This window comes from Coregonus clupeaformis, chromosome 21, assembly GCF_020615455.1.
Source record: "Coregonus clupeaformis isolate EN_2021a chromosome 21, ASM2061545v1, whole genome shotgun sequence".
Classification (NCBI taxonomy): domain Eukaryota; kingdom Metazoa; phylum Chordata; class Actinopteri; order Salmoniformes; family Salmonidae; genus Coregonus; species Coregonus clupeaformis.
This window is the reverse complement of record NC_059212.1, coordinates 57,338,666-57,410,754: the sequence shown is the minus strand read 5'-3', so window position 1 is coordinate 57,410,754 and position 72,089 is coordinate 57,338,666. Positions and strand designations below refer to the sequence as shown.

At 42.8% G+C, this 72,089-nt stretch overlaps 2 protein-coding genes, 1 non-coding gene and 1 pseudogene across 3 annotated transcripts in view; all 4 read left to right on the top strand.

Moving 5' to 3' along the window:
• Positions 1-6,792: 6,792 nt before the first annotated feature.
• LOC121535734 (zinc finger protein 2) lies at positions 6,793-11,033 on the top strand. The gene is made up of 3 exons (XM_041842993.2): positions 6,793-6,977; positions 7,183-7,313; positions 9,441-11,033. The coding sequence occupies exons 1-3, from the start codon at positions 6,905-6,907 to the stop codon at positions 10,707-10,709; spliced, it is 1,473 nt and encodes a 490-aa protein (XP_041698927.2). The 5' UTR covers positions 6,793-6,904; the 3' UTR covers positions 10,710-11,033.
• Positions 11,034-24,145: 13,112 nt separating this feature from the next.
• On the top strand, positions 24,146-38,281 carry LOC121535729 (annotated as a pseudogene).
• LOC121535812 lies at positions 25,936-25,988 on the top strand. Its single transcript, XR_005994783.1, has one exon. It is a non-coding gene; the product is annotated as a U7 small nuclear RNA (small nuclear RNA).
• Positions 38,282-54,535: 16,254 nt separating the features above from the next.
• The window catches only part of LOC121535727 (oocyte zinc finger protein XlCOF29-like), a 25,432-nt gene continuing 7,878 nt past the window's right edge, over positions 54,536-72,089 (top strand). The window contains exons 1-2 of the mRNA XM_041842984.2: positions 54,536-55,026; positions 58,368-58,498. Of these exons, the coding sequence (XP_041698918.2) occupies positions 54,768-55,026; positions 58,368-58,498 (390 nt within the window). The 5' untranslated portion in view covers positions 54,536-54,767. The remainder of the gene's footprint in view (positions 55,027-58,367; positions 58,499-72,089) is intronic.

Below are 72,089 nucleotides of genomic sequence, written 5' to 3'. Positions count from 1 at the left end.
AATCATCAGCATACATGGACACACATGCTTTGTGGCAGGTCATTGGTAAAAATAGAAAAGAGTAGAGGGCCTAGAGTGCTGCCCTGCAGTACACCACACTTGACATGTTTGACATTAAAGAAAACCCTTTGGGTTCTATTAGATAGATAGCTCTAACACATAAGTTTTTTTTTTCAACAACAGGTTATGGTAAATAATATCAAAGGCTGCACTGAAATCTAACAGTACAGCTCCCACAATCTTCTTATTATCAATTTCTTTCAACCAGTCATTTTGCAGTGCAGTACATTTTGAGTGCCCTTCTCTGTAAGCATGCTGAAAGTCTGTTGTTCATTTGTTTACAGAGAAATAACATTTGTATTTGGTAGAACACCATTTTCTCCAACAGTTTGCTAAGAGCTGGCAGCAAGCTTATAGGTCTGCTGTTAGAACCAGTAAAGGCCGCTTTACCACTCTTGGGTAGCGGAATTACTTTGGCTTTCCTCCAGGCCTGAGGACAAATAGTTTATTCTAGGCTCAGATTAAAGGAAAGGGGGATACCTAGTCAGTTGTACAACTGAATGCATTCAACTGAAATGTGTGTTCCGCATTTAACCCAACCCCTCTGAATCAGACAGATAGGAGTGGAGTATAGAGTCGGCTTCCATCCTCAGTAGCTTTCCATCTAAGTTGTCAATGCCAGGAGGTTTGTCATTATTGATCGATAACAATAATTTTTCCACCTCTCCCACACTAACTTTACAAAATTCGAACTTGCAATGCTTTTCTTTCATTATTAGTTTTTTATATGCATGAATACAATGGCTCACTGTTCGTTGTTGGCATTTCCTGCCTAAGTTTGCCCACTTTGCCAATGAAGTAATCATTAAAATAACTAGTAACATCAAATGGTTTTGTGATGAATAAGCCATCTGATTCGATGAAAGATGGAGTTGAATTTGTCTTTCTGCCAATAATTTTATTTAAAGTACACAAAAGTGTTTTCCCATCATTCTTTATATCATTGATCTTGGCTTCATATTATAGTTTCTTATTTTTGTTGAGTTTAGTCACATAATTTCTCAATTTGCAGTAAGTCAGCCAGTCAGATGTGCAGCCAGACTTATTAGCCACTCCTTTTGCACAATCTCTTTCAACCATACAGTTTTTCAATTCCTCATCAATCCATGGAGCCTTAACAGTTCTAAAAGTCAGTTTCTTAACAGGTGCATGTTTATCAATAATTGGAAGAAGCAATTTCATAAAGTGCAGCGTCTGAATGATCCTTATTAATCATATCAGACCAACAAATATTTTTTGTATGATCTCATACACTATTTTAGGCCCATCTTTTGGAACTTTTGCTTCCTGGATATAGCCACTATATTGTGATTACTGCATCCAATGGGTACGATTACAGCTTTAGAACAAAGTTCTACAGTATTAGTAAAAATGTGATCGATACATGTGGATGATCTTGTTCCTGTAGTGTTTGTAAACACCCTGGTAGGTTGATTAATAACCTGAACCAGATTACAGGCACTGGTTACAGTGAGAAGCTTCCTCTTGCGTGGACAGCTTGATGAAAACCAGTCAATATTCAGGTCCCCAAGAAAGTAGACCTCTCTGTTTACATCACATACACTATCAAGCATTTCACACATATTATTGAGATACTGACTGTTAGCACTTGGTGGCCTATAGCAACACCCCAAAATAAAAGGCTTTAGATGTGCCAAGTGAACCTGCAACCACAACACTTCAATAACACTTGACATAAGATCTTCTCTAAGCATTACAGGGATATGGCTCTGAATATATACAGCAACACCTCCCCCATAAGCATTTCTGTCTCTTCTGTAGATGTTATATCCCTGTATTGCTACTGCTGTATCATCAAATGAATGATCTAAGTGAGTCTCAAATGGCTAATATATTAATGTTATCTGATATTAGCAAGTTATTGATTTCATGAACCTTATTTCTAAGGCTTTATATATTAATATGGGCTATTTTCATCCCTTTCCTGGGTAGCTTATCAGAGATAGTCATAATATGGAAAAGAGCAAACAAAGCAAGATAAAAAAAAAAAATACATTCAGCAGTCCATTAATACAATTGGTGTGTGTGTGTGTGTGTGCGGTGCGGGGTTGAAGCTACGAACCCATAGGCTTGGCTCTCTCATCCCTTCCAGGCTTCTGGGAGGAAGGGTGGGCAATGAGCCTATTATAGCAGATGTAAGCAATGCCCCCATGCGCTTTGGCAGCTTTCATGGCTGGGATAAGTTCTTTCCTCTTCTGGTGCACAGCTTCAGGATAGTCCTCGTTGAGGAAGATATTCGTTCCTCTCAAGTTCTTGGCTCTTTCCAGAACATCTACCTTGTCCTTGAATGTCAGGAACTTGACCACTAGGCCTGGGCCTGTCACCTGGGCCGGTGGTGGGTTTTCCAGTCCTGTGGGCGTTCTCCACTTCAATTCTTCCTGTGGTCCATCTTCAATTTCTCAGAGATAATTTCCCTCACTTTGTCCTCTGACTCCGTCCAGGTCTCATGTGGAGATTCTGCAATTCCGTCCACAACCATGTTGTTCCGCCTTGATTGTCCCTCGATATAGTCTGATTTATCCGTCATTGTTATCATGGATTCACACACAGAACTGATGTCCTCGCTCAATGACTTACAGATTGCTGTCATCTTGCCGTTCTCCTGTTTCAACTCATCGAGCTGACCTTGGGAGAACTGCAAACTGTTCTTCAGGTCCTGGACCTCTGGTCAGGTCGTGCAATTGGCCTGCTGACTGCAGGAATGTCCACCAGAGCGGTTGCCAGATAATTTAATGTTCATTTCTCTACCATAAACCGCCTCTAACGTTGTTTTAGAGAATTTGGCAGTAAGTCCAACAGGCCTCACAACCACAGACCACATGTATGGTGTCGTGTGGGTGAGTGGTTTTCTGATGTCAACGTTAAGAACAGAGTGCCCAATGGTGGCGGTGGGGTTATGGTATGGGCAGGCATAAGCTACGGACAACGAACACAATTGCATTTTATCGATGGCAATTTGAATGCACAGAGAAACTGTGACGAGATCCTGAGGCCCATTGTCGTGCCATTCATCCACCACCATCACCTCATGTTTCAGCATGATATTGCACGGCCCCATGTCACAAGGATCTGTACACAATTCCTGGAAGCTGAAAATGTCCCAGTTCTTCCATGGCCTGCATACTCACCAGACATGTCACCCATTGAGCATGTTTGGGATGCTCCGGATCGACGTGTACGACAGCGTGTTCCAGTTACCGCCAATATCCAGCAACTTCACTCAGCCATTGAAGAGGAGTGGGACAACATTCCACAGGCCACAATCAACAGCCTGATCAACTCTATGCAAAGGAGATGTCGCGCTGCATGAGGAAAATGGTGGTCACACCAGATACTGACTGTTTTTCTGATCCACGCCCCTACCTTTTTTAAAAGGTATTTCCTGTCATGTGAAATCCATAGATTAGGGCCTAATGAATTTATTTCAATTGGCTGATTTCCTTATATGAACTGTAACTCAGTAAACATTTTGAAATTGTTGAATGTTACATTAATATTTTTGTTCAGTATATTTCAGGATGTTGTGTATCCCTGGAAATAATCTGAATTTATGTCAACATTACAGTTTTGAAAACATAGCTTGTCCAAAAAAGTGGTCTCTTGGCACAACTTATCCTGGGTATGGGGTATGTTGAGCGTAGGGACAGGGTAAGCTACACATTTTTGTTCTGTACTATCTGTAATAAATCCCCTCCTCCTATTTAGAAATAAATAAATTAAACACAATCGCTTTTTTGTATGTTATTATATTTTAAGCATTTTTTAACACAAGCTTAACACCTAACATAGAGCCCTCAAAGTTCATCACTAAGCTAAGGACCCTGCGACTGAACACCTCCCTCTGCAACTGGATCCTGAACATCCTGACTGCCTGCCCCCAGGTGGTGAGGGTAGGCAACAACACATCCACGACACTGATAATCAACACGGGGGCCCCACAAGGGTGTGTCCTCAGTCCCCTTCTGTACTCACTCTATAACCATGACTGCATGGCCTCACACAGTTCCAACTCCATTATCAAGTTTGTTGATGACACGACAGTAGTAGGCCTGATTACCAACAACGACGAGATGGCCTACAGAGAGGAGGTAGGGACTCTGACAGTGTGGTGCCAGGTAAACAACCTCTCCCTCAACAACAGCAAAACAAAGGAGCTCATTGTGGACTTCAGGAAGAACCCCCCCATCCTCAAAGGTACCGCCATGGAGACGGTCAAAAACGTTAAATTCCTCTGCGTACACATCTTAGAGGAGCTGAAATGGACAATCCACACAGACACCGTGGTGAAGAAGGCACGACAGCAACTCTTCAACCTCAGGAGGCTGAAGAAATTTGGCCTTTCCCAGAGGGCCCTCACAGTGTTCTACAAGAGCACCATCGAGAGAATACTGTCGGGCTGCATCACAGCCTGGTACGGCAACTCCACCGCCGCTGACTGCAAAGCTCTACAGAAGGTGGTATGCTCAGCTGAACACACCATTGGGCTCACACTGCCTGTCCTCTAGGACACCTACAACACCAGGTGTCGCAGGAAGGCCAAGAAGATCATCAAGGACCTCAGCCACCCGAGCCACTGCCTGTTCTCCCCGCTTCCATCACTCAGACTTGGGCAGTATGGCAAAAACTGTCAGACTGGCTGATAGCTTCTACAACCAGACAATCAGGCTGCTGAAGATACCACTAGGCAGCTACCCGCTCCCCCTGATCTGTACAATCTTTGTTTGCAGTCTGCAGTCCATGAGGACCTGCTGATATCCAGTGTTGCTGGTGGGAGAGACTGGACCTCTGAAGGTCGCATACCCTGGCCCCGGATCAGGACCGTGGATCAGGATCCATTACTCTTCCTTCCCCAGTCGGAACAAGGATTGAACCCCGAGGGACAGAGACTCCACCACCCGAACCACGAGGGACAGAGACTCCACCACAACCACCACACAGAACAGAACCAGTGGACAGGTGGACTGAACAACCTCAGTCCTGGTGGTCATCAGAGAGACAGAGGCTCCAATCAGGGATCCAGTCTGCAGCCCAGACCCTTCTCTTCACAGTCTCAGTGCAGGGATGAAGCAGGGCCTGGGGCTGATAGAGATAGACCCTCCTGTTCCTATGATAAAACACCACAGTATCCATGATGAACAGAGCAGGTCACCCTGGGCTTCAGCCTTCACAGAGAGTGGTGGGAAAACCCCCTGGTGGGAGTCTAATAGGAAGTCTGTCTTCTCCTTCAGGATCTTGTTTAATGCCTGGTGAATGGGTTCATAGAAGGCCTGGACCTGGGTCTAGCCTTCCTCAGTTACCTCATGGTTACCCCACCAATACAGACAGGGTCACCACAAGAGGTACCTGGTCTATAGCACAGCACACAATCCCAACAACACCAAAACAATGGTTAGAGGTCAAGAAGGGAGGTCAAAGACTAATCACATGGGTGGTAGCTCCTGTTGTGGTCTAAGGCACTGCATCGCAGTGCTAACTGTGCCACTAGAGATCCTGGTTCGAATCCAGGCTCTGTCGCAGCCGGGCGCGACCGGGAGACTCATGGGCGGCGCACAATTGGCCGAGCGTCGTCCAGGGTAGGGGAGGGAATGGCCGGCAGGGATGTAGCTCAGTTGATAGAGCATGGCATTTGCAACGCCAGGGTTGTGGGTTCGATTCCCACGGGGGGCCAGTATAAAAAATAAATAAAAATAATGATTCACTAACTGTAAGTCGCTCTGGATAAGAGCGTCTGCTAAATGACTAAAAATGTTTTTTTTTTTAATTGTGTCACAACGTGGGAGGCTGAGCATTAGGTCGGACGCAGACAAGCCATAAGCCTGCCCCACGTGTGGGAAGCGCTTCACTGAGGTGAACTATGTGAAGAGGCACCAGATCGTTCACACCAAGGAGAGGCAAATCAAGTGCAATTTATGTTACAAGAGCTTCTCCTTTCTGAGTAACCTTATCAGACCTAGGAGTGTCCACAATGGGGAGAAATCGTAGCAGTGTGGCTGAGATGTACAAAGGGAACCATTCTTTAGCTGACATATTATAGTTGTCATGTGAAGTGTCTTGGGGTAAAAGGGTAATTAGCCACATACCCCTCGTTAACCCTTTGTTAAATTGTCATTTGAAACAGGATTGTGTAAATGCTTGTTTTTATAGATTCAGTAAACTGAGCCTAGAACAAGGACAGTTGAATATTTACCTTACTAAGCTGAATAAAGTAATAATATTATTTTCTACTCTCACTAACACACTGTTCTTTCTAAACAAGAGTTTAAAAGAGACTGATCTTGAAAGATACTGATCATAGGAGAATTGATGTGTAATGTGATAAACAGTACCGTATTTCAAAGAACACCGCGCATCCTTTTTTTATTTCACCACACCCTTTGACCTATGACTCCAACCAATAAGATCCTTTGTCGTCAGCGTAAACGGAAGTGAACAGTGACAAAGAACCATTTCCACGTTAGCATTGTTATTTAGACGTTTATTAACACCCTGGAACTCAACATATGACTCATTTAACTCTACAGCATCACATACTTACCCCAGGTAGTGTTTAATTTGCGTTGGAGACAGGACTTGGTTGATAGATGTTATCTAGGTAACGCTGCTAACGTTAGCCAACTGTAACGTTATGATTTTTCACACTCAAATAGCCTCCATCATGGAGGTGCTAGCGAATGCAGCCGTGGCAGAGATCTGTAAACTCGTAGACGACGACTATGCAGTGTTACGTTTGGAAATAAGTCAAAGCCAGAAAGAAAACGGCGCATTGCGGAGGAAACTACAGCTACTGGAACTGAAGGTGTCACGGGAGCGCGCAGAGAGGACAATGAGAGAGCGCCTCCTCGCCAGTCGTCCCAAAAGTGTCAAGATCCTCGACCGATACAGAGGAATGGCACGAGGTACATTTTGCCCCGTTCCCCTCTGCGCATGTGTTTGGATATTGTGCAATAATTCCTCTGATTACATAGCTATCTTGCAAGAAGTGGTGAAAAGTGTTACCTTACATCCTTGCCAATTCTGGACAGTGTCAATAGTGTACAATATAGTGTTGAGCATTGACAGTAGCTAACCTAACCACCTCTTTTCCCCCAATCACTCTCTCAGGTGAAGGACATCTCACTGGAGGCCACAGGAGTTTTGGGAAGCCAGCGGGACACAATACATGGAGAGAAGACCAACCAATCACCGTTGATGAAGGGAGAGGAATCTCAACCCAGCATGTTATTGTGATAGAGGTTAGTGTAATAGTGTGTCAGAAAGGATTCATACCCTTTGACTTATTAAACATTTTGTTGTGTTATAGCCTGAGTTCAAAATTCATTTAATTGCTTTTTTTTTCTCACCCATCTTCACACAATACCTTATAATGACAAAGCGAAAACATGTTTTTAGAAATGTTAGCAAATTTATTGAAAATGAAATACATAAATATCTAATTTAGATAAGTATTCAGACCCCTGAGACAATAATTTGTAGAATCACCTTTGGCAGCGATTACAGCTGTGAGTCTTTCTGGGTAAGTCTATGTTTTCCACACCTGGATTGTGCAACATTTGCCCATTATTCTTTTTAAAATTCTTCACGCTATGTCAAATTCGTTGTTGATCATTGCTAGACAACCATTTTCAGGTCTTGCCATATATTTTCAGGTAGATTTAAGTCAAATCTGTAACTCGGTTACTGAGGAACCTTCACTGTCTTCTTGGTAAGCAACTGCAGTGTAGATTTGGCCTTGTGTTTTAGGTTATTGTCCTGCTGAAATTCATATCCCAGTGTCTGGTTAAAAGCAAACTGAACCAGGTTTTCCTCTAGGATTTTGCCTGTGGTTAGCTCCATTCCGTTAATTTTTTATTCTGAAAAACTCCCCATTCCTTAACGATTACAAGCATACTCATAACATGATGCAGCCACCACTATGCTTGAAAATATGGAAAGTGGTCCTCAGTAATGTGTTGTATTGGATTGGCCCCAAACATAACACTTTATTTTCAGGACAAAAACTGAATTGCTTTGCCACATATTTTGCAGTATTACTTTAGTGCCATGTTGCAGACAGGATGCATGTTTTGGAATATTTGTATTCTTATCAGGCTTCCTTCTTTTCACTCTGTCAATTAGGTTAGTATTGTGGAGTAACTACAATGCTGTTGATCCATCCTCTGTTTTCTCCTATCACTGCCATTAACCTCTGTAACTGTTTTAAAGTCACCACTGATGGTGAAATCCCTGAGTGGTTTCCTTCCTCTCTGACAACTGAGTTAGGAAGGACGCCTGTATCTTTGCAGTGACTGGGTGTATTGATACACCATCCAATGTGCTCAAAGTGATATCCAATGTCTGCTTTAAAAAATATATGTTTTTACCCATCTACCAATAGGTGCCCTTCTTTGCAAGGCATTGGAAAACCTCCCTGGTCTTTGTGGTTGAATCTGTGTTTGAAATTCACTGCTCAACTGAGGGATCTTACAGATAATTGTATGTGTGGGGTACAGAGATGAGGTAGTCATAAAAAAAAAATGTTAAACAGAATTATTGCACACAGAGCGAGTCCATGCAACTTATTATGTGACTTGTTAAACACATTTTTACTCCTGAACTTATTTAGGCTTGTCATAACAAAGGGGTTGAATACTTATTGACTCAAGACATTTCAGCTTTTCATTTTTAATTAATTTGTAAAACTTTCGAAAAACATAACTCCACTTTGACATTATGGGGTATTGTGTGTAGGCCAGTGACCAAAACAAATCTCAATGTTTTATTCAGGCTGTAACACAGCAAAATGTGGAATAAGTCAAGGCGTGTGAATACTTTCTAAAGGGACTGTACATCCCATATAGATAGACATGACATCATTGTATCTGTCCCATTATGGCGTCTGTGAGAACATGGGCAGGACCATTGAGACCCAAAATCTCAATTTTGAAGTAGTACTTTTTCTTCTTCTACTACTTCTATGAGTTGGCAAACAAACTGAAAGGGTGCACACTGCCACCTAGAGTGTGTTGTTTGAACAGTTATAAAGCCAATGTTGACGATTTACTGCCACCTGCAGTTATTGAATGTTTACTCACAAGTATAAGTCATTGGTTGATCAAAGATCCTTCCTGATGACCTGAATGGCATAATGTGATCCTTCCTTTACCCATAGGAAGTCCCACCCAGTTGACTGCTTCAAAACGGTGTAAGTCCTGAATGGCTTTGCCCATGCTAAATCAGGATTTTGGGAACTAGAGTCCTCTATCTATCTCTATGGTACATCCTCATTTATCTGCCATAACGGAGCTGGTGAGACTTCCCTACGATGTTGTTATCCAATTCAACTCATGTACCGGTAATAACCTCCTCTCTTCTTGTGTCAGTCTGCAGATGGAGAGGCGGCAGGTCCTGGAGGACCATCTCTAGTAAAGCAGGAGAGGTCTAAAGGAGAGGACCCACAACACAGCAGAGACATCCAGACTGGAGCAGCGGCTGGAGTGGCGCCCCCTGTTGCCACGGAGGACCACGTGACCGCTGTGCAGCCCAGGACCCGATGCAGCATCACGGAGGTCAAAGGAACGCTGAACGCCGTCCTCAAGTCAGAGACAGACACAGAGACTTTAACTGTAACACGAAGGCTGGGGAGACTGGGCTGTCCTCCTGCTCCCGACTCAGAGTATTTACTTTACGGTAGCCCGAGGACGGTTCATTCTCATCGGGACTCAGGTGATGCGTTAGAGACTGGCAATGATCCGTCTTGTTCTTACGCTACAGAGATGGACCCTGGCAACATGCCCTTGGGTTTAGACACACAGACTGATCCGTCTAAAGGGGACTGGAACCGGTACAGTAGTAGTGTATACTCTGAAGGGTGCCTAGATAAGAAAGGGGAGAGTCTGGTCGTAGATGAAGTGATTGTGAAAGTGGAGGGCGAAGTGACTGTGAAAGTGGAGGGTGACGTTCCTCCCACATGGAATGCAGATAGTCACCTAGGAGATGGACTGTCACAAGGCAGAGATTTCTTAGATTACAGGGAGAGCTTAGAGACAAATCCAAATGTCACGACCCACTCCCCTTTACACACGCTCAGGGATCACGACCTAGTGTCCACGTCAATGGGGCCTTCTGATTCACACAACTGCCTTTTTGATCAGGCATTGAACTCAAACGACAGTGCTAGAGCCCAGGCTCAGGGAGGGGGAGCCACATCAGGCAATAGTAAAGAGAAACGGTTCCTCTGCAGGTTCTGTAACAAAGGCTTCAGCTGCCCCCAGAAAGTGAAGGTCCACCAGAGGATCCACACAGGGGAGAAACGCTTCATGTGTACCCAGTGTCACATGCGCTTTGCCCAGACTGGTGACCTGAAGAGGCACCAGAGGGTCCACACAGGGGTGAAACCCTTCAGCTGTACCCAGTGTCATATGTGCTTCACACAGGCTGGCCACTTGAAGAGGCACCAGAGGGTCCACACAGGGGAGAAACCCTACAGCTGCCCCCAATGTGAGAAGAGGTTTTCCCGCCAGGACCAGCTGAAGCTGCACCTGAAGGTCCACATGGGAGAAAAGCCGTTTGCTTGTACGCACTGCGGGAAGAGCTTCTCAGAGAGGAGCTACCTCAGGATACACCAGCAGAAAAACCATTCCACTATATAACATAGAAAGATCAAACCCTGCATTAAAAGACAAAGATTAATTTTCATTGTTTTCAGCAGAAAAGATCCACAGATGCATTTGGAATAATGAGAGTAACAGATTTCAGTGTTGACTATTCTTGGGTAGAGTATTGCATCCATTCATTGTGTGATGTATATAAGGCATATATATATAAGCCTAGAAAGTCAAATCAAATTGTATTTTTCACATGCTCGGAATACAACAGGCGTCGACTTTACCATTAAATTGTAACACGAGGAATAAAATACACAAGAACGAAGCTAGTGTATATACAGGGAGTACCAGTACGAGTTCTGGTTTCCACAGGATGTCTGTTGCTGCTACGGAGTACTGGCTGCATTGATAGCTGTGTTTGCTGTGGATCTTGTGAGGACACCTGCTCGGAACTGGTATACTTTGCTGAGACAATATCTACGAGTAGTGAGTAACTACAATAATATGTCATTTAGCAGACGCTTTTATCCAAAGCGACTTACAGTCATGTGTGCAAACATTTTTACGTATGGGTGGTCCCGGGGATCGAACCCCCTACCCTGGCGTTACAAGCGCCATGCTCTACCAATTGAGCTACAAATGTGGGGTACTTCGGGACTTTATGTATGTCGTCATTTTTTTTTAGCTCCAACGCGCACCAAGGGTTTAAGCAAGCTTGCAAGTAATTTGGACATGGGTTGTGGAAAAATCTTTGGGGTTTATTATTTTTATTTATTTTGATGTGGTACATTGAAAATGTGATAATATAGATCTTGAACCTTATGTCTGTTGCATTGGTGGAGTCATTTACTGTGTCAGTTTCGTTTAATGCATGGGAATGCATATCCTTCTAATAATAACATCTATAATCATTTTATCTGAAGTTAATACCCTAGTTGTCATCACCCTAGCGAGTTTACAATAGGGGATTCTTATTGGAGATGTCCTTCTCACCTAATATCCCATGCTGTTCAGATATTCTAAGTAAGGTAGTATCGTGAGAGTCAAATGCGAGCCTGGTGAGAGGGTTACATGTGGAATGAGTCAAAAGTTTAGGACTTGTATGAAAGAAAGAAATAATTCACAGCAGACAGTATCTGCTATGAAGACTGTTGTCATTGTATGGAAACCAGGGTTTGGCCCCCAAGACGAGGTTCTTATCAACATTATCCATACCCGAGCCATCTCTCTCCCTGGTACCTTACATTACACAAACACCAACGCATTCTATGGAATGCATGCTGTAGGTTTTATCACCAAACCATAAATCAATTGTCAGCTCCAGATACCCCTATCTCGAGTAAAACCCATGTCCTTGACCACACGCCTAGACTAGCTGCAGGGAGCTGGAGTAGAAACCACCCCTTTACAAAAAAAACAGCATTAGTAGAACAGTATATCATTGTTAACTATTAATATTAAACAAAGCAGGTAAACATGTTACATGTTAATTTTTCTCTCACATTCCCCTCTCAAGGGACTACATTCCTTCCAGGAAGACTATGAACAGTAACATGCCAAATCTCACTAACATTTGTTACAGAATATATGAATTATTAAAAATAAGAAAAACAGAATCAAAACCCTTTAATGTCGAGTACCTTATTTCCATGTAAGCTTCTTCCGTTGGGAGACCTGAGTTTACAATCTTTATTCCTCAAGACACACTTGCACATGTTTAATCATACAAAAGAATACATTGTCGAGATAAATACAGAAATAAGAAACAGAAATTAGAAACGCTCCCTAAGTTACAGGAGAACCAGTATCTAAACACAGGCCTCATCACAACAGATAGGACAATCATCACGCTGACAAAAAGCGCAGTAATAGGGGTCAGCATGATGAAAAAGTCAATCTCCTCTAGAACCCTTCCTACACCAGTGACAGAGACCCCTCTTTGGCCACTTCATACACACAGTGTGTAGCAGGAGCTCCACATCTGGGTCCCTATACTCAGGATTGGGGTCATCGTCATCTGAGATGCAGTCAGGAATAGGGAACAGCTCAGGAAAATCAGTCCTATACTGTGGACCCTCTCTATCTGCACTGTCCAGTGAGGAAACTTCACTGGGTTCACCTGATTGTCGTCCATCAAGATCAGATTCGGCACAATCATCAAGCAGAGGCATGGTCAGTGTATGTCAGGGTTCTTCAATTCCGGTCCTGGAGGGCCGAAACACCTCTGTTTTTCCATCCTCTCCTTCTAATCAGGGGCTAATTCAGACCTGGGACACCAGGTGCGTGCAATTAACTACCAGGTAGAAATAAAAAACAGAAGTGTTTCGGCCCTCCAGGACCGGAATTGAAGAACCCTGGTGTATGTGGTCCTAAAACTGTACCCACCCATCGCACCAAAACAGCTTTTATGCATGTTATTACTATCGTACAGGCACAGAACACGAGGCATAAAACAATCCCAACTGGAAGGAGGATTTGGAGGAGCATAGTTCCCCACGGGTAATGCGTCGTGGAGCCATGCTGTCGCCGAATTACCTGCACCGTCAGAGGGAGCAAATGAGTGCATCAGTACCTCAAGCCCATCCATGAATGCTGTTAAGTTATCATGGGGGTCAGGCAACAGAGCACAGCATGCCCCTCCTGTGAGATTGAACGCACCACATACCCCACCTTGTCTTGCCAGGATGTAATCAAGTGCCATTTGATGCTGCAACAAAATCATTCGGTGGTTCTGTTGGGTGTTACTTAAAGTTTGGAATGTTTGTATAGGAAGGTTAGAGAACTGCCACATTGAGTAAGTAATATTATCAATATGTTCAGCTAAAAATACAGTTCCATACCAAGGGAAAATGCAGATGCCCCACTTATCTCCAAGGGACGTACGCCACTGGAAAGATTTGAGGTTGTGAAACTGCACCATTTCCCTTTTCCCTCTATGATGTCCTCCCCCCAAAAAAAAATGTCATAGAGGAGTTAAGTGGAAAATGAGAGTGGACAAAGGGCAACAACCGGCCTAATCACAAGGAATGAAAGTGTAAGCATCATCCCCACATCCCCAATATTTCCCGGCTGGTGTCCCTAGTGCCAGTGCCACCCCACTTGCAATCATATTACTGTGGTCTTTGTCCTGTTAACCCTAGAACAGCAAGGTGTGGTGTTGCACACTGGTTCACTCGCCATTTGTTTAACACATACAGATGTTCCTAAGTACGTTCTTTCATCTAAACTGGTGGTTTTAGAGTTTACCGCAGTCTTGAGTACTGCCTCTACAAACACATAAGGCCGGTTTCTTAACTGGAATTACTTTAACGCTTGTGGTGCGAATTCTTTTATCAATAGAATTATCAGGGAAAACCCACTTCTGGCTACACATTTCTTTGCAGTCGTCGGCACCACTGGTTCGGGGAAGTATATAAGGGGATATACTAATGATGCCCTTTACTAGGCCTAAACAGGTGGTTTTGTTAACGGGTGTGGGATTCAGTAATCCCCCCTCTATCCACTTGGACATGAGAAACAAAGCACACCTAGTACTGGTCTCCCCCTCTGGATTGTCATACAGGGTAAACATGGACTTAGAACTAGTGGGGACAGGGAGGCAAGCTATGCACATTCCATTGTTTCTTAGTCTGACATGGAACGCCAACATATCATACCACACATTGTTCTTCCATGGCGTTGTAATGTTCAGGGCTTCAGGGTGATACCACCAGGGTGTTGAGCGCTTCCTTCTGTTGGGGCGGCTATTGTTTACTGGACTCCTGTCCTGAGCCTGCCGTTGGCTCGAGCTGGAGTGGCTGTGATTTAAGTCCCGCCATGGGACTGAATGGTCATCAACCGAGTCTGTGCCATTGTGTCCTTCTTCCAGGACCGGTTGTCCTTGAGTCACTGTCCATATCGCAACTAGAATGAGGAGGCTCAAGACAAAAGCTAAAAACATGATGCGTAGAGTCTGGGCCTGGTTCTCCCATGCCCATCTAGTCCCAGGACGACACCTCTCCATCCTCAGGAGGTTCTTGGCACCCACTTGGAGAAAGCATCCACTACAACCAGGCAGTATTTATACCCCTGGCATGGTGTCAGTTCAATAAAATCCATCATCACATGCTCAAATGGCCCTTCTGGGGTTGGGTGAGCAGATACAGGCATGGGAATCCCCCTTCCTGCATTGTTATTCATGCAAATCACACATTTTGCACAATGTTGTTCAGCAAACACAGAAAATCCAGGTGCAAACCAAAATCAACCACTCCCCCCTTTGAGACATGGTCCTGGCCATGTGCCAACTTAGCAAGATAGGGGAAACAAGAACGTGGTAAGGTTTGGTAGACAACCGGGCCCAACCACAGTTTCTGCACCTGGTCATAAGTACACAGCCTCTTCCATTTCCTCAGTTCGACAGGACCTATAGAAGACTGCAAATCAGAAATGTCAGTGGGAGAGAAGAGATTCTGAACAGGAAGTGAATTCCATCTGTAACACGGGTGAGTCAAAGGACACAGCCGCAGCTTTGGCTGCCAAATCAGCCAAAATGTTTCCTTTGTAGACAGGATCAGAGGAGTTAGTATGTGCAGAACACTTACAAACAGCAATTTCAGAGGGAAGAAGAATTGCTTTCAACAGGTTATCAACAAGTTTGGAGTGAGCAATTGTTTTATCAGAGGACGTGAGGAACCCCCGCTGTTTCCACAGGGTGCCAAAATCATGCACAACCCTAAATGCATACCTGCTGTAAGTTTAGATTGTAACTGACTGGCCTTTAGCCAGGATACAAGCTCTTGTGAGTGCAAACAGTTCTGCAGCCTGAGCTGAGAGGTGTGATGGCAATTTAGCACTTTCAAGTGTGGTTGCTGCTGTTGATACAGCATAGGCAACAAGTGGTTCACCTTTCTCAGACACATTTTTTGTCCTGGACTTATTTATGCTTGCCATAACAAAATGGTTGAATACTTATTGACTCAAGACATTTCAGCTTTTCATTTTTAATTAATTTGTAAAGATTTCTAAAAACATAATACCACTTTGACATTATGGGGTATTGTGTGTAGATCAGTGATGCAAAATCTCAATTTAATACATTTTAAATTCAGGCTGTAACACAACAAAATGTGAAAAGGTCAAGGGGTGTTAATACTTTCTGAAGGAACTGTATTTAACTAACTATTTAGCAGTCTTATGATTTGGGGGTAGAAGCTATTCAGGGTCCTGTTGGTTCCAGACTTGGTGCATCAGTACCGCTTGTTGTGCGGTAGCAGAGAGAACAGTCTATGACTTGGGTGGCTGGAGTCTTTTTTGGGCCTTCCTCTGACACCGCCTAGTATAGAGGTCCTGAATGGCAGGGAGCTCGGTCCCAGTGATGTACTGGGCCGTGCGACTACCCTCTGTAGCGCCTTGCGGTCGGATGCCAAGCAGTTGCCATACCAAGCAGTGATGCAGCCAGTCAAGATGCTCTCAATGGTGCAGCTGTAGAACTTTGAGGATCTGAGGACCCATGCCAAATCTTTTCAGCCTCCTGAAGGTGAAGAGGCATTTCGTGCCCTCTTCACAACTATGTTGGTGTGTTTGGACCATGATAGATCCTTAGTGATTTGGACACAGAGGATCTTGAAGCTCTCGACCCGCTCCACTACAGCCCTGTCGATGTGAATGAGGGCGTGCTTGGCAATCCGTTTCCTGTAGTCCACGATCAGCTCCTTTGTCTTGCCGACGTTGAAGGAGAGGTTGTTGTCCTGGCACCACACTGCCAGGTCTATGACCTCCTCCCTATAGGCTGTCTCATCGTTGTCGGTGATCAGGCCTTCCACCGTCGTGTCGTCATCAAACTTAATGAGGGTGTTGGAGTAGTGCACGGCAGTCGAGTGTCAGTGTGGTGGATGTATTGTCGCCTACCCTTCTGGTTGGGATATGTACGTACGGTCACTGTGGGGACGACGTCGTCGATGCACTTATTAATAAAGCTGGTGACTGATGTGGTAAACTCTTCAATGCCATCAGATGAATCCTGGAACATATTCCAGTCTGTGCTATCGAAACAGTCCTGTTGCTTAGCATCCACTTCATCGGATCACTTCCGGGACCACTTGCACTGGTATTTCCCTTTGAGTTTTTGCTTGCAATCAGGAATCAGGAGGATAAAGTTATGGTCAGATTTTCCAAATGGAGGGTGAGGGAGAGCTTTGTATGCATTTCTGTGTGTGGAGTAAAGGTGATCTAGAGTTTTTTCACCTCTAGTTGCACAGGTGACATGCTGGTAGAAATGAGGTAAAACGGATTTCAGTTTCCCTGCATTAAAATCACTGGCCACTAGGAGCGCCGCCTCTGGATGAGCACTTTCTTGTTTGCTTATGGCCCTGTACAACTTGCATCGGTTTGTGCAGGTAAATAGACAGCTATGAAAAATAGAGAAACTCTCTTGGTAAATAGTATGTTCTACAGCTTATCATGAGGTATTCTAGCTCAGGCGACCAGAACCTCGAAACGTCCTTAATATTAGAGATTGCGCACCAGCTGTTGTTAACAAAGCGACTGATGGTGGTCAGCTTGAGATGTGAGGATTACAGACTGGGACAAGGAGAGATTGAAAATGAACCTGAAGATGCTTCCCAGCTGGTCTGCACATGCTCTGAGAATGCACCCCGGCCTTGCAAGTGCTCACCAGATCACCAGGACACCTGACAGACCTTCTGCCTGCTCAGGTCAGAGCCTCCTCAGTCACTCTCCAAGTGGACAAGAGTGATGGAGTGTGGGGACAGAAAAGCACATCCATCTCATATGTCCTCTGGAAATAAAGTTATTTAGTGTGTGTAACTCTCTGTGAGGTTGCCTTATTCCTCTGACTGGGAAAGGTGTCAGTGAATCACAAACCAGCCCAACTGGAGAGCCGTTCTCTTTCATCTGTGTTAATCCATGGCTTTTGATTGGGGAAGCAGCGAACCTTCACTGTGGGGACAATGTCGGTGATGCATTTTCCTGATGAAGCCGTTGACTGAGGTGGTTAGCTCGTCGATGCTATCGACGGAGTCCCGGAACATATTCCAGTCCGCACTAGCAAAGCAGTCATGCAGCATAGCCTCTGCTTTGGAGGACCATTTATCTACGGAGCGTGTCACGGGTACTTCCTGTTTGAGCTTCTTGTTTGTAAACAGGAAGCAGGAGTATAGAGTTATGAACTGATTTGCCGAAGGGGAGACGAGGGAGGGCCTTGTACGCTTGCTTGTGGGTTGAGTAACAGTGGTCTAGGACTTTATCGCCCCTAGTGGCGAAGGAGACATGTTGATAGAAGTTGGGCATCACGTCTTAGTGACATGGGGAATAATATCTTGTCCGAAAGCCATGTTTCAGAAAAACAGAATATTGCAGTTACGAGAGTCCCGTTGATAGCAAATCCGTGATCGGAGGACATCCGTCTTATTATAGAATGGAGGGAAGTGGTGGCCGGTTTTCCCTCGCCTTAGTCTCACCAGGGCGCCCGCTCTCATGCCTCTAGCCCGGAGATTGGGTCGGAGGTACACAAAGAGCCCAGGGAAGATGAGTCAAAGTCCGGAATTGAGGTTAATAAGTGCCAATCTGATGTTCAAAGGTTCTTGTCAATCATAAGAAATTATAGCGAATACATTTAGTGCAAAAAAGTAAATATTAACACCAAAAGAATCACAAAATACAGTACCATACAGTACAGCGCCATCTTTCATATTTTGGGACTTCCGCTGACACCGCCTGATACATAGATCCTGGATGGCAGGGAGCTTGGACCCAGTCTGTTACATAAGTTTGTTACATATTGTGTTTGTACTGTGTAGGCTATATGATGTTCACAAATGCCTGTTTCATTACATCCATTGAACTACTTAATTTTTCCCAAGACACTTTGATTGAGAATTTATGCAGTTTATCAAGTTCATACCGATTTTTAGTTGAGTTTTGTGTAGTTTTCATATGGTGTATTTAAAACTTGTTTATGTTTAATAAACACAAAATGGGACTTTTCATTCTAAGACTTTCATTGAGACTGTCTTTAGTATACATCACATCTGATCTCACCCTATTCTGCATACACCAGACAGCACGTTATAACTTAAGGTTACTTTCATAACCCTGGCTCTCTTTCAAATACTTGTTTCGATATCACATATGGGGATTCGCCAGGGTTTCACAGTGAACCTTGGAATCCTGTTCTCCCGTAGAACAGGGAAGCAAATATGGTTAGGATTCCCCTGCCTTGCTGTCCAGAGCAGTGGTTTTCAACCGGTGTGCCATGGCACACTGGTGTGCCTTGAGGAACTCTCAGGTGTGCCCAGAAACTTTTCAGAATCTTGATAAAAACATGTGATCACTCACTTATAAACGTGACCTGTGGAATGCACATGGAATTTTGACTTGAGAGCACCAGTGCCACTCAGGTAATATATTGAATGGCACATGGTTACATCTGTATCATTGTTTCAAGTCAATTGCAGTCAGGCTGTTGTTATATTTGAATCATTCATGAGCAAAGTAATTTATCATTTTACTTCACCTGTGAGAACCATTAGCACAGGCAAGTATGATTATTAGACTTAGCTCTACTACCGCTTCTGCCATAGAAACAAACGGAGCATGGCTTTGTGTCTGTGGTTTCACCTTTACAATGCAGAAACCCGCTTGTCTCTAGCTCAAACCATTCAAAACTAAAGACCGGAGCTACATTCATTTCTTTCTTCTTAAAGGGGTACACACAAATGAATCAAACTATGAAAATAGTTCAAATAAACCGACACGTACATGTCGGTTGTTTTGCTCTAAGATGCCCACAAGCCACACAAGACTCATCTGAAGGTAGTTGGGTACCAGTTAGTATTTTATGGAAGTAATTTAGTGCCAAAAAAAAGGGGGTCATTCTGTAACTACAGCATAGGACTCAAGCGCAGTGGGGATGGGTTAACACTCCATGTTTAAAGTGTGTTTATTGTCTGTGTGTACGTACCTGAGGGAGTGTATGTCTGTGTAATTTGTATCACCTCTATCTTCCAGGAGGAGGAGGGTCCAGAGGTGCTGCTGGTGAAGGAGGAGGGGTGTGAGGAGGGTCTGGGGAACCCTGAGGGGACCATGGTCATGGAGGACAACCAGACTACACCTCCTCCTGAACCCACAGAGGAACCAGCTGAGCAGCACAGGACCACACACAGTCTCACTGAGGTGAGCCCCACTGTGAATGGCATTAGGTCAGGGCCCGAGTGGTGATCTAGAATCAGTTTAGCCTTTTAGATCATAATGAATAAGATTTGATTTGATTTATTAGAATTCCCATTAGCCGACGCCAATGGCGACAGCTAGTCTTACTGGGGTCCAACACATAACGAAAAAGACATCCTCTCACTCTGTATTGCTTACAGTCAGTAGACATGGAGGATGGGAAGCCTGACCTGCTGCTAGTCAAAGAGGAGACGATAGAGGACGGACCAGAGAGCATTGAACTGCTGAGTGGACTAAAGATGGGGGAGCAAGGTAAGGGAGAAATACATATAGCCTACATACAGTAATAGATCTTCAATGGGAATAGTGCTGCACTTGGTTATGTTTTTTTCTTTTTCTTCATTCATAAAATTAGATCAGTACAACTTGTGTTTACATACAAAAACACACATTATAATGTATGAACTTCACCAGCTAATTGACAAAAAAAACTCCATATGTGGAGTTCTCTGCCATGTTTCTAAAGTCTATTTTCTAACCTGAGGCGACATCAGTCTCTCTGAATCACAACTATAGGAGCAGGACGGAGCATCGCTAGCCGAGTCTGTGTCTGTTCTCTCCAACCGCATACAGACACCTCCCTATCCCCGCAGACCAAATATACGCCTTGTGCTGGTCTCAGTCAGTCTGTTGTCATGGAGAGTAATTTCAGTTGTTGTTTTGTGTTTGACTGTCTGTTTCTGGTTAACAGTGTTGTTTCCCAGCCCAGAGTTGAGGACGCTGTCCCATCCACTGACCTCCACTACGTCGCCTCTGGTCCTGGCCTGCTCGGTGATGTTGTCCGCTGGGCCCTTGGCTAAACCCGTCTGGGTCTGGGAATCCAAGAAGTCTCCTCCCGCCAACCACCTGCAGGAAGAGGTTTTAACCCCATAACAGGTGCTGCCTTCAGCCTGCCTTCTATAGGATCTATCAACAGGAACATGGACCCTGCGACAACACAGACACTCCCTGGCCTTCATCCTCCTCACACTCTCCTAATGTTAAACCAGACCTCAGACAATGCCAGTGCCTCAACACTAAATGGCTACACAAGCCCCTTGACAAATAACAGTAGTGGAAATGGAATCAGTAAAGGTGGCAGCACCAAAGAGAAGCGCTTCCCGTATTCAGTTTCCCCAAACTGTTGGAGATCCACCAGAGGATGCACACGGGGGAGAAACCGATTGGCTGCCACCTGTGCCAGGCTAGTTTCTCCCACTTGTCTAACCTGAAGTGGCACCAGAGGGTCTACACAGGGGAGAAATCCTACAGCTGGCCCCAGTGTGAGAAGAGGTTCAGCGCCACCTGAAGGTCCACACGGGCGAAAGGCTGTTCGCCTGTATGCACTGCGGGAAGAGGTTCTCAGAGAGGAGCTACCTCAGAATACACCAGCAGAAAATGCTGACGGCCCATGTATAGAGTATAGCGACATGTAATGTAGTACTAGTTAGTTTATATTTAATTATGTTGGTTTTGGATGTAGTAGGGAACTGGGGGCCAGTATGAAAAATGTATGCACTCACTAAACTGTAAGTCGCTCTGGATAAGAGCGTCTGGTAAATGACAAAAAATAAAAACATTAAGGAAAGAATGAGTATGATGAGGCAGAGTAGATGATATGGTGATGGTGATGGTTGGTGTGATGGTGTCTGTAAAAATGCTTCACTTATGAAGAGTGACAACCTTGTCCCTTTAGGTTGATACTGGTGTTTTAAAGTCAGATAATGATAGTGCCTTAATTCATGTTTACTTGACATAAAGTAGTGAAGCTGTGTGTAATGTGATGTTGAACCTTTTCCTAAGTATTCTAAAATTCATTTAATCAAGGTGAGGGTACCAGATTTACAGAAAAAGTAAAGCGTTATCATAATGAGAAGTTATTCTTCTTGTCACGTATCGTTTTGTTTAATAAAAGTACTGTACTTCAAAGTCTCTTATGTGAGTGTATGACCATTTTATTGAAATTAAATACAAAATCAACTTACTTTTTTGTTGTTGATGATAATTTCAGGGACCGAGTTTCCCCTATCTCAGTCGAACCAAAACATTATACTTAATTCTTGAATCAACACATATGGACATTTTTTCAAAAAAATAAACTCAGATGGCTCCATAGGTACTTGAAACACAGTGTTAAAGATGGGCTTGACTGTGGTTAACATTTCATAATATCATGTCATGTTTCTGTGTGTACAGCAGTTTCTTATATAAACCTTTATGCTTTTCTGTCCAGTCTTTGTGTGCAGTCTGCAGCCCATGAGGACCTGCTAACATCCAGTGTTACTGGTGGGAGAGAGTGGACCTCTGACATGGCTGGTCACATATCCTGGCCCCGGATCAGGACCCTGGATCAGGAGCTGTCTGTCTTCCTTCCTGAATCGGAACCAGGACCGAACCACGAGGGAACAGAGCAGGTCACCCTGGGCCTCAGCCTTCATAGAGAGTGGTAGTCTCTCAGCAAGTCTGTCTTCTCCTTCAGGATCTCGTCTAATGCCTGGTGACTGGGTTCATAGAAGGCCTGGGCTTGGTTCTAGCCTTCCTCAGCTACCTCATGAATACAGACAGGGTCAGGATGGGCATTCACCATGAGCGGTACCAAGCTTATAACACAGCAGACAATCCCAACAACACCAAAACAATGGCTAGAGGTCAAGGAGGGAGCTCAAAGACTAACCACCTGAGGGTGGTGGCTCCTGCTTCTACCTCATCCGGTGTCATTCACAACGTGGGAGGCCGAGCTGATAATTTAGTTGCTAATGGAAGCCTACAGTACACTGGTCGGCCTTCAACTTGAGAAAATTGAAAAAATCGAAGTTTGTGTTTTTGGATAATTGAAGTTAAAGGGAAAGAATATGACAATTTTCTGAAAAAAAAAATTTATTTCAAGATATTATAACATAGTTTGACAACCCTATGAGGACCTGCTAACATCCAGTGTTACTGGTGGGAGAGAGTGGACCTCTGACATGGCTGGTCACATATCCTGGCCCCGGATCAGGACCCTGGATCAGGAGCTGTCTGTCTTCCTTCCTGAATCGGAACCAGGACCGAACCACGAGGGAACAGAGCAGGTCACCCTGGGCCTCAGCCTTCATAGAGAGTGGTAGTCTCTCAGCAAGTCTGTCTTCTCCTTCAGGATCTCGTCTAATGCCTGGTGACTGGGTTCATAGAAGGCCTGGGCTTGGTTCTAGCCTTCCTCAGCTACCTCATGAATACAGACAGGGTCAGGATGGGCATTCACCATGAGCGGTACCAAGCTTATAACACAGCAGACAATCCCAACAACACCAAAACAATGGCTAGAGGTCAAGGAGGGAGCTCAAAGACTAACCACCTGAGGGTGGTGGCTCCTGCTTCTACCTCATCCGGTGTCATTCACAACGTGGGAGGCCGAGCTGATAATTTAGTTGCTAATGGAAGCCTACAGTACACTGGTCGGCCTTCAACTTGAGAAAATTGAAAAAAATCGAAGTTTGTGTTTTTGGATAATTGAAGTTAAAGGGAAAGAATATGACAATTTTCTGAAAAAAAAAAATTTATTTCAAGATATTATAACATAGTTTGACAACCCTATTTGTAAGCTTTTAAATGATATCAAACTCAACCGTTAATCTTTTCTAGTGATGAAGACATGGATGTCCCATGGTGGGGGAAGCAAAATGAGTCAACTTTGAGCAGCTGTATCTCCTGAATGTTCTGGCATTCAGGTCCAAAAAGTCACTTTCTGACCACTTGGGCAAATATGTACGGAAGGTTTCATTCAAATCAAAAGGTGTGTGGTCAAAAGTGATTGAAATCAAATGGAACGACCCTTTTGTTTAGGAGGGTAATAGAGCTTGCCAGCTTCTAGTCCTACAAACCGAAAATTAGTTTCCTCTGGTTCGTTCAGCCATTCCTATGGGGGAAATTAATGGGGAAAGAATGAGGTTTTGGGATAAAAGGTGAAAATAAGGTCTGGGGTTAAAACAGGTTTAGGAGATCTTATACGTTTTGTTCTATGAGATAATATCAGTCAGGTAACATGACCTTTATGAATTATGAAGCCTTTATGTGCTTGTTTTGATTACATAAATGCTTCAGAATTCCCCAAAAGTGATGTTAGCTGATGAATCAGATATCCTAAGCCTCAAGTCTGCTTTGATCTTGAAAGATACTGATGAATAGGAGATGTGTAATGTAACAAGCAATACCGTACTTCAAAGAACAGCGCGCATACGATTTTCATTTAGCCACACCCTTGAGCTACGACGTCCTTTCTCTTCAGTGTAAACGGAAGTAAACAGTGACCAAGAACAATTTCCACGTTACAGTTTTTATTTTTGTTATTTATACGTTTTTTGACACCATGGAACTCAAAATATGACTCGTTTAACTGCACAGCACCACATACTTACCCCGTGTAGTCTTTAATTCGCGTTGGAGACTTGGTTGATATATGTTATCTTGATAACGCCAGCTAGCTGCTGGGTTAACTAACAATGGCTAACGGTATGATTTTTCACACTCAGATAGCCTCCATCATGGAAGTACTAGCGAATGCAGCCGTGGCAGAGATCTGTAAAGTCGTAGACGACGACTATGCAGTGTTTCGTTTGGAAATAACACAAAGCCAGAAAGAAAACAGGGCATTACGGAGGAAACTACAGCTATTGGAACTGAAGGTGTCACGGGAGCGCGCAGAGAGGACAACGCAAGAGCGCGTTCTTGCTAGTCGTCCCAGAAGTGTCAAGATCCTCGACCGATACAGAGGAATGGCAAGAGGTACATTTAGCAGAATAGTCCAGGCAATATATGAAATTATGTTCACTTTTTCATAAAGCATATAATTTGCAGCACTTGTACAATTTGTGGCCCTGAACATTTCAGTACTATCCAGCAGCCCTGCAGTATCCTTTGACTAAAACTAGTCTGTCACTAAAACCAATACTATCGCCATCTACTTGTATGTGGTAGGGTTTAAGGATGATTTAACATTTGATTCTTTTCTGAATTCGTATTTTAGGACTATAGAAGTAGAAAACACATTCATTAAAAAAACAACGATTAACTCCGGACACCATCGCGTTTGATCACAAACATGTATTTTTATGCAATACATTTTCGAAAATGGATGTACAGAAAACTTACAATGATATGTTTGTTCAAAATATTCCGTCTTAGAGGTACTGAAAATAATGACAAAAACATGTTATAGAATAGCAAACACTTCTAAATTAACTCAACACTCCCACAGTGGAAACTGAATTCTTGAAAAATGGATGAGGACGTTCAATTATTTGTCATGTAGGTAATTAAGAACAGTGGTATGATATGGCATAACAATTTTAGCAATTCTATTTATCTTGCAGTGTAGACAGTTGTGTTCATATGAGAAAAATACGTCTGAAACCAGTTTCTACATAAGTCAATATTTACATTTTAAAGATGATGATAACAGGTTATAGATAAACATGCCAGTCTAGTGGTTTTAAGGCAAAGGTAGGGCTGACATGTTAAACCTACAGTAACAGTGAGGTTGACCCTTTAGCCTCTCTGAAACAGAATCAAAGTTACAACAATACCTAAAAAACTACTCAGAAAACTGTCACATACTGACAATGTATCAGGCTCCTTGTCTTAACGCTATGACAAACATACCTCGTTTATCTATCCACAAAATCTTACAGCGTGAACATGTAAATGTTAACCCTGATGTCAATTGTTAAAATACACTCAGTCGTTCTTCAACAAAAATAATGAAGATATGATACGTGACAGAGATGATAGAATCCCTCTTCTCTTTTCTTCCCTCTCTCTGTCCGCCCTCCAGCCTGCCAAACAGGGAGTCATTACTACTACCATTCACAGCAAAGATGATTCCTCCTATTCAATCAATCAGGGACTGGTGAGAACAAAAGGACAAACTGCCCATTCCCCTCCCCCATATCCCAATTTGTGCCACCCATAAGTGCAAAACCTACACACCAAATATAGACCATATATAGTGTTCCATACAGGTTATAGAAAAGAGCAGAAGCTCTGAACTATCCGTTCAGACCCCAGTCCTACCTACAGGTCTGGAAAATGTGCTCTTTTAGTATTTCTCCAGTAGGTTTCCTCAAGGAGAAAGCCTTCACTTTTATTTCAAAGATGATCAAAACAAAAACACTACAGTAAATACTACAGAATATTACAGTTCACAAAAACACTACAGTAAATACTACAGCATATTACAGTTCACAAAAACACTACAGTAAATAATACAGAATATTACAGTTCACAAAAACACTATAGTAAATACTACATCATATTACAGTTCACAAAAACACTACAGTAAATTACAGTTCGCAAAAACACTACAGTATACAACAATCCGCTAAAACACTCATTACTATAGTATATACTACCGTTTTCTTTCACTACAGTATTTAGACTATAGTTAACTACTACAGTATTCACTGTTGTGTTTTTACTGACTTCAGGGGCAGACTTCAGGGGCAGTGATACAGCTTGCAGCACTGTGTGCATTTCTGCACTGGGGGTAGCTGCGTCCCTTCCCGCACACAAATCTGATTTGACCCAAAAAACCAAGAGAGGTATAGAGAACATTGTTAGCTATAATAACAAAAATATGAAGCAGTATGTACTTTCTGAGGACTAAGGTTACAATGGTAACAATGGAGTTTGGAATGAAAATATACTCCATAACTTTCCAAGTGACCTAGTGGTAAATTGAACATCACCAAGTCAGCCTTCTTCCATCTCAAAAACATCTCACGACTCAGACCCTCTCTCACTGACCCCACTGCTGAAACCGTCATTCACGCTTTTGTTTTATCACGCCTGGACTACTGCAGCGCCATTCTCTACGGACTCCCCACCAAAACACTGGGCAGACTTCAACGTATTCAGAATTCAGTGGCACGAGTCCTCACACACACACACCAGACCTTGAGACCACATCACCCCCACCCTCAGCAAACTCCACTGGCTCCCAGTTCAATACAGGATCATCTTCAAATTGCTCATGCTCACCCACAAAGCACTCAATGGACTGGCGCCCACATACCTTACTGACCTAAACTCCCACCTGTTCACTGCACCAGGCTCCGCTCCATGGGAGACCGGGCTTTTAGCAGTGCAGCTCCCCAACACTGGAACTCCCGCTCCATGTCAGAACCTCACAATCCATACACATATTCTAGTACACACTAAAAACACACCTGGTCACACAGTCTTACCAGGATTCTCTGTTGTCTTAGCTTTTATCCTCTGTCTAGTTCACGTCCCTGGTTAGTCATCATGTTTAGTATTCTCCATGGTTAGTCTGTCATAATGTTTAGTGTACGTTTATATACTTACTTACGTAATATATGATTTTATTGCTTTTTATCCTGCTGATTTTGTTGTGGATGTAAAGTTACTTTGGGTGTCGTGAAATGAGCTTAAAATGAAATGTATTATTAATATTATCAGTTGTGGGAGGATTTTCTCCTTTTCTGTTCCTTTCTAAACGAACATCTCAAAATGAGCTTGATTGATGTTATCTTGACTGTTGGTGTGATCATTAAGTGCTCCAAAATGGAAATGTTCTCTTCTGAAATATAATTTGAGTAGTGGTGGTTGACATTTGGGACCGACAAGCACTTGAGATACATACGTGCCTATGAAATCACCAGGTACCTGGGTCCAGACAAATCAAAGGCCCTTGGGTTCCATGAATTAAACAATGTTACAGGGTTTACACAGTCCACCATTATATAATAATTTGAACTATTTATGTTGTAGTACATGGCACCATTGTAATCGTTGACCATCAAAACATAGGTGTAGACATCACCTTTTCTGTGTTATCATGTTTGGTTCAGAAGATATGACGAAAAATACATTGTCCGGTTATGGTAGAATAGCAAAATGGCCTCCATGGCAGCCAGGGGGCGTATTTGATGTTGTGCATGGCATCATTGTAATCCTTGACCATCAAAACATAGGGGTAGACATCATGTTTTCTGTGTTATCATGTTTGATTCAGAAGATATGACGCAAAATACATTTTGGTTATGGCGGAATGGAAAATGGTCGCCGCGGCCGCCAAGAGGCATTTTTGCGATGCCTCCATATCAGAAAAATTTCAGGGAACCAAACTGTACAAGTGTACAAAGTTTTTTCTTTTATGAAAAAGTGAACGTCACCTAAAATTTGGCACATATTGCCTGGACTAGAAGGCAGAGGCTGCAGGGCCTGTCTCTCTGTTCTCCTCTGCGCATGGTTTTAGATGTGTTAACCACATATATGGTTAACCAGAATGGGGTCTTGGTCAGATTTAGGATATTATGCAATAATTCCCCTGATTACTTAGCTATCTTGCACAAAGACACAATATCATATTCTAACCAGTTTCTTGATTTACTGCATTTCCTATTATTTACTAATTGAAAACAATAAGATGCTTGGAACATAATCAATCTATAAATAGTATATCAAGAAGTTATGAGAAGTGTTACCTTACATCCTTGACAATTGTAGACAGTTTCAATAATGTACAATATACCATTGAGCATTGACAGTAGCTAACCTAACCACCTCCTTTCCCCCCAATCACTCTCAGGTGAAGGACATCTCACTGGAGGCCACAGGAGCTTTGTGAAGACAGCGGGACACAATACATGGAGAGATGACCAACCAATCACTGTTGATGAGGGGAGTGGAACCTCAACCCAGCACGTTATCGTGATAGAGGTTAGTGGAATAGTGTTACATTAAAATTACAGTACATCAAATGTGGCCGGTTTATTTCAGAAAGGCTCTCCTCAGCTATTCACTTGCTTACATGTACATCCTCATTTATCTGCCATATGGGAGCTTGTGAGACTTCCCTACAACCATTGTGATCCAATTCAACTAGATACCGGTAACAACTTCATCTCTTTTTGTGTCAGTCTACAGATGCAGAGGCTGCAGGTCCTGGAGTCAAACAGGAGAAGTCTGAAGGAGAGGAGGACCCACGGCACAGCAGAGACATTCAGACTGGAGCAGCGGCTGGAGTGGCGCCCCCTGTAGCCACAGAGGACCCCACCACCGCCCCAGTGCAGCCCAGGACCCAACGCAGCATCACGGAGGTCAGTGGAACGCCGAACGACGTCCTCAAGTCAGAGACAGACACTGAGACTTTAACTGTAACACACAGCCTCTTACACACAGGATCTGACCACAGATCAGACCCAGAGAGACTGGGGCTGGGGAGACTGGGCTGTCCTCCTGCTCCCAGCTCAGAGTATTTACCGGTATTTAACCAGAGCCAGAGGACGGTTCATTCCCGTGGTGATGGTGACGTGTTAGACACTGGGGTTGATGTTCCGTGTTGTTCTTACACTACAGAGATTAACCCTGGCAACATGTCTTTGGGTTTAGAGACACAGACTGATCTGTCTAGAGGGGACTGGAACCAGTACAGTAGTAGTGTATACTCTGAAGGGTCCCTAGATAAGAAAGGGGAGGTTATAGTGGTAGATGAAGTGACTGTGAAAGTGGAGGACGACACTCCTCTGACATGGAATGCAGACAAGACTCACTTAACAGAAGGACACTCTCAGGGCAACACCAGTGACTTCTTAGACTACAGGGAAAGCTTAGAGACAAATCAAAATGTTGCGACCCACTCCTTTTTACACGCTTTCAGGGATCGCGACCCAGTGTCCACATCGATGGGGCCTTCTGATTCACACGGCCGCGTCCTTTTTGATCAGGTATTGAACTCAAACGACAGGGCTAGAGCCCAGGCTCAGGGAGGGGGAGCCACATCAGGCAATAGTAAAGAGAAACGGTTCCTCTGCATGTTCTGTAACAAAGGCTTCAGCTGCCCCCAGAACGTGGAGATCCACCAGAGGGTCCACACAGGGGAGAAACCCTTCAGTTGTACCCAGTGTCCCATGCGCTTCGCCCAGGCTGGAACCCTGAAGAGGCACCAGAGGGTCCACACAGGGGTGAAACCCTTCAGCTGTACCCAGTGTCACATGCGCTTCGCCCAGGCTGGTGACCTGAAGAGGCACCAAAGGGTCCACACAGGGGAGAGGCCATTCTCCTGTAATCACTGCGGGAAGAGGTTCTCAGAGAGGAGATACCTCAGGATACACCTGCAAAAAAACCATTCCACTCTATAACATAGAAAGTAACCATTCCACTCCATAGCTTCTGACGTTTAGATCAAACCCTGCATTAAAGGTAGACTCAGCGAGATGACTTAGATGCACAAAGTAAACAGCAGGAGTGGGTCAATTCCTATAACAACTAAGAGCATTGAAGTGCAATGCTCAGGCATTGTGGGATATACAGTAACTTCAGAAAGTATTCACACCCCTTGACTTTCTCCACATTTTGGTGTTACAGCCTGAATAAATTGTTTATTAAATTGACATTTTCTGTCACTGGCCTACACACAATACCCCATAATGTCATTTTTACAAATGAATACAAAATTCAAAGCTGAAATATCTTGAATCAATAAGTATTCAACACCTTTGTTGTGGCAAGCCTAAACAAGTTCAGGAGTAAACATTTAATAATAATAATAATAATAATAATAATATGCCATTTAGCAGACGCTTTTATCCAAAGCGACTTACAGTCATGCGTGCATACATTTTTTTTGTGTATGGGTGGTCCCGGGGATCGAACCCACTACCTTGGCGTTACAAGCGCCGTGCTCTACCAGCTGAGCTACAGAGGACCACATTTAAGTCACAATAAGTTGTATGGACTCACTCTGTGTGCAATAATAGTGTTTAACATTACTGAATGACTACCTCATCACTATACCCCACACATACAATTATCTGTAACGTCCCTCAGTCGAGCAGTGAATTTCAAACACAGATTCAACCATAAAGACCAGCGAGGTTTTCCAATGCCTAGCAAAGAAGAAGAAGGGCACTTATTGGTAGATGGGTAAAAAAATTAAAATACATTGAATATCCCTTTGAGCATGGTGAAGTTATGAATTACACTTTGGATGGTGTAACAATACACCCAGTCACTACAAAGTTTAATGACTGTGATAGGAGAAAACTGAGGATGGATCAGCATCAGCACCATTGTAGTTACCCCACAATACTAACCTAATTGACAGAGTGAAAAGAAGGAAGCCTGTACAGAATACAAGTATTCCACAACATGCACCCTGTTTGCAACAAGGCACTAAAGTAAAACTGTAAAAATGTGGTAAAGAAATTAACTTTATGTCCTGAATACAAAGTCTTATGTTTGGGACAAACAACACATCACTGAGTACCACTCTTCATATTTTCAAGCATGGTGGTGGCTGCATCATGTTATGGGTATGCTTGTCATCGGGAAGGACTAGGGAGTTTTGGGGGGGATAAAAATAAATCGAATAGAGCTAAGCACAGGCAAAATCCTAGAGGAAAACCTGGTTCAGTCTGCTTTCCAACAGACACGGAGACAAATTCAGTAGGACGATAACCTAAAACACAAGGCCAAAAAAAACACTGGAGTTGCTTAACAAGACGACATTGAAGGTTCCTGAGTGGCCTAGGTACAGTTTTGACTTGCATCGGCTTGAAAATCTGTGGCAACACTTGAAAATGGCTGTCTAGCGATGATCAACAACCAACTTGACAGGGCCTGAAGATTTTCTTTCAAGAATAATGTGCAAATATTGTACAATCCAGGTGTGCAAAGCTTTTAGAGACTTACCCAGAAAGACTCACCGCTGTAATCGCTGCCAAAGGGGATTCTAACATGTATTGACTCAGGGGTGTGAATACTTACTTAAATGAGATATTTCTGTATTTCATTTTCAATGCATTTGCAAAAATGTCTAAAAACATGTTTTCACTTTGTCATTATGGGGTATGGAAAAAACATATTTGATAAATGTTGAATTCAGGCTGTAACACAACAAAGTGGAATAAGTCAAGGGGTATGAATACTTTCTGAAGGCACTGTATATGGCATATACTGTATAAGCCTAAAAAGTCTGTTACATATTGTGTTTGTACTGTGTAGGCTATATGATGTTCACAAATGTTTACCATCTCCAGTCCTCAATTACCCCCAACTGTACGCATCTTTATTGTAGCCCCGGACAAGCACACCTCATTCAACTCATTGAGGGCTTGATGATAAGTTGACAAGTTGAATGAAGTGTGCTTGTTGGATGTCGATTAAGGCAGCCCCCCCACCCCGCACCTCTCTGATTCAGAGGGGTTGGGTTAAATGTGGAAGACACATTTCAGTTGAATGCATTCAGTTGTACAACTGACTAGGAATACCCCTTTCCTTTTTTTGTTTGTAACAATAACAATGTGTACTGTTGGTGGTACTGGAGGACTGGAGTTGGGAAACACTGTTGTAGGCTATATGATGTTCACAAATGCCTATTTCATTACTTCCATTCAACTACTTAAATGTTTTTCCCCAAGACACTTTCAATGACAATTAATGCAGTTTATCAACTTCATGCAGATTTTTTTGTTGAGACGTTTATGTGTGTTTTTCATATGGTGTAATTTAAAACTTGTTTATGTTTAATAAACACAAAATGGGACTTTTCATTCTAAGACTTTCATTGAGACTCTCTTTAGCCTACATCACATCTGATCTCACCCTATTCTGCATTCACCCAACAACACGTTATAACCATTATACACGTACTAAATATACCTACACATACCCACACACTAACAAACACCTACTGTACATGTCACAATAGTTTAGTCAGGTTTGTCTGATGATGACTTTTAACTTATCATAGCTGACTCATATTTACCCACAACATCATATTTATGTCCACCATGATGGGTTTAACAACAATGAAGTCATTCTGTAACTACAGTATAGGACTCAAATGTATTGGGGATGGGTAAACACTCCATGTTGAAAGTGTGTTTATTATCTGTGTGCGTGTGTACGTACCTGAGGGAGTGTGCAGTGCCTTGCAAAAGTATTCATCCCCCTTGGTGTTTTTCCTATTTTGTTGCATTACAACCTGTAATTTAAATGGATTTTTATTTGGATTTCATGTAATGGACATACATAAAAAAGGCAAAATTGGTGAAGTGAAATAAAATAAATAACTTGTTTCAAAACATTTGAAAAAATAAATAACGGAAAAGTGGTGCGTGCATATGTATTCACCCCCTTTGCTATGAGGCCCCTAAAGAAGATCTGGTGCAACCAATTACCTTCAGAAGTCACATAATTAGTTAAATAAAGTCCACCTGTGTCCAATCTAAGTGTCGCGTGATCTGTCACATGATCTCAGTATATATACACCTGTTCGGAAAGGCCCCAGAGTCTGCAACACCACTAAGCAAGGGGCACCACCAAGCAAGTGGCACCATGAAGACCAATGAGCTCTCCAAACAGGTCAGGGACAAAGTTGTGGAGAAGTACAGATCAGGGTTGGGTTATAAAAAAATATCAGAAACTTTGAACATCCCATGGAGCACCATTAAATCCATTATTGAAAAATGGAAAGAATATGGCACCACAGCAAACCTGCCAAGAGAGGGCCGCCCACCAAAACTCACGGACCAGGCAAGGAGGGCATTAATCAGAGAGGCAACAAAGAGACCAAAAATAACCCTGAAGGAGCTAAAAAAAAGCTCCATAGCGGAGATTGGAGTATCTGTCCATAGGACCACTTCAAGCCGTACACGCCACAGAGCTGGGCTTTACGGAAGAGTGGCCAGAAAAAAGCCATTGCTTAAAGAAAAAAATAAGCAAACACGTTTGGTGTTCGCCAAAAGGCATGTGGGAGACTCCCCAAACATATGGAAGAAGGTACTCTGGTCAGATGAGACTAAAATTGAGCTTTTTGGCCATCAAGGAAAACGCTATGTCTGGCGCAAACCCAACAACTCTCATCATCCCGAGAAAACCATCCTCACAGTGAAGCATGGTGGTGGCAGCATCATGCTGTGGGGATGTTTTTCATCGGCAGGGACTGGGAAACTGGTCAGAATTGAAGGAATGATGGATGGCGCTAAATACAGGGAAATTCTTGAGGTAAACCTGTTTCAGTCTTCCAGGGATTTAAGACTGGGACGGAGGTTCACCTTCCAGCTGGACAATGACCCTAAGCATACTGCTAAAGCAACATTCAAGTGGTTTAAGGGGAAACATTTAAATGTTTTGGAATGGCCTAGTCAAAGCCCAGACCTCAATCCAATTGAGAATCTGTGGTATGACTTAAAGATTGCTGTACACCAGCGGAACCCATCCAACTTGAAGGAGCTGGAGCAGTTTTGCCTTGAAGAATGGGCAAAAATCCCAGTGGCTAGATGTGCCAAGCATATAGAGACATACCCCAAGAGACTTGCAGCTGTAATTGCTGCGAAAGCTGGCTCTACAAAGTATTGACTTTGGGGGGATGAATAGTTATGCACGCTCAAGTTTTCTGTTTTTTTGTCTTATTTCTTGTTTGTTTCACAATTAAAAATATTTTGCATCTTCAAAGTGGTAGACATGTTGTGTAAATCAAATGATACAAACCCCCCAAAAATCAATTTTAATTCCAGGTTGTAAGGCAACAAAATAGGAAAAATGCTAAGGGGGGTGAATACTTCCACAAGTCACTGTATGTCTGTGTAATCTGTCTCTTCCAGGAGGAGGAGGGTCCAGAGGTGCTGCTGGTGAAGGAGGAGGGGTGTGAGGAGGGTCTGGGGAACCCTGAGGGGACCATGGTCATAGAGGACAACCAGACTACACCTCCTCCTGAACCCACAGAGGAACCAGCTGAGCAGCACAGGACCACACACAGTCTCACTGAGGTGAGCCCACTGTGAACTACTGTCTGTATGGTATTAGGTCAGGGCCTGTATCCACAAATTGTCTCAGAGCAGGAGTGCTGATCATATATCATATTGAATGAGACTATATAGACAGGTGGGGACCTTATCCTCGATCTGCACTTCTACCAGTGAGACTCTTTGTTAAGGGCCCAGGTCTTTATTAATGTTTTCTTAAGTGTGGGACCATGCCTTTGAATTATCAAGCTATTAAAGAGTGTCAGGTAATCAAATCAACCAACATGTTTGCATAGTACTCATAGCAATCCCTCATTGCCCAATCAGAAGATGCAGGGTGCTCATATCAGATTTCTTGATCCAACATCCTCTCACTCTGTATCTCTTACAGTCAGTAGACATGGAGGATGGGAAGCCTGATCTGCTGCTGGTCAAAGAGGAGACAATAGAAGACGGACCAGAGAGCATTGATCTGCTGAGTGGACTAAAGATGGGGGAGCAAGGTAAGGGAGAAATACATATAGTTGAAGTCGGAAGTTTACATACACCTTAGCCAAATACATTTAAACTCAGTTTTTCACAATTCCTGACATTTAATCCTAGTAAAAATTCCCTGTCTTAGGTCAGTTAGGATCACCACTTTATTTTAAGAATGTGAAATGTCAGAATAACAGTAGAGAGAATGATTTATTTAAGCTTTTATTTATTTCATCACATTCCCAGTGGGTCAGAAGTTTACATACACTGAATTAGTATTTGGTAGCATTGCCTTTAAATTGTTTAACTTGGGTCAAACATTTCGGGTAGCCTTCCACAAGCTTCCCACAATAAGTTGGGGACACTTCCTGAGGGGTATGACAGCTGCGTGGTCCCATGGTGTTTATACTTGCAGACTATTGTTTGTACAGATGAACGTGGTACCTTCAGGCATTTGGAAATTGCTCCCAAGGATGAACCAGACTTGTGGAGGTCTACAATAGTTTTTCTGAGGTCTTGGCTGATTTCTTTTGATTTTCCCATGATGTCAAGCAAAGAGGTACTGAGTTTGAAGGTAGGCCTTGAAATACATCCACATGTACACCTCCAATTGACTCAAATAATGTCAATTAGCCTATCAGAAGCTTCTAAAGCCATGACATCATTTTCTGGAATTTTCTAAGCTGTTTAAAGGCACTGTCAACATAGTGTATGTAAACTTCTGACCCACTGGAATTGTGAAACAGTGAATTATAAGTAAAATAATCTTGCTGTAAACAATTGTTGGAAAAATTACTTGTGTCATGCACAAAGTAATGTCCTAACCAACTTGCCAAAACTATAGTTTGTTAACAAGAAATTTGTGGAGTGGTTGAAAAACAAATTTTAATGACTCCAACCTAAGTGTATGTAAACTTCCGACTTCAACTGAATATACATAGCCTACATACAGTAAAAGATCTTCAATGGGAATAGTGATGTGCCTGGCTTTTGTTTTAAACACATTAAAATGTATGAACTTGACCAGGTGATTGACAAACAAAAAACTCCATATGTAGAGTTTTCTCTGCCATGTTTGTAAAGTCTATTTTGTAACCTCTTCCTGCAGGTGGTTGGCTGGAGGCTAACAGAGACTGGACAGCCATCTTGGATTCCCAGACCCAGACTGGTGCAGCCAAGGTCCCAGGGGACGACATCACTGAGAAGGCCAGGACCAGAGGCGACATAGTGGAGGTCAGTGGATGGGACAGCGTCCTCAACTCTGGGCTGGGGAACAACACTGTTAACCACAACCAGAAACAGACAGTCGAACACAAAACAACAACCAAACTTAGTCTCCATGACAACAGACTGGCTGAGACCAGGGCGAGGCGTAGATTTGGTATGCGGCGGGAGAGAACAGACACAGACTCGGCTAGCGATGCTCCGTCCTGCTCCTATAGTTGTGATTCAGAGAGACTGATGGCGCCTCAGGTTAACCCCCTAACAGATGCTGCCTTCAGCCTGCCTTCTATAGGATCTATCAACTGGAACATGGACCCTGTGACAACACAGACACTCCCTGGCCTTCATCCTCCTCACACTCTCCTAATGTTAAACCAGACATCAGACAATGCCAGTGCCTCAACACTTAATGGCTACACAAGCCCATTGACAAATGACAGTAGTAGTAACGCTATCAGTAGATCCGGTGGCAAAGAGAAGCGCTTCCCGTGTTCGTTCTGTGGGAAAGCCTTCAGTTTCCCTAAACAGGTGGAGATCCACCAGAGGATGCACACGGGGGAGAAACCATTCAGCTGCCACCTTTGCCAGGCTAGTTTCTCCCACTCCTCCAACCTGAATAGGCACCAGAGGGTACACACAGGGGTGAAACCCTTCAGCTGTACCCAGTGTCACATGTGCTTCGCCCAGGCTGGTCACCTGAAGAGGCACCAGAGGGTCCACACCGGAGAGAAACCCTACAGCTGCCCCCAGTGTGAAAAGAAGTTCTCCCGCCAGAACCAGCTGAAGATGCACCTGAAGGTCCACACGGGATAGAGGCCTCCTACGCACTGCAGGAAGAGGTTCTCAGAGAGGAGCTACCTTAGGATACACCTGCAGAAAAACCATTCCACTCTATAACAAAGAAAGTAACCATTCCACTCGATAGCTTCTGACTTTTAGATTAAGGCCTGCATTAAAGACAAATATTAATTTTCATTGTAGTCAGTAGGAAAGATCCACAGATGCATTTGGAATAACGATAGTAACAGATTTCAGTGTTGAATATTCCTGGGTAGAATATTGCACCCAGACATTGTGTGATGTATAAGGCATTTAAGCAATGCAAAAACATTCCATTATACATTTCAATCTGGGTCTGGTGGGCATCATTTGAAAGCTTGTTCTATTTCCAACATGATTAGCTAAGTTATAACATACGATCTTACAGTGTTAGGCTTTGACAAGGCACTTTAGACTAACAGAATGGAGTCGTAAGTGCATTCAGGTGGGTGTTCCGCTTCTAATTTTCTTCACAATACGACAAACATGCTCATTCTGTTCAGGACAACCCAGGGTATGACACATGTCATCCTTGTCACTGTACATCAAACATAACGAACATTGATACTGTAAATGACATGGGTTTTCAAATATGGACATGTAAAGGACACATTTGTACTCACTGGTGTTTGGTTTGCTTGTATGATATCAAAGTGGTATTTATTATAAGCCTCAACATCTCATCTTTCAGAAAACATCGACTCCTCTCGATTTACAGCATTCCCCTCACGCAGACAATAATAAAAGTGCAAAAGAAGCCCAATTAGTGGGAGGGATGGGGGCAGTTGCGCTTGGTACACACGTTTAGAACGGCTGCTCTGACGTCATATACAGGATGTTACTGTACAGACACTGCGTTTCAATTGAGGCGCTTATCAATGACCAAATCTGCCATTTTCAACCTGTATACGGGATGACAGGACCTGTGAGTGTAAATTGTATTGGGAAAATAATTAAGTAGTTGAATGGAATTAATGAAATAGGTATTTGTGAACATTATAGCCTACACAGTACAAACACAATATAATACTTTTTAGGCTTATCCCCCTTAATCTATTGACGCACCTATGCGTCAATCTAAGTAACATCATTTAAAAAATCCCCATCAAAATCCGTCAGTATAAGCATGGGCTGTGTCTCATAGAAACGCATTGAATAACACATTCATAAATGGCAAAAAAAGACAGTCGGTTTTCGTCTGTAGCGTCCGAACGGTTTGGCCTACAAACTAATATGACCACTCTATGGAAAGATGAGGCTCTCACGAACACGATGTTCTCCATTTTGTACCGGGACTCGTCAGAAGGTAACCGGTGCGATTTTAAAAACTGAATGGTCGTTTTGTGCCTACCCCAAAAAAGGGGTTAAATATGTAAAAATATATTTTTCCTGAGCTTTCTTATATCTCTTAGATATAGGACAGACTCTTCAAAAACGTATTCCTTATGATTTATTTTTTGACTGTCTGTTTTGCCATTTATTAATGTGTTATTCAATGCATTTCTATAATTCCATATGTCAGCTTAGACCCCCCCAGCTAAGAAATCACTGTAAGATCATATTTTATAACTTAGCTAGTCATGTTGGAAATAGAATAAGCTTTCAAATTATGCCCACCTGACCCAGATTGAGATTTGTGTTATGGTAGTGACACAGGGCTGTGTTTAAGAAAAAAAAAGGGAAGTGTGCTTGCTTCAGTTCCTCAACATCAAAGCTAGGAGAGCTCAAAAAGCACCTTATAGTTGAAGGCTCTTTCCCTGAGTCATAAAAATGAATTGAAATTACTTAGGAACTGAACAATTTGGAGAGGTGTATGGCCACTTGGAGACACCAGTTAGTCCTCTCACTCAAACCCTTGTCATTTTTTTTGTCTTATGTTGCACCTAATATTCCAAGACTATTCTTGTCATGTTACTGAATGTATCCAGAGTATTTTCAGATTTCGTTATCAACAAAATGCGGTAAAGTACAGTAAATGTAAAATGCACATAAAATCAAGTGTCATGTTTGGATTCAGTCTTGTCAGGTGAACTGTTGTGTCCTCACCTTTGGAGACTATGGGGAAATTATCAGACCAAAGTCTTCTCTTTGAACTGCTACCATGTTCAGACATATACTTTTTATATTTCTTCTGTTGGAAACATTTCAATTTGGCCCTGTTCATATAGGCCAATGTCCATGAGTGTAAAGGGTTAATGAGAAAATGAATGCACTTCATCAAATTCATGGCGATTTTTTTGTTGAGACATGTGTATGTGTGGTTTTCATATGGTGTATTTCAAACTTGTTTATGTTTAATAAACACAAATTGGGACTTTTCATTCTAAGACTTTCATTTAGACTCTCTTTAGTATACATCAGGGCCCGGATCCACAAAGCATCTCAGAGTAGAACATTTGTCATAAGTGCTGAGAATAGATACATTTTACTCCTACTCTGATGGGTAAAAATAAAAGCTATGCGTGAAGCCTCTTTGGTGATAAGAGCCACACCTAGTTGACAGATACAGTATTTAGGACACCTCATGAGCTGTCCTAACCAGCTAAAAGTTACCAACAGGTGTCTTGATAATAGAAATATGCAGCAATTCAGTGGTTCCTGTGCCACATGCAATTGCTTTGGAGTTGTTAAAATAATGTTTTGATATTTCTATATGATCAAACCATAAATAATCTAGACCTATATACAACAGTATCTCTTGCACTTGACAATGATTTCACATGAGGTCTATTCTATTTCACATTATATGCCTAAATACAGGACTTATAACCACTACCCACTGGGCACAGACATCAATTCAACGTCTATTCCACATTGGTTCAACGTAATTTAAGTGAAATTATATGAAAACAAAGTTGATTCAACCAGTGTGTGCCCAGTAGGTAGGCTAATAAATAAACATGTTTTTCTTTCCATTAGGCTATTTAATTACCTACATCATGTTATTTAAAGTTATCCAGTTGGAGCGTAACATTATGTTGTAAAAAAATATTCATACATTTGGCATGCCTACAAGTTGGGCAATTGACAGCATCTAGGGCTTGTTTTCAATTAATAATTACATTTCAAACATTTAATTCAACATTATCGGCAAGTGACTTGATGCCTACTGTGCCAAAAGCGATTTAGAGTTGTTGAATGGGAGTGACGAGTGTATAACCGTAATATTATTAAAATTCCGCATTTAACCACCATTATGCTGTATGATTCAGTGCAATACCGGTACGTCTATCACAATATTCAAAATATAGATTTTTTGTTTAAGGGTTATGCATGTCAACATATTAGTCAAGAATTAAGAGTAGGCAAAGTGATATCAAACGTTTTACCATTGCAACATTTTATTTACAGTCACATTCACAGTGGTTGTCTGAAGCAGCTGGCGATGCCTCATCGCGAATGGTTATAGCCCATCATTTGTAACAATGTCAATGAGCGTCATCAGTATCTTTCCAAGTACCTCAAACTGTCGTGAAAACCAGGTGAGAAACTTTTATGAGTTGATTTTACTCCTAGCTCAGTTTGTCTGGGCAGTGTCTTAACATCATCCTTAAACCTACTCTTAGCTGGGAGTTTGTTTTGTCTAAAACAGGTTTTAACAGGATTCCTAGGACCTTTTCTGAGATGCTTTGAGGATGCATTTTGTCATAGCCCTTTCCACTCACAGCCCCTGTCATCCCGTATACGGGTTGAAAATGGCAGATTTTGTCATTGATAAGCGCCTAAATTGGAACGCAGTGGCTGTACAGTAACATGCGATACATTACGTCAGAGCTGAGGTTCTCGGCTTCAGCAGGTTGACGTTTATTGTCATGAGTCTTGTCCTGGAGGCATAACTGAGCGATTTCCCATTAGATTGGCTAGCTGCAAAGTCAAAATTGGCTATATTGTACAAATTCGTAAAAAAAAAAAAAAGAGGTTAGGCATTAGGGTTAGCAGTGTGGTTAAGGTTAGGGTTCAAATCCGATTTTATGACTTTGTGGCTGTGCCAGCTAGTGACCACTCTGCAGAGCTGCCTCCAGAACAAGATTCATGACGGAAAACCATAACCTGGTCTGTTTCATAGCGCTGAATGGGTTTTGAGTGACAGCTGTTATAAACTTGAGCACCAAGCACGAGAAGAAGATGCCCTCATCCCTCCTGCTAATTGGGCGACTTTTGCACAAAGGTAAATCGAGAGGAGTCGATATGTTCTGAAAGATGAGACGTTGAAGATTAGAATAAATACTGTTTTGATGTAATACAAGCAAACCACACACCCATGAGTCCAAATGTGCAATTCACATTTCCATATTTGAAAACTCATGTCATTTACAGTATCAGTAGCACTCTGTTCACAACGTTGACATCAGCAAACCGCTCGCCCACACGACACCATATATACACTTGTCTGCCATCTGCCCGGTACAGTTAAAACCGGGATTCATCCGTGAAGAGCACACTTCTCCAGCGTGCCCAGTGGCCATCGAAGGTGAGCAGATGAGCTTCCCTGAGACGGTTTCTGACAGTTTGTGCAGAAATTCTAAGGTTGTGCAAACCCACAGTTTCATCAGCTGTCCAGGTGGCTGGCCTCAGACAATCCCGCAGGAGAAGAAGCCAGATGTGGAGGTCCTGGGCTGGTGTGGTTGCACGTGGTCTGAGGCTGGTTGGACATACTGCCAAATTGTTTAAAACGACATTGGAGGTGGCTTATGGTAGAGAAATGAACATTACATTTTCTGGCAACAGTTCTGGTGGACATTCCTGCAGTCAGCATGCCAATTGCACGCTCCCTCAAAACTTGAGACATCTGTGGCATTGTGTTGTGTGACAAAACTGCACATTTTAGAGTGGCCTTTTATTGTCCCCAGCACAAGTTGCACTTTTGTAATGATCATGCTGTTTATTCAGCTTCTTGAAATGCCACAGCTGTCAGATGGATGGATTGTATTGGCAAAGTAGAAATGCTAACTAACAAGGATGTAAACAATTAAAGTTGAGAGAAATAAGCTTTTTGTGCATATGGAACATTTCTGGGATCTTCTATTTCAGCTCATGAAACATGGGACCAACACTTTACATGTTGTGTTTATATTTTTGTACAGTGTATTAAATTGTCTAGGTGTATTGCACTAGTGTTGAAGATGTGAATGCAGTAGTTTAAACCTAACATTCATGTAGCCCCTAAAGAAATATGATGGTCAATTTGCCATGGGCTTGATGTGACTGACCGCTTGGGGAAATAATTATAAATATATTTTTTGGGGTATTTTATTAGGATCCCCATTAGCTGTTGCGAAAGCAGAAGCTACTCTTCCTGGGGTCCACACAAAACATGAAATAATACAGAACATTAGTAGACAAGAACAGCTCAACAACAGAACTACATAAATTTAAAAAAGGCACACAAACTATCTAGGTCAAATAGGGGAGAGGCGTTGTACCGTGAGGTGTTGCTTTATTTGTTTTTTGAAACCAGATTTTCTGTTCATTTGAGCAATATGAGATGTAACGGAGTTCCATGCAATAATGGCTCTATATAAAACTGTATGCTTTCTTGAATTTGTTCTGGATTTGGGGACTGTGAAAAGACCCCTGGTGACATGTCTGGTGGGTGAAGTGTGTGTGTCAGAGCTGTGTGTAAATTGACTATGCAAACAATTTGGGATTTTCAACACATTGGTTCTTATAAAAAGAAGAAGTGATGCAGTCAGTCTCTCCTCAACTCTTAGCCAAGAGAGACTGGCATGCATAGTATTTATATTAACCCTCTGATTACAATGAAGAGCAAGACGTGCCGCTCTGTTCTGGGCCAGCTGCAGCTTAACTAGGTATTTCCTTGCAGCACTCGACCACACGTCTAAACAATAACCAAGATAAGACAAAACTAGGGCCTGCAGGACTTTTTAATCTCCTCAACTTGTTCAACAGTCACACCATTCATTACCAGATTCAGCTGAGGTCTAGACCTTAGGGAATGATTTGTACTAAATACAATGCTCTTAGATTTAGAGATGTTCAGGACCCGTTTATTACGACCACCCATTCCAAAACAGACTGCAACTCTTTGTTAAGGGTTTCAGTGACTTCATTAGCTGTGGTTGCTGATGCGTATATGGTTGAATCATCAGCATACATGGACACACATGCTTTGATTAATGCCAGTGGCAGGTCATTGGTAAAAATAGAAAAGAGTAGAGGGCCCTCTTTCCAACACGCCAGTCTAGAAAAAGCTCATGTCATAATAGTACATGATCAATATCGTAGATCAGAGGTCTATTTTTCTTACAAAACTCACTGAAAATGTTGGCGCTTGCAGATTGTTATTCTGAACAGGACATCTCTTTGAAACAATTCAGTACAAGTCTATAGCCTGTACCCACATTTTAGGTAGGATATAGACCTACAGTAGCCTTTAGGCCAGGATCCCCCAACTGGCGGGCAGAATTTTACCTGTGCGTGGTTTTATTTGACAATTTGTTTGTCTGAAGTGGCTTTTGAAAGCCTAACCATGTAAGTTCTATTTTATAATTTAGCTAGCCATGTTAAGAGTAGAATACGCTTTCAAATGATGCCCACCTGACCCAGATTGCTATTTAAAATGGAATGTTTTTGGATTGCGTAAACAATAACAGTAAATGTGTGATGGTGGGGATGCAGGGCTGTGTTCCAAACAAAAAACTACAAGTGTGCTTGCTTCAGTTCCTCAATGGCAAATCTAGGAGAGCTCAAAAAAGCACCGTATACACTACATGGACAAAAGTATGTGCACACCTGCTCGTCAAACATTTCATTCCAAAATCATGGGTATTAATATGGAGTTGGTCCCCGCTTTGCTGCTATAACAGCCTCCACTCTTCTGGGAAGGCTTTCCACTAGATAATGGAACATTGCTGCGGGGACTTGCTTCCTTTCAGCCACAAGAGCATTAGTAAGGTCGGGCACTGATGTTGGGCGATTAGGCCTGGCTCGCAGGCGGCGTTCCAATTCATCCCAAAGGTGTTCGATGGGGTTGAGGTCAGGGCTCTGTGCAGGCCAGTCAAGTTCTTCCACACCGATCTCGATAAACCATTTCTGTATGGACCTCACTTTGTGCACGGGGGAATTGTCATGCTGAAACAGGAAAGGGCCTTCCCCAAACTGTTGCAACAAAGTTGGAAGCACAGAATCGTCTAGAATGTCATTGTATGCTGTAGCTTTAAGATTTCCGTTAACTGGAACTAAGGGGCCTAGCCCGAACAATGAAAAACAGTCCCAAACCATTATTCCTCCTCCAAACTTTACAGTTCGCACTATACATTCTGGCAGGTAGTGTTCTCCTGGTATCCACCAAACCCAGATTCGTCCATCGCACTGCCAGATGGTGAAGCGTGATTCATCACTCCAGAGAATGCATTTCCACTGCTCCAGGTTTTATACACCTGTAAGCAACGGTTGTGGCTGAAACAGCTGAATCTACTAATTTGAAGGGGTGTCCACATACTTTTGGTAGTTGAAGGCTTTTTTCTTGAGTAATAAAAATGCATTGAAATTACTTAGGAACTGTGCACAGTTTGGAGAGGTGTGTGGACACTTGGAGACACCAGTTAGACCTCTCACTCAAACCCTTGTAATAGTTTTTTCTTATTTTGCACCTACTCCAAAGTTTCAATGAATATTCTTATTATGTTACTGAATGTAATTTCAGATTTCGTTATTGACAAATGCTGCGAAAAGTACAGTAAATGTAAAATGCACATACAATCAACAGTTTCATGTTTGGATTCAGTCTTGTGTCAGGTGAACTGTTGTGTCCTTACCTTTGGTCTGATAATTTCTCCATGATCTCTAAAGTGTTCTCTTTCAATTACTACTATGGTCATGCATTAGCATGATTAGCATTATTGTATAGTTCTTCTGTTAGAAACATTTCAATTTGGCCCAATTTCCACGAGTGTAAGGGGTTATTAAGTGTGGGACCATGCCTTTGAATTATCAAAGCATTAAAGAGTGTCAAGTAATCAAATCAACTAACATGTTTGCATAGTACTCATAGCAATCCCTCATTGCCCAATCAGAAGATGCTCCATAGCAGGGTGCTCATGTCAGATTTCTTGATCCAACATCCTCTCACTCTATCTATTACAGCCAGTAGACATGGAGGATGGGAAGCCTGATCTGCTGCTGGTCAAAGAAAAGACAGTAGAAGACAGACCAGAGAGCATTGACCTGCTGAGTGGACTAAAGATGGGGGAGCAAGGTAAGGGAGAAATACATATAGCCCATTGTCTTCCGAAAGGTGGCGTCACTCCTACACAACGCTCATCCTTCATCAGTGCAGCTGGAATCGTCTCACTATCTGACATAAGACAATACATATAATCTACATATAGTAATAGATCTTCAATGGGAATAGTGATGCACCTGGCAATTGTTTTTTCTTCATTCATAAAATGAAATCAGTACAACTTATGTTTACAAACAAAAACACACATTATAATGAATTAACTTGACCAGGTAATTAACTCAAAAAAACGAAAGTCTATTTTGTAACCTCTTCATGCAGGTGGTTGGCTGGAGGCTAATAGAGGAGACTGGGAGGCCATCTTGCATTCCCAGACCCAGACGGGTGCAGCCAATGACCAAGTGGAGGTCAGTGGATGGGACAGTGTCCTCATCTCTGGGCTGGGGAACAACACTGTTAACCACAACCAGAAACAGACAGTGGAAAACAAAACAACATCCAAACTTAGTCTTCATGACAACAGACTGGCTGAGAGCAGGGCAGGGTGTAGATTTGGTCTGCAGGGACAGGGAGGTGTCCGTATGCGACTGGAGAGAACAGACACAGACTCGGCTAGCGATGCTCCGTCCTGCTCCTATAGTTGTGATTCAGAGAGACTGATGGTGCCTCAGGTTAACCCCCTAACAGGTGCTGCCTTCAGCCTGCCTTCTATAGGATCTATCAACTGGAACATGGACCCTGCGACAAAACAGACACTCCCTGGCCTTCATCCTTCTCACACTCTCCTAATGTTAAACCAGACCCCAGACAATGCCAGTGCCTCAACACTAAATGGCTACACAAGCCCACTGACAAATGACAGTAGTAGTAACGCTATCAGTAGATCCGGTGGCAAAGAGAAGCACTTCCCGTGTTCGTTCTGTGGGAAAACCTTCAGTTTCCGCAAACAGGTGAAGATCCATCAGAGGATACACACGGGAGAGAAACCATTCAGCTGCCACCTTTGCCTGGCCAATTTTTCCCACTCATCCAGTCTGAAGAGGCACCAGAGGATGCACACGGGGGAGAAACCATTTCGCTGCCACCTGTGCCTGGCCAGTTTTTCCCACTCATTCAACCTGAAGAGGCACCAGAGGGTCCACACAGGGGAGAAACCCTACAGCTGCCCCCAGTGTGAGAAGAGGTTCTCCCGCCAGCACCAGCTGAAGATGCACCTGAAGGTCCACACGGGAGAGAGGCCATTTGCCTGTATGCACTGCAGGAAGAGGTTTTCAGAGAGGAGCTGCCTCAGGATACACCAGCAGAAAATGCACACGGCCCTTCTATAGAGTGTAGTGACATCACCATCTAACTGAGCAGCAGCAAGGGAGAGCTCCTCCTAAAGTGTTATTATTTTTGTTAAATTATTTTGTTTTTAGTGAACAGTTTAGTTGTTTAGTGTTCTCCACATCTGGAGATATTAGTAGATGTTTTTCCTTTGAGAAGATTGTTTGATTTTAAGGAAAGGAAAGACAGTACAAAGCATTGAAAAGTCAACAAACAAACAAAAAAGCACACAAAGGAGAGGTAGGATTGTTCTGGACATTGTAGTTGGTGTGTACAGTGTTAATTACACTAAATTACACATTTAATAGCTTTACATTTTAATTATAAAAAGTGCATTATGTAAAAAGTGACATGCATCAATGCTTAAATATAAAAAAACAGCAGCAGCAGGAGCTTGGCCCATTCCATTTGATCTACCAGCAGAAAAAAACTCTGAACATTCTAAACAGCATCACAAACTAAAACTGCTGAGGGAAAATCCAGAGACATTGTTTGCTGATTACACCCTAATTGGAGACAAGAATACAATCTCTGACCTGCTCTTCTATACGGTGGCGGTTTATGGTAGAGAAACGAACATTCCATTTTCTGGCAACAGCTCTGGCGGACATTCCTGCAGTCAGCATGCCAATTGCACGCTCCCTGTAAAACTTGAGACATTGGTGGCATTGTGTTGTGTGAGTGGCCTTTTATTGTCCCCAGCACAAGGTGCACCTGTGTAATGATCATGCTGTTTAATCAGCTTCTTGATATGCCACACCTGTCAGTCAGGTGGATGGATTATCTTGGCAAAGGAGAAATGCTCACTAACAGGGAGGTAAACAAATTTGTGCACAGAATTAAGCTTTTTGTGCGTATGGAAAATTTCTGGGATCTTTTATTCCAGCTCATGAAAAACACTTTACATGTTGCGTTTATATTTTTGTTCAGTATATTCTTTAAAGAACAAGTTAACTACTGACTTTCAGCATGCTTATAGGGAAAGGCACTCAACTTATTCTGCAGTGACTCAGATGACTGATGATTGGCTAAAATAAATGGATAAAAGATGATAGTTGGAGCTGTATTAGATTTCAGTGCAGCATTTCATGTTATTGATCATAATTTGTTATTGAAAAAACTCACTTGTTATGGCTTTACATCACCTGCCATCACATGGTTGGAGAGTTCCTTATCCAATAGAACTCAGAGAGTATTCTTCAATGGAAGCTTCTCTAACATCAGATATGTACAATGCAGTATCCCTCAGGACAGTTGCCTTGGGCCGTTACTCTTCTCTATTTTTACAAATGATTTGCCACTTGTCTTACAAGAAGCTAGAATGACTATGTACAGTGGGGGAAAAAAAGTATTTAGTCAGCCACCAATTGTGCAAGTTCTCCCACTTAAAAAGATGAGAGAGGCCTGTAATTTTCATCATAGGTACACGTCAACTATGACAGACAAAATGAGATTTTTTTTCACCAGAAAATCACATTGTAGGATTTTTAATGAATTTATTTGCAAATGATGGTGGAAAATAAGTATTTGGTCACCTACAAACAAGCAAGATTTCTGGCTCTCACAGACCTGTAACTTCTTCTTTAAGAGGCTCCTCTGTCCTCCACTCATTACCTGTATTAATGGCACCTGTTTGAACTTGTTATCAGTATAAAAGACACCTGTCCACAACCTCAAACAGTCACACTCCAAACTCCACTATGGCCAAGACCAAAGAGCTGTCAAAGGACACCAGAAACAAAATTGTAGACCTGCACCAGGCTGGGAAGACTGAATCTGCAATAGGTGAGCAGCTTGGTTTGAAGAAATCAACTGTGGGAGCAATTATTAGGAAATGGAAGACATACAAGACCACTGATAATCTCCCTTGATCTGGGGCTCCATGCAAGATCTCACCCTGTGGGGTCAAAATGATCACAAGAACGGTGAGCAAAAATCCCAGAACCACACGGGAGGACCTAGTGAATGACCTGCAGAGAGCTGGGACCAAAGTAACAAAGCCTACCATCAGTAACACACTACGCCGCCAGGGACTCAAATCCTGCAGTGCGAGACGTGTCCCCCTGCTTAAGCCAGTACATGTCCAGGCCCATCTGAAGTTTGCTAGAGTGCATTTGGATGATCCAGAAGAGGATTGGGAGAATGTCATATGGTCAGATGAAACCAAAATAGAACTTTTTGGTAAAAACTCAACTCGTCGTGTTTGGAGGACAAAGAATGCTGAGTTGCATCCAAAGAACACCATACCTACTGTGAAGCATGGGGGTGGAAACATCATGCTTTGGGGCTGTTTTTCTGGGACCAGGACGACTGATCCGTGTAAAGGAAAGAATGAATGGGGCCATGTATCGTGAGATTTTGAGTGAAAACCTCCTTCCATCAGCAAGGGCATTGAAGATGAAACGTGGCTGGGTCTTTCAGCATGACAATGATCCCAAACACACCGCCTGGGCAACAAAGGAGTGGCTTCGTAAGAAGCATTTCAAGGTCCTGGAGTGGCCTAGCCAGTCTCCAGATCTCAACCCCATAGAAGATCTTTGGAGGGAGTTGAAAGTCTGTGTTGCCCAGCGACAGCCCCAAAACATCACTGCTCTAGAGGAGATCTGCATGGAGGAATGGGCCAAAATACCAGCAACAGTGTGTGAAAACCTTGTGAAGACTTACAGAAAACGTTTGACCTGTGTCATTGCCAACAAAGGGTATATAACAAAGTATTGAGAAACTTTTGTTATTGACCAAATACTTATTTTCCACCATAATTTGCAAATAAATTCATTAAAAATCCTACAATGTGATTTTCTGGATTTTTTTTTCTCATTTTGTCTGTCATAGTTGACGTGTACCTATGATGAAAATTACAGGCCTCTCTCATCTTTTTAAGTGGGAGAACTTGCACAATTGGTGGCTGACTAAATACTATTTTCCCCCACTGTATGTAAACTTCTGACCCACTGGGAATATGATTAAAGAAATAAAAGCTGAAATAAATAATTCTCTCTACTATTATTCTGACATTTCACATTCTTAAAATAAAGTGGTGATCCTAACTGACCTAAGACAGGGGATTTTTATTAGGATTAAATGTCAGGAATTGTGAAAAACTGAGTTTAAATGTATTTGGCTAAGGTGTATGTAAACTTCCGACTTCAACTGTAAGGTCCCACAGTTGACAGTGAATGTCAGAGCAAAATTTCAAACCATGAGGTCGAAGGAATTGTCCGTAGAGCTCCAAGACAGGATTGTGTCAAGGCACAGATCTGGGCTGTAGGGTACCAAAACATTTCTGCAGCATTGAAGGTCCCCAAGAACAAAGAGGCCTCCATCAATCATAAATGGAAGAAGTTTGGAACCAACATGACTCTTCCTAGAGCAGGGAGGTGACCAAGAACCTGATGGTCATTCTGACAAAGCTCCAGAGTTCCTCTGTGGAGATGGGAGAACCATCCAGAAGGACATCCATCTCTGCAGCACTCCACCAATCAGGCCTTTATGGTAGAGTGGCCAGACGGAAGCCACTCCTCAGTAATAGCCCACTTGGAGTTTGCCAAAAGGCACCTAAAGGAATCTCAGACCATGAGAAACAAGATTCTCTGGTCTGAAGAAACCAAGATTGAACTTTTTGGCCTGAATGCCAAACGTCACGTCTGGAGGAAACCTGGCAACATCCCTATGTGAAGCATGGTGGTGGCAGCATCATGTGATGGGGATGTTTTTCAGCAGCAGGGACTGGGAGACTAGTCAGGATCAAGGGAAAGATGAACGGAACAAAGTACAGAGAGATCCTTGATGAAAACCTGCTCCAGAGCACTCAGGACCTCAGACTGGGGCGAAGGTTCACCTTCCAACAGGACAACGATCCTAAGCACACAGCCGAGACAACGCAGGAGTGGCTTCGAGACAAGTCTCTGAATGTCCTTGAGTGGCCCAGCCAGAGCCCGGACTTGAACCCGATCGAACATCTCTGGAGAGACCTGAAAATAGCTGTGCAGCGATGCTCCCCATCCAACCTGACAGAGCTTGAGAGGATCTGCAGAGAAGAATGGGAGAAACTCCCCAAATACAGGTGTGCCACGCTTGTAACGTCATCCCCAAGAAGACTCGAAGCCGTAATCGCTGCCAAAAAGGTGCTTCAACAAAGTACTGAGTAAAGGGTCTGAATACTTATGTAAATGTGATATCCGTTTTTGTTTGTGCACATTTCTAAGAACAAGTTTTTGCTTTGTCATTATGGGGTATTGTGTGTAGATTGATGAGGGGGAAAAACTATTTAATACATTTTAGAATAAGGTCTGAATACTTTCCGAATACACTGTACATTGTCAACATTTATGATCACTATGTTTGATGTACATTTACTAGATGACATAGCATCATAACCTGGGTTGTTCTGAACAGAATGAGTCTTGTCTATTGTGAAGAAAATTAGCCGCGGAACAAGCACCTGAATGAATGACGTAAACAACAGTAATTGTGTGATGGTGGGGATGCAGGGCTGTGTTCAAAACAAAACTACAAGTCTGCTTGCTCTAGTTCCTTATAAAGCACCTTATAGTTAAATACTCATCTTTAAGTCATAAAAGTGCATTGAAATGGACACTTTGGAGAGGTGTGGTGCCACTTGGAGACACCAGTTAGACCTCTCACTCAAACCCTTGGCATGTTTTGGTTTTATGTTGCACCTTCCAGGAATATTCTTATTATGTTAATGAATGTATTCAGAGTATTTTCAGATTTTGTTATCAACAAATGTGGTGAAAAGTGCAGTAAATGTAAAAACAGTGTAACGTTTGGATTCAGTCTTGTATCAGGTGAAATGTTGTGTCCTCAACTTTGGTGCGATAATTTTCCTATATGCTCCTAACTGGTCCCCTTTTAATTGCTACCATGCTGATGCATATTCTTTTCATATTTCTTCTGTAAGAAACATTTATTCAATTAAGCCCTATCCATATAAGCCAATTTCCACTAGTGTAAATGGTTAATGTGTAATGTTGAACCTTTTCCAAAATATTATAAAATTCATTTTATCAAAGCGAGGGTACCAGATTTACAGAAAAGGTCAAGTGTTACCATAGTGAGAAGTTATTCTACTTGTCACATGTATTTTTTGTGCAATAAATGTGAGTTTAATGCCATTTTGCTGAAATTAAATACGAAATGTACTAACTGACTTGGTTAATATTGTACCATTGCAGGGCCTGAGTTGTATTTTTTATTTTTTATATAAACTCCCAATGGCTCCATATTGTTAGGTACTTGAATCAGTGTTAGAGGTGAGTTTGACTCTGGTTAACATTTGATAGTATCACAATATCTGTGTCCAGCAAGTAGTTTATTATATAAACCTTTATGCTTTTCTGTACAATCTTTGTTTGCAGTCTGCAGTCAATGAAGATTTGCTGATATCCAGTGTTATTGGTGGGAAAGAGTGGATCTCTGAGGTGGCTGGTCACAAACCCTTGCCCCGTATCAGAGCCCTGGATGAGGAGCCGTCGGTCTCCCTTCCCAAGTCAGATCCTGAACTGAACCACAAGGGACAGAGACTCCACCACAACCACTACACAGAACACAACCAGTAGACAGGTGGACTGAACAACTTCAGTCCTGGTGGTCATCAGAGAGACAGAGGCAGCAGTCAGGGATCCAGTCTGCAGCCCAGACCCTTCTCTTCACAGTCTCAGTGCAGGGATGGAGCAGGGCCTGGGGCTGATAGAGATAGACCCTCCTGTTCCTATGATACAAACACCATAGTTTCCATGATGAACAGAGCAGGTCACCCTGGGCTTCAGCCTTCACAGAGCGAGGTGGGAGACCCTCCTGGCGGTTGTCTATCAGCAAGTCTGTCTTCTCCTTCAGGATCTCATCTAATGCCTGGTGACTGGGTTCATAGAAGGCCTGGGTCTAGCCTTCCTCAGCTGCCTCATGGTTACCCCACGAATACAGACAGGGTCAGGATGGGTGTTCACCACAAGATGTACCAAGCCTATAACACAGCACACAATCCCAACAACTCCCAAACAATGGCTAGAGGTCAAGGAGGGAGCTCAAAGACTAACCACCTGAGGGTGGTGGCTCCTGCTTCTACCTCCTCTGGTGTCATTGGGTCACAACGTGGGAGGCCGAGCGGTACGACGGACGCAGACAAGCCATATGCCTGCCCCACATGTGGGAAGCGCTTTGCTAAGACTAAATATATGAAGCAGCACCAGACCGTTCACACCAGATATCCTTCTTCCTGAGTAGCCTTATCAGACATAGGGGTGTCCACAATGGGGAGAAATCGTAGCAGTGTGGTGTAAATTTTACGCAGGGGATATTTTGGAACCATTCTTTAGTTTTATAGTTATCATGTGAAGTGTCTTGGGGTAAGAGTGTTTTTGGGATTACTAAATCCCTCAGTTGAGCATCTGGGTATGCTCACATTCTCATATGATATAGGCTTGTTGTTTGGTGTGTTAGCATAGTCAAACCACTGTCATTGAAGTGTAACTATATTTCCCCTCTGAATTTGGTTTTGCCTATGTTCTATTTATAACAAATATAATGTCCCTCTTCTTTATAACACCTTAATAACCCATAATCTTTAGGTCATTTATCGTATTTTTCTAAGCAAGTCGGCTCTGAGCTTGAAAGATACTGATCATGAATAGGTTTGATGTGTAATCAAAGAGGGAGACCCATGGGGCGGCGCACAATTGGCCCAGCGTCGTCCAAGGTAGGGGAGGGTTTGGCCGGCAGGGATGGCGTTTGCAATGCCAGGGTTGTGGGTTCGATTCCCATGGGGGGCCAGTATGAAAAAAATAATGTATGCACTCACTAACTGTAAGTCGCTCTGGATAAGAGCGTCTGCTAAATGACTAAAATGTAATGTAAAATGTAATGTCTCACTTTCTCTTCCATCTCTGGTGTAATGTAACAAAGACTGTCTATTATATTGACAAGATAGGCAAGTGACCGCTCTAACAATGGATATACATGTCCTCAAAGATGGAAGGCAGCCGGGAGGAGGCGAGATCAGGTGGGACCATTCTAGCCAATGAGAGGGAAGATAGGCGTGTGAACAACATGCCATAGAGCTAGAGAGAGGACTCATCTTTGTATCTGTGCCATTATAGCGTCTGTGACAGCCTCAATGGCGCTGGTCATGCTATCTCCATTTTAAAGTAGTTCATTTTCTACTTTATTAGCTGATTGCTCCCAACCCAGTTGACTACTTTAAAATGGTGGAAGCCCTCAATGGTAATGTTTATGGTAAAACCGGTTATATCCTTGAGTCCTCCATCTCTATGACAACAGGCAAGACTCTGATATAAAGTCCTTTTTTTCTAAGTTGCCTAAATGCCACTTATATCAGTGCATTAATAACAACCTAAACACAACCTAACCATTACTTACATTCGATTGGATAGACCAAATAAGCCTCACGTAGTACATTAGCAATTAAATTATTGTTGACCAAGTTCGACTCTCATTGACCACCATACAAAAATTCCTCACATCATGGGCTTATTTTCGTGGACAGATTTTGGGCTGAGTAAAAACCTCTCGCTTCGCCTCGTCCTCTCTGAATGAAATAAGCAGTACGGTGGTTCTTATGCCGCGTTCAAAACAACCGGGAACTGGGAACTCTCCGATTTAGCGCATTCAAAAGAACTGGGACCTCGGAAAAAAACGAGGTCCGACTGGGAAAAATCGATTTGAACGGTCATCCAACTCGGAATTCCAACTCCGGAACTCGGGCGTCTTTCTAGAACGCCGACTTTCCGACCTGAAGATCAATGACGTCATGATTTGACTTCGTATTTTTCCGAGATCCCATATACGTTTTATTTAGTCACACCCTTTGAGCTATGACGCCAACCAATAACGTCCCTTCTCTTCAGTATAAATGGAAGTAAATAATGACCAAGAACATTTTCAATGTTAGCGGTTTTATTGTTGTTATTTAGAACTTTATTGAACACCATGGAACTGAAAATATGATTAATTTAACTGCACAGCATCACATACTTAACCCATGTAGTCTTTAATTCGCGTTGGAGACGGGACTTGGTTGATAGACGTTATACGCTAGCTAGCTGCTAACGTTAGCTAACAATGGCTAACTTTATGGTTTTTCACACTCAAATAGCCTCCATCGTGGAGGTGCTAGCGAATTCAGCCGTGGCAGATATATGTAAACTCATAGATGACGACTATGCAGTGTTTCGTTTGGAAATAACTCAAAGCCAGAAAGAAAACAGGACATTGCGGAGGAAACTACAGCTACTGGAACTGAAGGTGGCACGGGAGCGCGTGCACACCAGTCGTCCCAGTAGTGTCAAGATCCTCGACCGATACAGAGGAATGGCAAGAGGTACATTTTGCAGGGAGCTGTCACCCGGTTCCCCTGAATTTCCTATAATCACACTCAATTTAAAGAATGCGATGCATGGAACATAATCAATAAATAGTATACCAATAAATTATACGTGTTACCTTACATCCTTGGCAATTGTAGACAGAAGCTAGGTTTCCATCCAATTTGCGACAGATTTTCATGCAAATATTCTAAAATACGCATAAAAAGAATATGGACATTTTCCCAACAGTATTTATATTTATTATGGATCCCCATTAGCTCTTCCCGGGGTCCGGCAAAATTAAGGCAGTTATACAATTTAAAAAAAAATTACAATACCATCCAGTTTCTGTCCAGAAACCATGCAGTTTATTAGGCTACAGATGAAATAAATTCACAGGGTGGTGAAAGTGCACGGTGATGAACTTGATGCTGCTTTAAAATAAATATCGAGGGTCTTATTCTGGTGACGTGATGATCGATGCTTGACTGCCGTATCTTACACTTAGGAAAAAGTACATTTTGTGTGCACTTATCACGCACTGATTTTTATCCACAACAAGTTCATTTGGTGGAAATACCACTGGTGGGAAAATGAGCATATTTTATTTTTGTGGATTCTAGAATATTCCCATGAAAATCTTTTGCCAATTGGATGGAAACTTAGCTACTGGTGTGTTTCCACCAAACGGACTAATTACTGATAAAAATCAGTGCGTGATGACATGTGAACACAAAATGTACTTGCATTAAATAGCAAATGTGCCTGCTCTGGTCTTGGCCGGTGCAGCCCAGGGTTTCCCAAACTCGGTCCTGCTACCCCCCCAAATAATCAAAGCTTGATGATGACAGGCCTCCTGTAGCTCAGTTGGTAGAGCATGGCGCTTGCAACGCCAGGATTGTGGGTTCGATTCCTACGGGGGCCAGTATGAAAAATGTATGTACTCACTAACTGTAAGTCGCTCTGGATAAGAGCGTCTGCTAAATGACAAACTCATATTTTTGTTATTTTAATTTTTTATTTGAATCAGCTGTGTGGTGCTAGGGCAAAAACAAAAAAGTTCCACCACCACCGGGCACTCTTCACAACGTTGACATCAGCAAACCGCTCGCCCACACGACGCCATACTGCCACACGACACGTCTGCCATCTGCCCGGTACAGTTGAAACCGGAATTCATCTGTGAAGAGCACACTTCTCAAGTGTGCCAGTGGCCATCAAAGGTGAACTTTTGCCCACTGAAGTCGGTGACGACCCTGGTGAGGACGTCGAGCATGCAGATGAGCATCCCTGAGATGGTTTCTGACAGTTTGTGCAGAAACGATACCGCAGGTGAAGAAGCCGGATTTGGAGGTCCTGTGCTGGCGTGGTTACACATGGTCTGCAGTTGTCGGGCCGGTTGGACATACTGCCAAATTTTCTAAAACGATGTTGGAGCGGCTTATGGTAGATAAATTAACGTTAAATTCTCTGGCAACAGCTCTGGTGGACATTCCTGCAGTCAGCATACCAATTGCACGCTGCCTCAACTTGAGACATCTGTGGCATTGTGTTGTGACAAAACTGCACATTTTAGTGGCCTTTTATTGTCCCCAGCACAAGGTGCACCTGTGTAAGGATCATGCTGTTTATTCAGCTTCTTGATATGCCACACCTGTCAGGTTCATGCATTATCTTGGCAAAGGAGAAATGCTCACTAACAGAGATGTAAATAAATGTGTGTGCAAAATATGAGAGAAATAAGCTTTTTGTGGGTATGGAAAATGTATTGGATCTTTTATTTCAGCTCATGAAACATAAGACAGATGGTTACTTAAGGCAAAAACGAAAGCAGGGTGGTTGGTTGAGGTGGATGGGTGGGTGTATAACACGAACGTCTAGCAACCCAAAGGCTGCGAGTACGAATCTCATCACAGACTATTTTAGCTAATTAGCAACTTGTAAACAAATTTGTTCACAACCTTTGAGAAATACGCTTTCTCTGCATATGAAACATTTCTGGGATCTTTTATTTCAGCCCATGAAACATGGGACCAACTCTTTACATGTTGCATTTATATTTTTGGTCAGTGTACAATTAAAACCAGACACTTTTACACTTTTACTTTAGTCATTTTCTAGTACTGCTAGCATAATACATTTTACTTGCTAGGTTTCCATCCAATTGGCGACAGATTTTAATGCGAATAAAAAAAAAATCTGCATTAAGAAAATATGCGCATTTTCCCACCAGTGGTGTGTTTCCACCAAATGTACTTGTTGCGGATAAAAAAAGTTCATGTGTTTCCGTCACATTTTCAACTCGACCTGTAATTTTGTCACAAAACTGTTGCATTAAATAGCAAATGTGCCTACTCTGGTCTTGGCACGTGCGCTCTAGCCAACAGTTTGCAGATACAGTGCAGGGAGGCTAGTCTACTTAATGAGATTATTATGGATAAGAGCGAGAATCTTTTTATTTGTCAAACGGCAGTCAAGCATTGATCATCATGTCACCAGAATAAGACCCTCGATTTGTTTTTTGGAAAGGTGCATCAAGATCACCGTGCACTTCCACCACCCTGTGATGTTCATCATAACTTCTTTCATCTGTAGCCTAATAAACTGCATGGTTTCCCGATTCATAGTGGGAGGATCACACACCATATCATCGCGTGACTTCAAGTTTACGTCAATATGATGGTTATTATATCAATATTTGCGCATGAAGGCGTTTCCACCACCATTTCTCGCATCATTTATTTTACAGACACACACAAAGATCCAATCTATAAAATTGTTCTGAAACTTCCTGTTTCCATCACTGCTGTCGTGAATGTTTGATTATATGGTATGACCGGGATCATCAACTAGATTCAGCCACATGCTGATTATTATTAAAACATTTTCTTGAGCGGATGGTCAGGGGGCCGGAACATAATTACAAATCATTTGTAGACTGCAAATTAACTGCAAGAAGCCCAAACAGATATAACGTTTGACTAAAACATTAATCATTTCAAACCTTGCTTACGTCTGTATACAATCACGGGTCCCTCAATTCTGTGTGGGAATACTTGGGAACAGATTTCTTAAATAAATTACCTTGGAGCTGATTTCCTGGTGTTTTTAGTTTTATGTCCAACAATGAAAAAATGAAATAAATAAAATTTTGCTCAGAAAACTTTAGGGGCCACAAAACCACCCACGGGCCAAATTCGGCCCGCTGGACGCCAGTTGGGGAACCCTGTGTTAAGACATTATTTGAATAAAAACTGTGGATGGAAACGTGGTTAATGTCAATAGTGTACAATATAGCGTTGAGCATTGACAGTACCTAACTTAACCACCCCTTTCCCCCCAATCACTCTCTTAGCTGAAGGACATCTCACTGGAGGCCACAGGACCTTTGTTAAACCAGCAGGACACAACGCGTGGAGAGATGACCAACCTATAGCTATAGATGAGGGGAGTGGAACCTCAACCCAGCATGTTATCGTGATAGAGGTTAGTGTCATAGTGTGACATAAAAAATTACAGTACATCAAATGTGGCCTGTTAATTTGAGAAAGGCTCCCCTCAGCTATTCATTAGCTTACATGTACATCCTAAGTTATCTGCCATAAGGGAGCTTGTGAGACTTCCCTACGACATTGTTATACAATTCTACTCATGTACCAGAATAACCTCCTCTCCTCTTGTGTCAGTCTGCAGATACAGAGGCTGAAGGTCCTGGGGTCAAGCAGGAGAGGACTGAAGGAGAGGGGGACCCAAAACACAGCAGAGATATCCAGACTGGAGAGGCTGGAGCGCCCCCTGAAGCCATGGAGGACCTCACCGCCGCCGCACCCCTGCCCAGGACCCAACACAGCATCACAGAGGTCAGTGGAACGCCGAACGCTGTCCTCAAGTCAGAGACAGACTTTAACTGTAACACACAGGATCTGACTACAGATCAGACCCAGAGAGTCTGTGTCTGGGGAGACTTGGCTGTCCTCCTGCTCCCAGCTCAGGGTATTTACCGGTATTTCACCAGAGCCAGAGAACGGTTTATTCTCTTGGGGATGGGGATGGGGATGGTGATGGTGACGGGTTAGACACTGGCGTTGATGATCTGTCTTGTTCTTACACTACTACAAAGATGGAAAGGTAAGAACTGTGGGATTCAGATAAAGGTGTCAGAAACAATATGACTACTACAGAGCCCGAGATACAGCAGACCACAAAAACTGACATTTACGAGGGGTCCCCCAATTGTCCCCATGTTGGGGAATAAGATATTTGAAAGTCTAGGTTTAAGATCAAATGTGTCACCAATTACTGGTCCAAAAGGAATAAAAAATAAATAAAACCCATTTTTAAATCCGATCTTTTACCTTATGGTGGCGCTCTAAACATGCGCAAATTCCCATTGGAACAAAGCCCTTTTAAAAGTGAATGGCTTGCGCAACGTGCCATACCTTCATTTTTCATCTTACAGGAATGATATACAGTGCATTCGGAAATTATTCAGACCCCTTGACTTTTTCCACATTTTGTTACGTTACAGCCTTATTATAAAATTGATTAAATTGTTTTTTCCCCTCATCAATCTATAGACAATAATGACAAAGCAAAAACAGGTTAGACATTTTTGCACAAAAAAACAGCTACAGTGGGGAGAACAAGTATTTGATACACTGCCAATTTTGCAGATTTTCCTACTTACAAAGCATGTAGAGGTCTGTAATTTTTATCATAGGTACACTTCAACTGTGAGAGATGGAAAATCCAGAAAATCACATTGTATGATTTTTAAGTAATTAATTTGCATTTTATTGCATGACATAAGTATTTGATACATCAGAAAAGCAGAACTTAATATTTGGTACAGAAACCTTTGTTTGCAATTACAGAGATCATACGTTTCCTGTAGGTCTTGACCAGGTTTGCACACACTGCAGCAGGGATTTTGGCCCACTCCTCCATACAGACTTTCTCCAGATCCTTCAGGTTTCGGGGCTGTCGCTGGGCAATACGGACTTTCAGCTCCCTCCAAAGATTTTCTATTGGGTTCAGGTCTGGAAGACCCAGCCAAGACCCATCTTCAATGCTCTTACTGAGGGAAGGAGGTTGTTGGCCAAGCTCTCGCGATACATGGCCCCATCCATCCTCCCCTCAATACGGTGCAGTCGTCCTGTCCCCTTTGCAGAAAAGCATCCCCAAATAATGATGTTTCCACCTCCATGCTTCACGGTTGGGATGGTGTTCTTGGGGTTGTACTCATCCTTCTTCTTCCTCCAAACACGGCGAGTGGAGTTTAGACCAAAAAGCTCTATTTTTGTCTCATCAGACCACATGATCTTCTCCCATTCCTCCTCTGGATCATCCAGATGGTCATTGGCAAACTTCAGACGGGCCTGGACATGCGCTGGCTTGAGCAGGAGGAACTTGCGTGCGCTGCAGGATTTTAATCCATGGTGGCGTAGTGTGTTACTAATGGTTTTCTTTGAGACTGTGGTCCCAGCTCTCTTCAGGTAATTGACCAGGTCCTGCCATGTAATTCTGGTCTGATCCCTCACCTTCCTCATGATCATTGATGCCCCACGAGGTGAGATCTTGCATGGAGCCCCAGACCGAGGGTGATTGACCGTCATCTTGAACTTCTTCCATTTTCTAATAATTGCGCCAACAGTTGTTGCCTTCTCACCAAGCTGCTTGCCTATTGTCCTGTAGCCCATCCCAGCCTTGTGCAGGTCTACAATTTTATCCCTGATGTCCTTACACAGCTCTCTGGTCTTGGCCATTGTGGAGAGGTTGGAGTCTGTTTGATTGAGTGTGTGGACAGGTGTCTTTTATACAGGTAACGAGTTCAAACCAGTGCAGTTAATACAGGTAATGAGTGGAGAACAGGAGGGCTTCTTAAAGAAAAACTAACAGGTCTGTGAGAGCCGGAATTCTTACTGGTTGGTAGGTGATCAAATACTTATGTCATGCAATAAAATGCAAATTAATTACTTAAAAATCATACAATGTGATTTTCTGGATTTTTGTCTTAGATTCCGTCTCTGACAGTTGAAGTGTACCTATGATAAAAATTACAGACCTCTACATGCTTTGTAAGTAGGAAAACCTGCAAAATCGGCAGTGTATCAAATACTTGTTCTCCCCACTGTATCACATTTACATAAGTATTCAGGCCCTTTACTCAGTACTTTGCTGAAGCACCTTGGCAGCGATTACAGCCTTGTGTCTTCTTGGGTATGATCATTCTTCTCTGCAGATCCTCTCAAGCATTGTCAGGTTGGATGGGGAGCGTCGCTGCACAGCTATTTTCAGGTCTCTCCAGAGATGTTTGATTGGGTTCAAGTCCGGGCTCTGGTTGGGCCACTCAAGGACATTCAGAGACTTGTCCCGAAGCCACTCCTGCGTTGTCTTGGCTGTGTGCTTAGGGTTGTTGTCCTGTTGGATGGTGAACCTTCGCTCCAGTCTGAGGTCCTGAACGCTCTGGAGCAGGTTTTCATCAAGGATCTCTCTGTACTTTGCTCCGTTCATCTTTCCCTAGATCCTGACTAGTCTTCCAGTCCCTGCCGCTGAAAACCATCCCCACAGCATGATACTGCCACCACCAGGCTTCACCGTAGGGGTGGTGCCAGGTTTCCTCCAGACATGACATTTGGCATTCAGGCCAAAGAGTTCAATCTTGGTTTTATCAGACCAGAGAATCTTGTTTCTCATGGTCTGAGAGTCCTTTAGGTGCCGTTTGGCAAACTCCAAGGATGCACCTGAGCTCAATTTCTAGTCTCAAAGCAAAGAGTCTGTATACTTATGTAAACAAGGTATTTCTGTATTTCTTTTTTTTATAGATTTGCTAAAATGTCTAAACCTGTTTTCGCTTTGTCAGTATGGGGTATTGTGTTTAGATTGATGTAAAAAATTCATTGAAACCATTTTAGAATAAGGCTGTAACGTAACACTGTGGAAAAAGGGGTCTGAATACTTTCCGAATGCACTGTACAAGATCCTTTCCATGCATACTAAATGTTTGCACTTTTGGTGACTTGACCTACATTGCATACTCTAGGAATATGTCCATAGCACATGATCTATGGACTTTATGGGGGGAGATTCTTATGACATTACCAGCAGTAAGATTTGAGTTAGATTTCCAAAAAGACGAGGCCTGTAGCTTTCAAATGATATGTCACTTTCTATTTTCTGATTTAAAAAAAATAATGTTTACCCCCCCCACACTCATCGGGTGTGTACAGGGCCCAAAACAATCGCTCAGAGTTTAACAGGTTTAAAATGAATCACGAATAACATGAAATAAATAATAATCTTCAGAAATGACATGGTGAAAGCAACAATATAACTATGGCTTTACAATGATGGTGAAAACATGGAGAAATGTCGGGGTTAAGTAGGTTAAAATCTTCATAGAAGTCACAGAGGATGCACAACTTTAGTCTTTATTCATATTAAAAATTTGATTTATTGAATCTTCCATGTGGTGTATATTAAAGGGCACTTCATTTAATATAACGGCCTTTTAAAATGTTATATTTGTGCACAATTTCTACTTTAAAGGGTATGCCAAAGGCACTCATTTCGTGGAATGACCCTTATCACCAATATACACTTACTAAATATACATACATAAATACACACTAACAAACACCTACTGTACACTTCAAAATAGTTTAGTCAGGTTTGTCTGATGACTGTTGACTTATCATAGCTGACTTATTTTTGCCCACGACATCATATTTATGTCCACCATGATGGGTTTAACAACAATGAAGACATGATGTAACTACAGTATAGGACTCAAACGTAGTGGGGATGGGTAAACACTCCATGTTGAAACTGTTTATTATCTGTGTAAGTACATGAGGGAGTGTATGTCTGTGTAATCTGTATCACCTCTCTCTTCCAGGAGGAGGAGGGTCCAGAGGTGCTGCTGGTGAAGGAGGAGGGGTGTGAGGAGGGTCTGGGGAACCCTGAGGGGACCATGGTCATGGAGGACAACCAGACTACACCACCTCCTGAACCCACAGAGGAACCAGCTGAGCAACACAGGACCACACACAGTCTCACTGAGGTGAGCCCACTGTGAACTACTGTCTGAATGGTATTAGGTCAGGGACTGTATCCACAAAGCCTCTCAGAGTAGGAGTGCTGATCTAGGATCAGTTTGGCCTTTTAAATCATAATGAATAAGACTATTTAGACCAGTGGCGGTCAGTGCCATTTATGAAAAGGTGAGGACAATTTGTTATTTCTTGTCATGAGCATGGCTTTATTTCTATACAGCATATTGGATGACTGTCATTCATATTCCATTCACCCAGTTAAATGTAACATCGATAGGTTTAGGCTGCTACATGATACTCTAATTTTCCCTATACCCATCATGAGGTTGCTACAACCTAGCCTATGAATGAAAGTTTACAACGTAGGTGCACACAGGTCGAGAGAGATAAACCGTGACACATTCAATACCGCCTTGCACACTCTTTCCTGCATCTAGCTTATCTAGGGTGTAATCATTAGTCCAACAGTTGCAAACGAGAGTTTCTATTGGACAAATTCAGGTATTTTTATCTTTGTTTCGTGTGCTTCCGTTTAAGAAACGTTTTTCAACAGAATCGGCTAAATGAATACACCCCTGATCACGCGTAAACACAGTTCACTTTCATAGCAGCCATGTTGTATTCCTTCTCGCCTTTATGCACTCTCCTCCTCTCACCTTTTCCCTTCGTTTGTGGACCTCAATGCACAACACATCAGCTGTATTTGACCAGACTAAAAAACCTTTCCAAGCCAAAGTATGTCATAACCGCTACACACAGCCTACGTCGTTGTCCCCATATTGGCTAAAGTAACATCCTAGTCAACATAGCTAATAGAACTAATGCGTTAGTAAACCCGCTACAATCATGCAGTAACGTTACAGTGTATAGTCAGTAAGCAGTTTAACAGTTACACCAGCGGCCCCGGTGGCAATAAATTAATAAAACCAAAAGCTTACCTTGACTTGGAAGAGTTCCAGTGTTGTGTTGGATAATCATAGCCAGCTAGCTAACATAGCATCCCTCTGTTTGAGCCGGGTGTTTGAGTAGGCAAAACTAGCCAGCTGCATTTGCTAGCTAAGTAAGTGAAACTGAAAGTGCTTCTCCTTCATTTTTGAAGAAAATTAATTTGTTTTAAACTGTTCAACTATTGTCTTTCTCTCTCTTTGAGTCAACTACTCACCACATTTTATGCACTGCAGTGCTAGCTAGCAGTAGCTTATGCTTTCAGTAATAGATTCATTCTATGATCCTTTGATTGGGTGGATAACATGTCAGTTCATGCTGCAAGAGCTCTGATAGGTTGGAGGACGTCCTCCGGAAGTTGTCATAATTACTGTGTAAGTCTATGGAAGGGGGTGAGAACCAAGAGCCTCCTAGGTTTTGTATTGAAGTCAATATACCAAGAGGAGGACGGAAGCTAGCTGTCCTCAGGCTACACCATGGTCCTACCCTACAGAGTGCTGTTGAGGCTACAGTAGACCTTCATTGCAAAACAATGTGTTTTAATGAATTATTTGGTAACATGTGAATATATTTAGTATAGTATTATCTAAAAGGATAACTTTTTTAATGTTTTAAAATTTTTACTTGTATGAAATTCACTGAGGAGGATGGTCCTCCCCTTCCTCCTCTGAGGAGCCTCCACTGATGTAGACAGGTGGGGACCTGATCCTCGATCAGCACTTCTACTCAGAGATTCTTTGTGGATAAGGCACCTGGTCTTCATAAATTGTGTATTAAGTGTGGGACCATGCCTTTAAATGATCAAACCATTAAAGAGTGTCAAGTAATCAAATCAACTAAGACGTTTGCACAGTATCAACTCAACTAACATGTTTGCATAGTACTCATAGCAATCCCTCATTGCCCAATCGGTGATGCTTCAAAGCAGGGTGCTCCTATCAGATTTCTTAATCCAACATCCTCTCACTCTGTATCTCTTACAGTCAGTAGACATGGAGGGTGGGAAGCCTGATCTGCTGCTAGTCAAAGAGGAGACAATGGAAGACGGACCAGAGAGCATTGACCTACTGAGTGGACTAAAGATTGGGGAGCAAAGTAAGGGAGACAAACATATAGCCTACATACAGTAATAGATCTTCAATGGGAATAGTGATACACCTGGCTATAATTTGTTTCATAATTTTATTCATTCATAAAATGAAATCAATGCAAGTTATGTTTACATAAAAACACATGTAATAATGTACAGTGGGGGAAAAAAGTATTTAGTCAGCCACCAATTGTGCAAGTTCTCCCACTTAAAAAGATGAGAGGCCTGTAATTTTCATCATAGGTACACGTCAACTATGACAGACAAAATGAGAAAAAAAATTCCAGAAAATCACATTGTAGGATTTTTTATGAATTTATTTGCAAATTATGGTGGAAAATAAGTATTTGGTCAATAACAAAAGTTTCTCAATACTTTGTTATATACCCTTTGTTGGCAATGACACAGGTCAAACGTTTTCTGTAAATCTTCACAAGGTTTTCACACACTGTTGCTGGTATTTTGGCCCATTCCTCCATGCAGATATCCTCTAGAGCAGTGATGTTTTGGGGCTGTCGCTGGGCAACACGGACTTTCAACTCCCTCCAAAGATTGTCTATGGGGTTGAGATCTGGAGACTGGCTAGGCCACTCCAGGACCTTGAAATGCTTCTTACGAAGCCACTCCTTCGTTGCCCGGGCGGTGTGTTTGGGATCATTGTCATGCTGAAAAACCCAGCCACATTTCAGCTTCAATGCCCTTGCTGATGGAAGGAGGTTTTCACTCAAAATCTCACGATACATGGCCCCATTCATTCTTTCCTTTACACGGATCAGTCGTCCTGGTCCCTTTGCAGAAAAACAGCCCCAAAGCATGATGTTTCCAACCCCATGCTTCACAGTAGGTATGGTGTTCTTTGGATGCAACTCAGCATTCTTTGTCCTCCAAACACGACGAGTTGAGTTTTTACCAAAAAGTTATATTTTGGTTTCATCTGACCATATGACATTCTCTCAATCCTCTTCTGGATCATCCAAATGCACTCTAGCAAACTTCAGACGGGCCTGGACATGTACTGGCTTAAGCAGGGGGACACGTCTGTCACTGCAGGATTTGAATCCCTGGCGGCGTAGTGTGTTACTGATGGTAGGCTTTGTTACTTTGGTCCCAGCTCTCTGCAGGTCATTCACTAGGTCCCCCCGTGTGGTTCTGGGATTTTTGCTCACCGTTCTTGTGATCATTTTGACCCCACGGGGTGAGATCTTGCGTGGAGCCCCAGATCGAGGGAGATTATCAGTGGTCTTGTATGTCTTCCATTTCCTAATAATTGCTCCCACAGTTGATTTCTTCAAACCAAGCTGCTTACCTATTGCATATTCAGTCTTCCCAGCCTGGTGCAGGTCTACAATTTTGTTTCTGGTGTCCTTTGACAGCTCTTTGGTCTTGGCCATAGTGGAGTTTGGAGTGTGACTGTTTGAGGTTGTGGACAGGTGTCTTTTATACTGATAACAAGTTCAAACAGGTGCCATTAATACAGGTAACGAGTGGAGGACAGATGAGCCTCTTAAAGAAGAAGTTACAGGTCTGTGAGAGCCAGAAATCTTGCTTGTTTGTAGGTGACCAAATACTTATTTTCCACCATAATTTGCAAATAAATTCATTAAAAATCCTACAATGTGATTTTCTTTTCTCAATTTGTCTGTCATAGTTGACGTGTACCTATGATGAAAATTACAGGCCTCTCTCATCTTTTTAAGTGGGAGAACTTGCACAATTGGTGGCTGACTAAATACTTTTTTTCCCCACTGTATGAACTTGACCAGGTAATTTACCCAGAAAACTCCATATGCAGAGTTCTCTGCCATGTTTGTAAAGTCTATTTTGTAACCTCTTCCTGCAGGTGGTTGGCTGGAGGCTAACAGAGGAGACTGGGCGACCATCTTGGATTCCCAGACCCAGACTGGTGCAACCAAGGGCTCAGGGGACAACATCACTGAGCAGGCCAGGACCAGAGGCAACATAGTGGAGGTCAGTGGATGGGACAACGTCCTCAACTCTGGGCTGGGGAACTACACTGTTAACCACAACCAGAAACAGACAGTCGAACACAAAACAACAACTGAACTTAATAATAATAATAATAACTTAGTCTACATGACAACAGACTGGCTGAGAGCAGGGCAGGGTGTAGATTTTGACCGCGGGGACGGGGAGGTGCCCGTATGCCACAGGAGAGAACTGACACCGACTCTGCTAGTGATGCCCTCGTCCTGCTCCTATAGTTGTGATTCAGAGAGACTGATGGTGCCTCAGGTTAACCCTCTAACAGGTGCTGCCTTCAGCCTGCCTTCTATAGGATCTATCAACTGGAACATGGACCCTGTGACAACACACATTCCCTGGCATTTGTCCTCCCCACGCTCTCCTCAGACAATGCCAGTGCCTCAACACTAAATGGCAACACAAGCCCATTGACAAATGACAGTAGTAGAAATGGAATCAGTAGATCCAGTGGCAAAGAGAAGCGATTCCCGTGTTCGTTCTGTGGGAAAGCCTTCCGTTTCTCCAAACCGGTGCAGATACATCAGAGGGTCCACATAGAGGAGAAATCCTACAGCTTCCCCCAGTGTGATAAGAGGTTCTCCCACCAGCACCAGCTGAAGATGCACCTGAGAGGCTGTTCGCCTGCAGGAAGAGGTTCTCAGAGAGGAGCTACCTCAGGATACACCATCAGAAAATGCACACGGCCCATGTATAGTAATATGTAATGTAGTACTAGTTAGTTTGTAGTTAATTCTGTTGGTTTTGGATGTAGTAGGGAACTGGATGGGGTGAACTGAGGAAAGAATGAGTATGATGAGGCAGAGTAGATGATATGGTGATGGTAAAAATGCTTCACTGATGAAAAGTGACAACCTTGTCCTGTTTGGTAATGAGGAAATGGTAGTGCCTTAATTCATGTTTACTTGCCATGAAGTAGTGAAGCTGTGTGTAATGTAATGCGAGCGTACCAGATTTACAGAAAAATGTAGTGTTACCATAGTGAGAGGTTATTCTACTTGTCACATATCGTTTTTTTTTACTAAAGTACTGTACTTCACATTCTGTGAGTGTATGAAAATGTTGTTAAAATTAAATACAAAATTCCTGACTTACTTTAGTTATTTTTGTGTCATTGCAGGGACTGTTTCCCTTGTCTAACTCAATCCAAAACATTATACTTAATTCTTGAATCAACTCATAGTGTCAATTTTTATTATAAACTCCAATTGCTCCATAGTGTTAGGTACTTGAATCACAGTGTTAGAGATGGGCTTGACTGTGGTAACATTTTATAATATTGTGTACAGCAAAGAATTTCGTATATACAACTATATGCTTTTCTTTTCAATTTTTGTTTACAGTCTGCAGTCCATGAGGACCTGCTGATATCCGGTGTTGCTGGTAGGAGAGAGTGGATTTCTGCAGAGGCTGGTCACAAACTCTGGCCCCTGATCAGGACCCTGGAACCAGGACCCAAGTCGGAACCAGGATCCAACCACAAGGGACAGAGACTTCACCACCACCACCACACAGAACATAACCTGTGGACAGGTGGACTGAACAACCTCAGTCCTGGTGGTCATCAGAGAGACAGAGGCTCCAGTCAGGGATCCAGTCTGCAGCACAGACCCTTCTCTTCACAGTCTCAGTGCATGAATGGAGCAGGGCCTGGGGCTGATAGAGAGAGTCCTTCCTGTTCCTATGATACAAACACCACATTATCCATGATGAACAGAGAAGGTCACACTGGGCTTCAGCCTTCACAGAGAGTGGTGGGAGACCCCCCTGGTGGTAGTCTATCAGAAAATCTGTCTTCTCCTTCAGGATCTCGTCTAATGCCTGGTGACTGGGTTCATAGAAGGCCTGGACCTGGGTCTAGCCTTCCTCAGTTACCTCATGATTACCCCCCCAATACAGACAGGGTCAGGATGGGTGTTCACCATGAGCGGTACCTAGCCTATAACACCGCACACAATCCCAACAACACCCAAACAATGGGTAGAGGTCAAGGAGGGAGCTCAAAGACTAACCACCTGAGGGTGGTTGCTCCTGCTTCTACCTCCTCTGGTGTCATTGGGTCACAACATGGGAAGCCAAGCATTAGGACGGACGCCGACAAGCCATATGCCTGCCCCACGTGTGGGAAGCGCTTCACTGAGGCTACCTATGTGAAGAGGCACCAGACCGTTCACACCAAGGAGAGGCCCTTCAAGTGCAAACTATGTTACAAGAGCTTCTCCTTCCTGAGTAACCTTATCAGACATAGGAGTGTCCACAACGGGGAGAAGTCGTAGCAGTGTGGCTTGAGATGTACGCAGGGGATATCTGGGAACCATTCTTTAGCTGACATATTATAGTTATCATGTGAAGTGTCTTGGGGTTAGAGGATTTTGGGGATTATTAAGTCCCTCAGTTGAGCATCTGGGTACGCTCACATTCTCACATGATATAGACTTGTTGTTTGGTGTGCTGGCATAGCCAAAACCAGTGGCGGCTCCTGAAAAAATTCTCAGGGGGGGCAATTTTTCTGATGATTTAGGTGACCTACACACATTTTAAAAAAGATATGTCCAGCAACAACATGAAGACAGGGGCAGCATATAAGTCAATACTGATATACACATTACTTGCTTCAAAAAGGCCTCATGGTTGAATTGGAAATATGTGCACCTGAGCATAATTCACAACAAGCAAGCAGGAGCTTTTGATAGAGGCTACTGAAAACATTGATGCAAGTTATTGGTAATAAGAAATTTTTATAGACTTCCATATTCTGCCCTCTTGTATAGATTTGTGAAAATGAACAGTGATAGACATTTTGCCTGAAAACAGAATTTGAAAATAATTTATAGAAAAGGTAAACACAGCTATCTGTATGGCTTTGTAAAAATGAACAACCATATTCTGGCCAATTGTATAGATTTGTAAATATGATGATGTCTCCTTTCATGCATACATTTTCAAATAAAGCTCTGCTTTGAGAAAGATCGAATGATATTGTTTAATCTTACCTTATGGCCTGCACACTGCTTGTGAAGCTGTCGAGGGCACGTTTGATGAAGACAGCATCGATGTCCTTCTTCTGTAGCTTCTGGTACAGAATGTCGACGTGGGGCATGATTTTGTGAAAAAGCCCCAGGAAAAAAATAAAATATTCTTGCTATCTATGTACCTCAGCACAAGCACCAGCTGTGTCTGTGTAGAAACGTCCGTGGTCTCGTCAGCTTGGATAGCTACGAAGTTCGCCGACTTCACCTCCTCCACAATATGTTCCCTCATGACCGCTAGCATACACTCCAGTAGCTCGTTTTGAATGGTCTTTGATGTGCCCTTGAAAACTTTAGCATTTTTAAGATGGTCATCAAACACCTCATCTAATTGTGCCACAAAGTTGACAAGTCCAAGAAAAATACCAGGGTTGGTGGAGCCCTCAGTTTCATCTTTGCCTCGCAAAGCTAACTCAAACACTCCGCAAAACTTCACACACTGGATTAGCCGGCTGAGGATGTGGCGGTTCTTGCTAACCTCATCGTTGTGGCAGTAGTACGTGAATTGATTGACGCTGCTACCCGCTCTTTTCTTAGTTACGTTCATGGTTAAGTTACGTATGACGAAAGCGCGTAAGTGCAAGCCCTCCCGGAACCCATAGAGATTGTATTGAAAGCTCTGATATTTGAAAAAAAATAGATTTTACATGACAGGCTATGAGAGACTTCTGGGCGATTTTCAACCTGACTGAAATCGCCCCAAAACGGGCGGGGCCATTTGAAGCACGACTTTAGCCTGATTGGACATTTAGTGGCAGATCAGACGTCTAGATTAGAACACTGATAACTACTGTTGCCGTGATATAATTGATTAGAAAAAAAATCCCTTCCTTTTCCCGTTTGGCAGTGCGTCGCCCATATCGCCCTAATGAACACACCGCCCCTGGCCAAAACACTGTCATTGAAGTGTAACTATATTTCCCCTCTGAATTTGGCTTTGACTATGTTCTATTCACAACAAATATAATGTCCCTCTTTTGTATCAACACCCCACTCCCCCCCCAAACATTATTTGGCATAATCAGGTGGTACCTGTTCCTTTATGTACTAAAATTAGGTGATCAAATCTGTTAATAAAAGAGAAATCATGTTGACCTTTTTATTGTCTTGTTTATCATTTAGAAAAAAAATTGGCCTTAGTTTCGTTGGCTTCCTTCGAAGTTAGAACCTATAGGTTTCTGTCCTTTCCATCGATGGGATTGAGCCAGCCATTCTTTCTAGGTCATTTAGGGTAATTTTTCTAAACAAGTCTTCTCTGAGCTTGAAAGATACTGATCATGAATAGAAGGTTTGATCTGTAATGTAATAGGCAGTACCATATTTCAAAGAACGGCACGTGAGGTGTGATGACGTGAAAGCGTAAGAATGGTTCTAAGTTCAGACCTTCATCTCCTGAGGACATACTTTAGTCTCCTGAATACAAACCAAGTCATCTTATCTTTAGGTCTTCTTGCTCTCTTGAGGATCTTGAGGTTCTCGAAATTGAGTCGATGGGCAGTGGTGAGGTAGACCAGGATGAAGTGGGCCTACCTGCAGCGACAGGTGTGGTAGAGACTTCCAACATTTGCCCTGTGAATCCTACTGGAGAAGATTTTGGACCAGTGGGATTGAGAGTGGATTCCTGCTTTTAGGCCGACCAATACGTTGTGTGAAGCTGGGTAAAGGACAAACTGGAAAGGGTTACATCTGTGAAAGTTTAGAGAAGTGGAATTGTTTCGATTTTTTTGTGCATCCTCCGCCCAGAGAAAGCGGCTGCTTCACTGCTCGGGGCTCAACCGGTGTTGTGCTTTGCTCTCCGGAACAGGGCGCCGCTCAAAGGGGTCATCATTGGGGTAGTGTAGAGGTGGATCAAATGAAAAATAGTCAGGGGGAGTGTACAGTTGGGATAGAGAAAGCATTGTGTGTCAACTGTGGGGGCGCCATGCAGCTGGGGATCTGAAGTGCCCTCAGAGAGAGAC

Bases quoted from the DNA above. Each gene is read 5' to 3' on its own strand.
- LOC121535734 (XM_041842993.2), top strand. From the start codon at position 6,905: ATGAGAGAGCGCCTCCTCGCCAGTCGTCCCAAAAGTGTCAAGATCCTC. The intron at 6,978-7,182 runs GTACATTTTGCC...TCACTCTCTCAG, and splicing joins ATACAGAGGAATGGCACGAG to GTGAAGGACATCTCACTGGA. The intron at 7,314-9,440 runs GTTAGTGTAATA...TTCTTGTGTCAG, and splicing joins AGCATGTTATTGTGATAGAG to TCTGCAGATGGAGAGGCGGC.